The sequence below is a fragment of the Tupaia chinensis genome, unplaced genomic scaffold, assembly GCF_000334495.1.
Source record: "Tupaia chinensis unplaced genomic scaffold, TupChi_1.0 Scaffold000659_1, whole genome shotgun sequence".
Classification (NCBI taxonomy): Eukaryota; Metazoa; Chordata; class Mammalia; order Scandentia; family Tupaiidae; genus Tupaia; species Tupaia belangeri.
The window spans coordinates 1,849,517-1,921,605 of NW_006160181.1; the positions used below are offsets into that span (position 1 = coordinate 1,849,517).

At 39.7% G+C, this 72,089-nt stretch overlaps 3 protein-coding genes and 2 pseudogenes across 3 annotated transcripts; all 5 read right to left on the reverse strand.

Moving 5' to 3' along the window:
* Nucleotides 1-331, reverse strand: part of LOC106736128 (late cornified envelope protein 2D-like) — a 334-nt pseudogene extending 3 nt beyond the window's left edge.
* A 9,383-nt stretch (nt 332-9,714) lies between these two features.
* LOC106736127 (late cornified envelope protein 2D) lies at nt 9,715-10,050 on the reverse strand. Its single transcript, XM_014592116.1, has one exon. The coding sequence runs from the start codon at nt 10,048-10,050 to the stop codon at nt 9,715-9,717; it is 336 nt and encodes a 111-aa protein (XP_014447602.1).
* A 14,454-nt stretch (nt 10,051-24,504) lies between these two features.
* On the reverse strand, nt 24,505-24,888 carry LOC102487757 (late cornified envelope protein 2D-like). Its single transcript, XM_014592103.1, has one exon. It carries the CDS (start codon nt 24,886-24,888, stop codon nt 24,505-24,507), a length of 384 nt encoding a protein of 127 aa, XP_014447589.1.
* Nucleotides 24,889-54,511: 29,623 nt separating this feature from the next.
* Nucleotides 54,512-55,091, reverse strand: LOC114009894 (acyl carrier protein, mitochondrial pseudogene; annotated as a pseudogene).
* A 9,515-nt stretch (nt 55,092-64,606) lies between these two features.
* Nucleotides 64,607-64,894, reverse strand: LOC102477218 (late cornified envelope protein 3D-like). The gene has a single exon (XM_027776268.1). The coding sequence runs from the start codon at nt 64,892-64,894 to the stop codon at nt 64,607-64,609; it is 288 nt and encodes a 95-aa protein (XP_027632069.1).
* Between the last annotated feature and the right edge of the window lie 7,195 nt (nt 64,895-72,089).

Consider the following 72,089-nt stretch of genomic DNA (forward strand, 5'->3'; position numbering starts at 1 on the left):
GCAGCAGCCCCCAGATCCGTGGTAGCAGCCAGAGCCCCCTGAGGGCTCACACTCGCAGCAGTCAGCTGCGAGTGCAGCTCTGGCTCCTGCACCAGTGGAAGAGATGGGGCCTGTGGTGGCTCAGGCAGCAGCCGCCACCCCCAGAGCTTCAGCAGCCCCCAGAGCTGGAGCCCCCAGAGCTGGGGCCACAGCAGGAAGAGACTGGAGGGGGACATGGGGCTGGGCACTGGGGTGGGCACTTGAGGGGACACTTTGGTGGACACTTGGAGGTGCACTTGGGGGTGCACTTGGGAGGGGATTGGCACTGCTGCTGGTTTTGCTGGCAGAACATCTTGGAATATCAGTCCACCTAAAGGCAATAATGAAACTCTCTAATTATAGAAAAACAAAGCTCATAATTATACTTATTTTAAAATTATTATATATGTGGAAGAGGAATGATCTTTAGATCATATACTCATATCATCAATTTGAAAATAAAATAGCTTGATTATCTCCTCTACATAAAATAGTTATATTTGAAAATTCAGGAAATGAGCTTCTTAATCTTCCTTGTTGGGAGACGCTGGGAAATTTTCATCCTCGCAAATTTGCAAACAGTCTTCACGACTTCTAAAGTGCACTTTCTCTTAATACAAGCATTGGCACCAATAATTTTCCAAACACACAGTGGAGTGCTTGGGATATGTTTCACAATGAGCATTCCAGAACAAAAGATCTAGTGTGAAACATTTGCCAATTTTTATAGTTTAATGTTCCCAACTTGGTTATTTTCAAGTTACCAAGATCAAGTCACTGAACAGAGTTTAGATTTGGACAGATGCCAATAGTTAGCTCCCATAACCTATCTTAACCACCTATGGCAAACACTTTAGGTCAAGGGATTCAATAAGATATTCCTGCTCAGTAAGACAGAAACACAAAACACAATTCTTTTCACAGCTTCCCTCAATCTTTTCCATTCCTTTGTCCTATTCAGACACCTCTAGTCTCCCAGATTCCCACTCACCCTGGTCATACCTAGGAGCACAGACAGGTGTCTTGGGAGTCTGAGGAGATGAGGACTTTCCCAAAACACAGACCTTTCTTTGCAACTACCAACCTAAGAATTGTAAAACCCACCTAAGGCCTATAAGCAGCCAACCCCCCAACCCCTGTGCTTCTAGATGCCCTGCTCTTTGGAGCCAGACCAATGGGAAAACTATTTTCACTAAATTCAAAACCTGATCACTCTCAAAACCAAGTAAAAGGAACCTCTGCATCTGATCACACACATTCATGTTTAAAAATAGCCTGGTCACACACATTAGTGTTTAGAAATAAACTGCATTAGCTATTATTCCCATAGAGTTTGTTATTTCTGTCAACGACTCCAAGAGTCAATGGTTATAATAAAAATAGCTCATTTAAAATGTTCATCTATTTGTTCATCAGCCAGTTAATACAATAAACACCTGATGAGTACCTCCTCTGTTCACAGTGTTGGCACTAACAGAAAACAGGCAAAATTCCTGTTCCTACAGTGCTCACAATCCAGCAGACACAATGATTTCAGCCTCTCTAAAAGGAAGTTGATAACATTCAACAAGGAAGTTATAGATAAAATTACATGTACAATACAAAGGTAAAGCTATTTCTATTATGTTATGAAAAATGTCTATCACAAATAAGGGCTCTATTACCATTTTAATTCATCATGGTCCTGAATTATCTATAAATTTCAACAAAGACTGAAATAGAACTTTCCCAAAACACGGACCTTTCTTTCCTATCACCAACCTGAGAATTGTGGACACTGATGTCATACTTTCATTCTACCTCCCACAGATCAGCAAGGAACATTTTACGGTATATCAACAGGAAATTTCTCAGTGAGAGTAGATTCACGAGAGATGCTAGAATATTTATCCTCCTGGGGCCAGCAGATGGTGTAGCAGTTACTTGCTGGACTCCCATGGCCTACCATGGTTCAATCCTGGACAAGTGGCTTGAAAAGTTCACCTGTGTGTACGTGCCCAAGATCCTGGGAAGAGAATGGAAAAGGGGTTGTGGTGTAGCCATTCCTCCTGTGGAGTGACTTCTCACTTTCCCTCTCGCTGTCTTTGTCTTTCTCTCTCTCTCTCTCTCTAGAGAGTGCACATCCCCTAGGGCAAACCTCTTTTTAAAAAATGAAAGAATATTTGTCTTCCTAAAGATACAAAAGCTATATTCAATCTCCTTCTAGAAGAACAAACTCAGATGTTATTTTGTAAAATTACTGGAGTGGCCAGCAGCTGGCATGGTGGTTAAGGTGCTGGACTCATACAGCAGGCCACGGTTTGAGACCCAGACCTGGCAGCTTGCTTTCTGTTTCCCTCTCTCTTTTTCTCTGTCTCTTTCAGGTCAAATTGAAAATAATAAAATAAATAAATACATAAATAAATAAAAAGAATTAATGTAAGTTATAAACGTCACTTGAAAAAGCAGTTATTTCACTTAAATGTGATAAATGATAGAGGACCTCAGAATGGGTTGGCCATAACTGATGTAGTTTTCTGCACTGGAAATCTTCAAGCTTTAAAAAGTCTTAAAGATTTGGACCTAAATATGGCCAAGATCTGGGAACAGAAGAGGTGATGACAGACTGGAAAACTGGGTCATTCATCCGACCATGGGATGTGTATGTTAATGAAGAAAATCTGAATGCCCAGGATTGGAGAACCAAGCCTGGAACCTGAAGTGAAGTGGGGTGGGGGAAGCGAAAAAGGAAAGCATCAGTGTCGAAAACTGGATTTAGTGGGATCTATAAGGACTGCTGATTTTGTGCATCCTTCAGTGAGGAGCAGCTGGTCAGGCGTCTATAACATTTTTTCATACCCTCTGGAAACAGACCAAATCCAAAAGTACACATAGCTCTAACACAGCTGTAGCTGACTAGAATGCTCTGTATACTTTATATTAAAAATGCTTTGCACTTCTTCCAGTACAATGAAATTCATATGGTTTCCCACCTTATTTAATGATGGTATAATTTAAAATATTGAAATCTTAGTCAACCTCTAAAAAATTGTCTCTAGGAAGGTAAGGCTGTTTGGAAAATTTTTTTTTTTTACAGATCTTTCTATGAAAAATAAACATCTTTTGATTGCTAGGAAAAAAAGCCAATTCTTCCCCAAGTTATATTGTACTTTTGTGTGACTCCAAGCAAAATATTAGTGACCATTCTAGTATCTAAAAAGATTCTTTGATTTAATATGGGAATCTAGTTATGTGAATATACTGTTATTTTTTAAAAAATAGCAAAGAGTTAAAAATATTAAAACCCAGCCAGATATTTTGAAAGGCAAATGGCTATAAAACAAATGTGTGTTGGGCTTGTACAGCTTGTCAGTGCCTGAAACTCTGAGGTTCTGCTTCACTCTCTTTCTGCACTGAGAGACTGATCAAGATCTGGGTCTTGGGCCCACCTCTGGAAGATGAGGGAATCAGAGTAATGAGGAAGCAGAAGTAACCCTGAGAACTCTTTAGGTCATGATTTGTGCTTGTCTTCAAGGAGCTTCCCACGCCCCCCTAGACCTTCCCAGGTGAGAGGCTGGGAGTTCCCTGCTTTATCAGCCTCTGTACCCACACTTGCCTGAGTGCACACATATAAGCCCATGAAAGAGGCATTGTGGTTGTGACTTCCTAAATGTTTATGTTAAGAGCCACCTTTGTGACACTTCCAGATGTAAATGAAATACACCCAGGAGTCTGTGTCACTAAGTGTAGATACCCAGCAACCCAGCCACGTTTCCCAGAGAGTCATAAAATACTAAGAACTACTGGATGTGTGCCTGATTTTTATTCTCCTATTGATCTTAATTTATAAATTTAATTTTTATCCACACATATACATATTAAAAAACAATGTCTGTATACTGAAACCATCACTTCTTTATCGTCATTGTACATATAGGCAGCTAGTGATATATAGAGATTTCTAGGAAAGTCCAGTAAAGCAGGCTTTACTAAGAGAGATCTATTACCCACACTTTCTTCTTCTTCCTGCCTGAAACATAGCCTTGACCCTCAGAACTCCATCAGGCAACCCAAGATCACCAAGTGACTTCCAGAAAACAACCAGCACTGATGAGGAATAAATGAGATAGAAGGACATTGTCTCTGATACTTCCATGAAGCCACCCATACCAGCCAATCACTGCCCATCTCAGGTTTCTCAAGATCTAAGTAAAAATAGCCTCCTTCCTTTTTAAAACTGCAGTCATTTGAATTTTTCATAGAAGTAGAAAAAAATTTCTAATAATCCTATACCAAAAGTTCCTGAACAACCTGGTACTTATCTAACCTCAGTTAAGGTTAACTGGGTAAAAAAGACAAGTACTAAAGGAGACAAGGTTTATTCTTTTCCAGAGCATCATCAACCTTAGATTTTTTTTTTCCATCCTGTAAGTTAGACATTAGCACTTTTCTAATAAGTACATCCATCACTCATCAATCACCTACAGAGCACATGGCCCAGGTAGTGGGACAGGGTCCTTGAAAACAGATCAAACACCAAGAGAAGAGACCATGTATCCTAAGCAGCAAATCAGTGGCTGATCTAACCACATTCATCTTCTCTAGAAGAAAGTTAAGTTTTTCCCAATATTTTATCCAACTACTGCTTCTAACAACAGAGAAGCTCTGTTAATGGAGATTCGTCCTTCCCCCATGACTGCCATGACTACATAACAGTATTCCCCAACCTTTCTAAATCAACTTCCTGAACAAATTTTTAAAAATAGAACATTCGTCCAACTCAGAGGGAAAAGACAGAGCTACTATGCACAGAGGTGATGCCCTTTGGGCTTAACCACTCTGCATCTGGGGAGATTCAAACTTCAGTTCATTCTTGAACTACACCACCAATGCTAGTGATCCTAGTAGCAAGAATAATTGTCCCTAAACAATTTATGTAATTCTACCTTATTTTTGTTAGAAACTCATCTTCTCTTATCTTCCTGAACACACCCATAGTTTACTATGGCAAGCATATTCTCATTGTAGTAGCCATTTCTTTTTATTCATTTATTTTATTATTATTATTATTATTTATATATTCAATTGCTATACATCATTTAGATTGTAAAGAGACTTTACCCTGCGAGATGTACACCTCAGTCCAGCCCAGCTGAGAATACTATACATGTCATCATCAACAGGTAATAAACCATATCTGTATCCCACAAATGTCTTTTCTCTCTATTTTCCCCCCAAATTTCCTTTCCTACACTCTTCCCCTCTTCCACTCTCCTTCCACTTTGTCCCTAGTGTCTATAACAAGTTTCAATGTTTTATGTCCTCCAGTCTTTCAGTCTCTAACATAGAGTGCAGTTAGTATATGTTAACTGAGACATACAGTATCTCTGTTTCACAGCCTGACTTGCTTCACTCAGCAATAATCTTCCATATTCGTCCACTTTCTTTTTTTTGTGTGTGTGTAGAGATTTTTGCTATAGGGCACGTGTGCTCGCCAGACAGAGAGAGAAAGAGAGACAGAAAGCGAGAAATCACCCCCAAGGGGGGATGGCCACACTGCAATCCCTTCTCCTCCATTCTCCTCTCGGAATCTTGGGCACGCATGCACACGTGCCTGGCATGAGTTTTAAGCCACCGGGTCCGGGACGCAAACCGCGGTCAACTACGTGGGAGTCCAGTGACATAGCCATTACGCTAACTGCTGGTCCTGATATTCGTCCACTTTCTATCAAATACCAGGGACTTGGTTTTTTTATGGCTGAATAGTATTCCATGGAGTATATGCGCCACACTTTTTCAATCCATTCATCAGTTGTGGACATTTGAGTTGGTTCCATGTCTTAGCAATCATGAGTAATGTTGCAATAAATAATAGATGTGTAAGCGCTTTTCCAACTGAGTGTTCTCCTGTCCTTTGGATATATACTCAGGAGTGGAATTGTTGGATCATATGATAGTTCTATTTGAAGATTTTTGAGGAACCTCCATCTTGTTCTCCACAATGGTTGGACCAATTTACATTCCCACTAACAATGTAGGAGAGTTCCCCTTTCACCACATTCCCACCAGCACTTATCATTTTTTGTGTTTTTAATCTTCACCATTCTGACTGGAGTTAGGTGTTATCTCATAGTTTTGATCTGCATCTCCCTTATGATGAAGAATATTGAGCATTTTTTCATATACTTTTTGGCTGCTCATATGTCTTCCTTAGAGATTTGTTTATTCAGTTCATTTTCCCATTTTTAAAATGGGCTAATAATTTTCTCCTGAGTAAGCATCTTGAGTTTTCTATGCATTCTGGTTATGAGTCCCTTATCTGAGACATAGTTTCCAAAAATATTCTCCCATTCCAGGACCAGCAGTTAGCATAATGGCTATGTCGCTGGACTCCTATGTAGTTGACCACAGTTCGAGTCCCAGACCCAGTGGCTTAAACTCACGCCAGGCGCGTGTGCGTGCATGCCCAAGATCCCGAGAGGGGAATGGAGGAGAAGGGATTGTGGCATGGCCATCCCCCCTGGGGGGTGATTTCTAGCTTTCTATCTCTCTGTCTCTTTCTGTCTGTCTGGCGAGCGCATGCACCCTATAGCAAAAAACCTCTCTAAAAAAAAAAGAAAAAAAAAAACCATTCTTCCATTCCAAGGGTTGTCAATTCACACAAATTACTGTGTCCTTTGCTGTGCAGAAACTTCTTAATATGCTGTAATCCCACTTGTCTATTTTGCCTGTTTTTTGAGGATCTTGCTTAAGAAGTCTTTGCCTACTCAAATGCCACCCAGAGTTTCCCCAGTGTTTTCCACTGGTAATTTTATAGTTTGAGGTCTTATATTTAGATCTTTGATCCACTTTGAGTTTACTTTTGTTAATGGTGATAGAGAGGTGTTCAGATTCATCTTTCTGCAGATGGATACTCAGTTTTTCCAACACCATTTACTAAAGATGTTTTTCTTTTCCCACTGGATTGACTGGTACCCTTTATCAAAGATCAGTTGGCTGTATGTTTTGAGGTTTATTTCTGGGGTCTCTACTCTGTTCCATTGGTCCTCATGTCTTTTTTTGTGCCAGTACCACGCTGTTTTGACTATTACAATTTTGTAATATATTTTGGGGTCAGGAAGTGAGATGCCACCCACTCCACTCTTTTTGCATAGGATTGAATTGACAATATAGGGTCTTTTATGATTCCAGATATGATTGTCTTTTCTAGATCTGTGAAGGACATCTCGTAATTTTAGAGAGATTGCATCAAGTATGTAGATTAATTTGGGTACAATTGCCATTTTGATTATATTAATTCTCCCAATCCAGGAACTTGGAATGTCCTTTCACTTCTTTGTGTTGTTTTCAATATCTTTTTTGAAGATTTTCATAGTTTTCCTTATAGAAATCTTTGACTTTCTTGGTTACTTTTATTCCTAGGTACCTTATACTTTTTGCAGCTATGGTAAACGGGATTACTTTCTTTAGTTCTGCCTCTGTCTGCTTGTTGTCTGTATATAGAAATGCTATAGTTGTTTATAAGTTAATTTTGTATCCTGCCATTTACTGCACACATTTATTACTTCAAGAATTTTTTCTGTAGATACTACTGGGTCTTCTATGAATACAATCATGTCATCTGCAAACAGAGATAATCTCAACTCTTCTTTCCCTTATATCATTTTCTTGTCTGATTGCACTGGCTAGGACTTCCAGTACTATATTGAATAGGAGTAGACAGAGTAGGCAGCCTTCTCGGTTTTCAGTATAGTGTTAGCTATAGGTTTCTCATAGATAGCTTTTTATTATGCTGAGAAATGATCCTTATATGCTGATTTTACTGAGAGTCTTAATCATTAAAGAATGTTTTATTTTGTCAAATGCTTTTCCTGCATCAATTGGAATGATCATTATGGGTTTTATCTTTCTTTTCATATAGTATATTACATTTATCATTTTACATATGTTGAACCACCCTTACATCCCTGGAATAAAGCCTACCTTGTAGTGATGAATAATCTTTTTGATATGCTGTTGGATACGGTTTGCAATAATCTTGTTGAGATTTTTTTCATCTATATTCATCAGAGTTAAGGTCTATAATTTTCCTTTTCGGTCCTATCCTTATCTGTTTGGGGAATGAGGGTGATGGAAGCTTCATAAAAGGAATTTGGAAAAGTTCTTTCCTTTTAGATCTCTAGAAACAGTTGCCTCTTCTTTAAAATTTTGTAAAATGCAGTAGTAAAGCCATCAGGGCCTGGAATTTTCTTTGCTGGGAGGTTATTTATTACTGATTCAATTTCATTGCTTGTTATGGTCTATTCAGGCTTTCTATGTCTCCTGAGTCAATCTTGGTAGATTATATTCCCAGAAATTTGTCCATCTCACCCAGGTTTTCTTGCTTATTGGTGTGTAGTCACTCATAGTATCCTCTAGTAATATCTTGTATTTCTATTATGTCTGTGGTAATAGTGCCTGTTTCACTGAGAATTTGATTTATCTTGTTCTTTTCTCTCTTCTTTTTAATTATTCTAGCTAATGATCCGTCAATCTTGTTTATCTTTTCAAAAAACCAGTTTGTGCTTTCATTCATTTTCTGTATAGTTGATTTATTTTCTATTTCATTTATTTCTGCTTGAATCTTTATTATTTATTTTCTTCTGGCATTTTTAGGATATTTTGTTCTTGTTTTTCCAATTCCCTGAGGCATGATGTTAGGTTGTTCTTTTGCCAGCTTTCCATCTTTTTCTTATGCACACTAATTGCTATGAACTTACCTCTTATGACTGCTTTTGCAGTGTCCCATGAATTATGGAAACTCATGCACACATTATCATTTATTTCCATGAATCTTTTTATTTCATTCTTAATATCTTCAGTAGCCATGAAGCCATTCAGAAGTAGGTTAGAAAAGATAGAAAACAACAGGATAGAGAAGTGTTTTTGCCTATCTTACTAATGCCTATGGTCTGGAAGGGGGAGAGGTAGGCCTGGGGTTTCACAGCAGTAAAAGTTGACCCAGGGAAGGACAGGAGAGGCAGAGATGGAGATGCCTGCAACTATTCTGTCCTTACTAATGCCTATGGTCTGGAAGTGGGGGTACCCATGCTGGAATCCTCACAGTAGTTAAGGTGGACCCAAGGAGAGGCAGGAGAGGCAGAGATGGAGATGCCTGCAACTGTTCTATCCTTACTAATGCCTATGGTCTGGAAGGTGGGGTGCCCAGTCTGGTAGCTTCACAGCAGTAAGGTTGACCCAGGGAAGAGTAGGAGAGGCAGAGATCTGCAATAGCCATTTCTGAATTAATATTATCAATTATCTCTTATTCAGGTACTATCCTTGCATCATAAAAAACATGCCTCTGAGTTCCTGACACCAGAAGATATGAGATATAACAAAAAAAAAAAAGGGAAAGAAAGAAAGAAGAAAGAAAGAAAGAAAGAAAGAAAGAAAAAGAGAGAAAAATAAGAGGAAAGTGGCCAAAACATTTTTGTGAGTAGGAAATCAGAGCTTTATTATAACATGATGTCAGGAGGGAAAGAAATGCATGTTCAAACTGAGCCTTTGAGGAGCCCAACCCAACACAAAGTTACTCCCAGAAATCTCTATGAGTCTCTGTGACCCCTGCCAACCCATGAGTTGGGTAAGTTTGGTGAGAGAATGTGAAAAGAGGGAGCATCAGGCTGGAGTAGGTTCTTGATCATTCATTCCCCCAATAGCCCTTATAGGCACAGTTCAGCAGCAGCCCCCAGATCCATGGCAACAGCCAGAGCCTCCAGAGGGCTCACTCTCGCAGCAGTCAGAACTCTGGTGCCTGCGGCGCCGGTGGAAGATGTGGGGCCTGTGGTGGCTCAGGCAGCAGCCACCACCCCCAGAGCTGCAGCAGCCCCCAGAGCTGGAGCCACAGCAACCCCCAGAGCTGGGGCCACAGCAGGAAGAGACTGGAGGAGGACATGGGGCTGGGCACTGGGGTGGGCATTTGGGGGGACACTTTGGTGGACATTTTGGAGTGCACTTGGGGGTGCATTTGGGAGGAGGTTGACACTGCTGTTGGTTCTGCTGGCAGGACATCCTGGCAGATCAATCAACCTAGAAGGTAACAGTGAAATTCTAAGCATTCAGAAACACTGGTCAAGTTATGTCTTTCAAAATCGAAATGTATGTAGAAGAGGAACAATACTTAGATTATACATTGTGTCAGTAACCTGAAAAGACCTAACCTGAATATTTACTCCAGAAAAAAGTACACAGATTAATTAATCAATACAATCAACTTCATATTCTTTCTTTGGGGAGGAGTCTGGAAGTGTTCCATTCTCACAAGCCAGTATCAAGTGCCTGCAACCCCTGAAGGATTCATTTTACTACCCGAAGCATAAATTACAAAAGTACTACAGAGTGCTATGAATTTTTCTCAATGAGCACTCCAAATCAAAAGCCCTGATGTGAAACATGTCAATTTCCATGATGTAAGTATTCCCAACATGGCCGTTTTACGAATGTAAAGTTACTGAACAAAGAGTTTGGAAAGATGCCCACAGTAGGTTCCCCTAGCTCAGCTAAGGCAGCTGAAGCAAACCTCACACTTCAAAAAATTCATTAAGATTGAGTCTTATTTCTACTCAGAAGGCAGAAACCCAACATACAACTCTCCACGGTCTCCTTCCCATCATCTCCAACCTTATATCATACTCAGCCCCACTCTGGTCCTGGTTCCCACTTACCCTGGTCACACACAGGAGCACAGGTAGGTCCCTGGGAGTTAGAGCAGAAGAGACTGAGGTGCCGTAGCCAGTTCAGTCTTTTATAGGCCTGGGCTTAGCTCTGGGAAGGGCAGAATGTGGCTCTTGCACAACTAGGCATGGCTAGGTCATTGCTGACATTCCCCTGCATCTTTGTCCCTGCCTTCTAGGAAGTCTTGTGAATTCTAAGGAACCCCCACCCAAGGCCTGGGGCCTACAGGGCTTCTCCAGTCACACCCTTCCTTTAGGCTGGGTGCCTAAGGTGCTGCTTGGAGATTCTCAAGGAATGTATGTCTTGACAAAGCCTCAGGCAGAGACCGTTGAGGAGATGAGAGATCCATACTACACCTTCCTTGTGGAAGGGTTTAGCTCTTGCTTCTTTCATCTTCAAGGATGGTCTTCTGAGCCCTACTTTCATGGAGAGACTGGTCTCTCTGGAGCACTGGATCAGGGACCGTGTCCTTCTCAGGAAATAGGCACCCATCCTAGTCAGTCCTTCGTCTCTGACTTTAGGTCCCATGTAGACCACAGGTTACCACTAACAGGATTATTAGGTAGATAAGTATGACTTCCTCAGATTTGGTGGTGATGATGATGGTGGGTAAACTCTTGACTTAGGAGTAAAAATGTCCACTCTACTACAAGTCAGTTTTCACTATAAGGTAGTACTCTCTCAATCTGGAATCAGTAAAGCTGGGTTCAAATTTTAGCTCTTTATATATGAGCCAAGTGACCTTAACAGCTTTATTTAGATAATATAAATTCTCAACAATAAAATAGGCATTTAGTATTTTCTTCCCTAGATTGTTGGGACTATTAACTCATGAGAAGGCACAAGGAAATTCTTAAAGAATGTCAGTTTTTAAAAGAACATATGGCTGTCTAGGCACATTTTCCAGGCAGCATATGAGACAGATGCGGACTCAGTTCCTGTACTCAGAAATTTTATTTAAAGATGTAATTAGAGGGTGGCTCTGTGGCACAGTGGTAATGCACACTCAAAAGAGATTGGGTCCCACATGGAGATCATGCAACTAACCCCTGGCCCAGTCATCCTGAAACACACTGAGCACTCAGAGAAGTACCCAGAATCTGAGGGACCAGAGAGCTGGAGAAGGTGATCACAGAGTGACTGGGCCCTCTGGCAGGTACCCCTCTGTCTCTTTCTCTCTCTCCCTCTATCTTATTCTCTCTTACTCTCATATATGTGTGCACGTGCTCTATCATGAATAAATATAAAAACTTCTATAATGTAAGTAGGCTAGTGCACATCCTTTTCAGAATAAACATTATGCATTCGGGATTCTGATAAGCATTTTTATTTCTCATTAAAACAGTAATGGCAGTCAAATGGCTTATTTAACCTTGGTAATGAATAAGAAAAGAGTAAGGAATCTAACACAATTTTCAGTTAGATACATTCTTCTACTCATCAATACACTTTATTAATTGACCATTTACTGAGGGCCTACTATGTAGCATGAATTTTAAATACAGCTTTTGAAAAAGATATAGTTCCTTCCTTCATATACGTGTTGCCTAGAATGTAAGAGTATATCATTTTAAAAATTCTCTCCAACTAAAAGATATCCCATTTTCAATTTGGTTCTGTTTTAGGAATCCTTAATAATTTTCAGGTCAAAGTGTAAAATTCTGATATATAAAGACAGCAATTAATCAAAAATACATTATTGTATCATCTACCAGGTATTCAGTGCACATTTGTCAGAACAATTAGGTTTACAGAGGTAAATAACATGTACGTTGTGACTTCTGGGAACTCCCAATCCAGTGGACATTCTGAAGACCACGGTGAAATCCTTGTGGATAGAAGATGAGGCTTGGATCTGAGTGTTCTCTGAGTTGCTAATTCCTCAGGAGATTGTTGGGACTCTAGGTAATCTGACAATACCCTGGGTTATGTCATAAAGAGTTTCCTCATTCTCACTGACAAAGAAGATAGTAACCACAAAGGAAGAGAATGGGATGGGCGGTGCCTTCATGTATGTGGAATGGGTGTGTACCGCATGTGCATGAATGTACATTTGCAAGGCTAAGGGTAGCACAGAAGAGTTGAATAAAAGACTGCCAAGTTGTTGGGTGCCTTGTTCTTAGGAAGCCAGTCTCAGGAAATAAAATATTCTTCTGATTTTCCTTTTGTGATTTTATATGATCAATCACTGTTAGAGATCAGGCCCAGGACCTTTGGCATCAGTACATAAGAATTCTAGGTATTCTTGGACCCATGTCCACAGTCATTTTGTCTCCAGAGCATGAGTTGTCTAAACATTTGTTCTCTGGGACCAGCAGATGACGTAACGGTTACGTTACTGGACTCCCATGTAGTGGACCATGGTTTGAGTCCCAGGCCCAGTGGCTTAAACTCATTCTGGGTGCATGTGTGTGCGTGCCTAATATCCTGAGAGAAGAATGGAGATGAAGAAATTGTGGTGTGCCCTCACCCTGGGGTGAATTCTCACTTTCAATCTCTCTGTCTCTCTCTGTCTCTCCAGTGAGACTCTAGGTAATCTGACAATACCCTGGGTTATGTCATAAAGAGTTTCCTCATTCTCACTGACAAAGAAGATAGTAACCACAAAGGAAGAGAATGGGATGGGCGGTGCCTTCATGTATGTGGAATGGGTGTGTACCGCATGTGCATGAATGTACATTTGCAAGGCTAAGGGTAGCACAGAAGAGTTGAATAAAAGACTGCCAAGTTGTTGGGTGCCTTGTTCTTAGGAAGCCAGTCTCAGGAAATAAAATATTCTTCTGATTTTCCTTTTGTGATTTTATATGATCAATCACTGTTAGAGATCAGGCCCAGGACCTTTGGCATCAGTACATAAGAATTCTAGGTATTCTTGGACCCATGTCCACAGTCATTTTGTCTCCAGAGCATGAGTTGTCTAAACATTTGTTCTCTGGGACCAGCAGATGACGTAACGGTTACGTTACTGGACTCCCATGTAGTGGACCATGGTTTGAGTCCCAGGCCCAGTGGCTTAAACTCATTCTGGGTGCATGTGTGTGCGTGCCTAATATCCTGAGAGAAGACTGGAGATGAAGAAATTGTGGTGTGCCCTCACCCTGGGGTGAATTCTCACTTTCAATCTCTCTGTCTCTCTCTGTCTCTCCAGTGAGCACATGCACCCTATAGTAAAAATCTCCAAAAATAAATAAATAAATAAATAAATAAATGTTTGTTTTCCCAAAGAGTCTAATTATTGCCCATGGGTTATTGATTAATATGAATCAACGGATGAAAGAAATGTTATTAGAAAAATGATATGAGAGGGGTTTTTTTTATTATTATTTTTAGAGGTTTTTGCTATAGGGCATGTATGCTCGCCAGAAAGACAGAGAGAGACATAGAGACAGAAAGCGATAAATCACTGCCCATGGGGGATGGCCATACCACAATCCCTTCTCTTCCATTCTCCTCTCAGGCTCTTGGGCACACATGCAAATGTGCTCAGCATGAGTTTAAGCCACCAGGTCCAGGACTCGAACCACAATCAACTATATGGGAGTCCAGCAACATAGCCATTATGCCAACTGCTGGTCCCAATATGAAACTTATTTGAGATATTCCCTTTAGCTGATTCCCTTTTACTTAGGAAACCATTGACGTGAAGGTTGGTTCAGCCAAATGTCTTCTAAAATTGCAAAAGTTTTTGATAATCTCATACTAATTCTACCACAAAACTCAACTCCAAAACATGCTCTCTCTTTCTGGTACTACTTCTATTTATCAGGCCTAGGACCTTGCCAGCGCCATTCATTTACAAATTCTGTTTTCTGTAAGAAACAATGTATATTATAGTTTCTACCTAAAACACATCTTTTAGCTCATTACAACCACTCCTCCCTACTTAAAAGTCATAACTCTAGTCCTGAGCCACCCACTCACAAAACAGACTGGACAGTGAAAGTATGACCTACATTTCCCAGAAAGATATGGTGGTATACTGACCTGGGTCCCAGATTCATTGCCCGGTGGCTAGATTCTTACTGCCTAAGTAAATTCTGAGCACCAGAATCTGATGAGGAAGCCTGGAATCTCCACAGATTTTCAAGGACAGAAGAAAGAAGGAAACAATAATATCAGGAACAGCTATGTGTGCACTTTTTCTTCCCCCCTAGGGGGTACCTGTGCTCACCAGAGAGAGTGTGTGAGAGAGAATGTGAGAATGAAGCAGGGCAGTTTGAGGCTTAGAGGATTGCATCCATTCTGAAATTAAACAAAGGCCCATGACAAGAACAATCTAACATAAAGTGCTGAGTTATGGAGAGGTCTGTTTGAGGAACAACCAGATGAGAAACCAAGAATGAGTATTTGAAGAGAAATAGGGATAAGAGTAATTGTTCAAAGGAAAACAGTTGAACGGCTGATTATAGTCAGAAATTATTCACACATGTTTGTATCTATAAATATTGAGCACGTGCTAAGCTTTTTGAGACAGTTTGGTGGTACTTGCTGGCTGTCTCCCTGTAACTAAGATACAGAAATAAACTCCCTTCTTCTCCAGCCTCTTCCTCCAGATTGCCAGAAATAAGAAAGCACCCCCTGGGACCAGCAGTTAGCATAATGGCTATGTTGCTGTACTCCCATGTAGCCGACTGCAGTTCAAGTCCCGGACCCGGTGGCTTAAACTCATGCCAGGCATGTGTGCATGCATGCTTAAGATCCCGAGAGGATAATGGAGGAGAAGGAATTGTGTTGTGGCCATCCCCCCAGGGGGAGATTTATCGCTTTCTGTCTCTGTGTCTCTCTCTGTCTTTCTGGCAAGCATATGTGCCCTATAGCAAAAACCTCTCCAAAAAAAAAGAAAGCACCCCTACCAGAGATGGTCATGCCAAAATCTCTTCTCCTCCAGCTCTCCCTCTTTTGGGGATTTTGGGCACTTCTGCACAGGTGTCAGCATGTTTTTTCAAGCCACCAAGCCCAGGACTCGAACCACACAGTCAGCTATGTGAGATCTAGCTGCTTTAACCAACCCACCATTGGTGGCTGACCCTCCACATGCACCTTTAATGTAAGTATCACTTCCTGCTACTCCAAAAGCCAGAATGAACATGGAAACTATCCCAGTAACTACTATAAACAACATCTCATGCCCCCATTTGTTTTTACTTACCAGAGACCTGTTCTTTCCTTCATCTGCCATTATCATGAGTTTATTCACTGAAGGGGTTCAGAGCAGGAGCGAGGCCAGCAATTATGAGTCCCTCCTAGAGAATAATTTTTTAGAAAGGAAGAGCAATATGGAAGAGAAGGGTGTGAGAAATAGAAGGGTATTTTAGGCTGGATGGGAACTAGTCCAGAACAATAGGATGAGAAGTCTGAAAATAAGAGATTAGTTACTCTGAGTCTAGCTCATTGGGAGTAACTTAGTTTAAGCAGTTTGAATTTCAAATTCAAAAAAATAGCACAGGTCTCCCAAGTTCAACTTGAGAGTACCAACAAGGAACACGGAATCTAGAGCTGAAGATCTGGGCTTGAATTCTGGGAATCAGGTGCTTGTTAGGGAACTTTGGAGCAGGTCCTTAAACTGCCAATTTTCCCACCTGGGAAGTGTGGGTAATAACTATAAATACCTAATAGTTATATTATGTAAATTTACTTCTTTTGTTAATTCAGTTACACATAAACACTTAGAAGCATCATGTCACATAGTAAGTACAAATGTATAGTTTTATAATTACATAGTGTTGAATTAAGTGTGAAGAGAGAAATGCTGCCCGATGTGACAGACTGTAGTGGAACCGTACTTAGCAGCCATTCCACTGAAAGGCAAGCAGCTCCACAAAATGGTAACGTGGTAGACTTACAAGCAGAGGGAGAGTTGTTTACTAAAGCAAAAGTATCATTTTTCTAGGTTTATACATGCCTCGTACTGCTTAATTTACTTTGAACTTGATTTAACTCATGCTGAAATATCATTTCATTGAGTCCGATGATAGTATAAGCAAACCCTTTCCACAAGCCTGCTTGTAAGCCTATCCCCACGCCCACAACCAGGCATTTCCTAGCACAGGTGATATTGGTCCAGCTCTGGGAGCAGCTACTCCCTGCGTTACTACAGGCACCCCAGAACCATGTAGATGAGCTGTGCTACAGCAGTGACAATGACAGACATGGACTTTCTGCTGCTACATCTCTGGGATATGACCATTGATCTCAGAGGGTCAGTACTGGGACAATCATAAGGCCAAGGATCTTTGCTTCTATTCTAATTTCCTACTTCCCAGGCTGATCCTTTTTGGACTTAAGAACATTATAAGATAAATCTTCTGCTTGATGTGGTGTTGAAGAGCTCTCTGGTGATTTTGTTTTTGTTTTTGTTCGTATTTTCAGATAACATGATTATATATTTTATTATTATTATTAGTTATTAGACAATTATGGTGTATCATTATAGCATATACAAATAAATTTTCCCATCCAAAATACACTGTATTTTAGCTCAGTCAAAGATATTACCATACATATTATTATCAACAGATAATTTTCCATTTTGTGTTCTTAAATATGTTTTGCTTCTTTCTCTTTCTCCTTGATTCTCTCCCTGCACCCCCTCCACCATTTCCCACCCTCCCCCCACACTGTCTCTGGTATCCACAGTTGCTCTCCATGCCTTTATACCATCCAATATTTCAGTTTCTGCCATAGAGTGCAAGTTCAGTATATATTGAGTGTGGACATTATTGTTGAGGGTCTCATTGTTTTTTATGGCAGGGTAGTATTCCAAAGTGTATATGTGCCACACTTTTTCAATCCATTCATCTGTTCATGGACATTTAGGTTAGTTCCATGTCCTAGCAATTGTGAATAATGCTGCAATAAACATGGATGTGCAAGTGTTTTTCTGACTGAGTGCATTCCTATCCTTTGGGTAAATACCCAGGAATGGAATTTCTGGATCATATGGTAGTTCTATTTGTAGGTATCTGGTAGTTTGGGCCAAAGTGACAACCATCCTACTTCAGTGTGTTCTAGCTGCCGTTGACACCTCTTCACTTGGGTCATATTTTGAATAATCCAACTCATAGGAATCCTTAAACATCCTTTAATCCTCCCACTCACCTCAATTTCTCCCAAACATATATTCTAATACCCAGGGAATCCTGCCTCTCTTCCCACTGTAATGCCATCCAAAGTTTCTTCAGAAATCTAAGATTATATAAAGCTGAGTCCTGGGGAAATGGAGATCCTCAAAACCTCCAAGGGCCAGAGCTGCTTCTTATCAGAAGCTCAATAGGAAACACAGAGCACCATACTCTGGATCTTTATGCTGGTTGTCCCAGGCAAAGGCTCTGGTCTGCACATTCCCTGAGATCTTGCTGTGGCAACTTGTGCCTATGATGACTTCCTTTGGAATCCCAACCTGCATATCTGCAGCCATGACATGCAGTACTAACTTCTCTCCTCTCCGTCAGCCTACAGGGATAGCTCTAAACTCAGCCTCGCTGTAACATTAATGGACACCAGTGAGGTGCCAGTATCTTTTGAATTTATTCTTTATCCATTTCTTATTTTATTATACTCTGTGGAAGATGTCAATATTTTCAAGACCTTGGTGACCTCATAGTTCTTGCTCTGGTTGTTCTCAGACAGTAATATTGGAAACAAAAAAAAAAAAAGAAAAGAAAAAAATAGTAATTTTTGACTAATTTTTCTGGAAGTGGGACCAAGGCAGCAATGTTTTACAAATGTTCTGCTAACTGATTATTACGTGTGGACAGAATTGAAAACCACCAGATTTAACAGACAAGAAGGTTTTGCCAGTAAAGGGATGTGGAAAGGCTCCTTTGAAAAGGGTGAACTGAAGATAGACTTTGAAGGATATGCAGAAGCTCTAGAAGTAAGTTCTTATGTAAAATGGGTATCCTGTGTACATAAATATTCCATCTCTAAGAAGTGAAAAATATCAGTGTTTACCCCAGTGTTAGTAAAAGAAATAAATGAATATTGTATCTTCCTGACTTTTAAGGTGTTACTTGGTTCAAATAATTCCGGGCCATTTATTTTAACTAAGGTATTGACCAATGATGAAAGAAGATATACAAAATGAAGTAATAAATGTTAAGAGCAAACTCAGAAATTAGATTACTTCAACTTTTGTATGTATGTTGGTCCAGCTGCTGCACAACATTAACCTGGTAGAAATAGCCAGGTAAGTGGAGAGGAGGAGGCAGGGTTTCAGACAAGGACCTGAAGCAGAGACTGGAGAGAATCATAGCACCACGGGAACAACCAACTGAGCAGTTTGATTTCTGCAAAGGGTTTTTATGGGCAATTGTGCTTTATGGAAAATTCCACTGTGAATAGATTATAAATGACCTTGACTATTAAATATCTAAGTTTTAATTCCTTCAATGAGTAGTGGAGAGTCATAGGAGTTTCTGAGAAGACAAGAGATGAAATTTGCGTACTCTGCACTACTTTGGACACTAGACATGTGTTTAAGGCCCAGCCTTGTTCTCACTATCATCTGCCACTTTGTGAAAGTCATTTTACTGTTCTGGCTAGGTTTCTTCATCTAAACTTTCACTTGATCTTAAATGTCTGTGGCTATAATAAAAATTACTATTATGAGGTTCATTGAGTCATTCATCAATCTGTTAATTCAATAAATACCTGTTGAATACCTACTCTGTGCCCAATACTGAGAATAATAATAATAATAATAATAATAGGCCACAAGTACTGGACAACAGCACTCACACTCTAGGAGGCATGATTATCTTAGCCTTTCTAAAAAGGAATTTTAAAAACTCAACACTATGGGGCCAGCAGGTAGTGTGGTGGTTAAGGTACTGGACACTGCCACATGGCTGACCATGGTTCGAGTCCTGGACCTGGTGGCTTTCTCACTTTCCCTCTCTCTGTGTCTCTCTCTGGTCAAATTAAAATAAATGAATGAATAAATAAAATTAAATCATAATTCTTAAAAAAAAAAAACTCAACACAATGTCCTGCTTTAAGAAAAACAACAACAACAACAAAACCTTGCTAAATTTTTTGGAAAAGCTATTTGTTATATGATGAAGAATGCCTATCACAAATGAGAGCCTCATCACTATTTTATTTTATTCAGGGACTGAATTAGCTATCAAACTCAGCTAGATATATAAAACAGAAACAGAGGTAAAATGACTTAAAGAAGGAAACAAAAATAGTTCTTCGAATTACCATGATTATAAATATAGAATATATGGAAATCCAAACAAGAAAATTCTTAAATTTAGTACAAAATTTTTAAAAATCCTCTTATGCTGACCAGGAATTACTATTAAAAAAAACAAAGTTGAGTTTGAAGCTCTGAGAAGAAATGATATTTTACATAAAAACCATAGGAAAAATACTTAGAAATAGTCTCAGGAAAAAAAAAAAAAAAAGCCTCATAATAAAAATTGCCTTAATAAAACCTTAAGAGCTATTATCAATGAAGCTACATATAACTTTGCTCTCACATACAAAATAAAAGTTCAGTGAAGAGGCAAATTTTGGCCTGAACATCATGGCACAAGTGGTAGGGCACCAAAGTATGATGCTAGAGCTACATGGATGGCCTGAGTCCAAGTTGAACCTGCTAGGCAGACCCACCAACCCACATGGTACTGGATTTGTAAGAAGTTGCAGGAAGAATCACTATGAAGCCAAGCCCAGTCAAGGATATCTTTATTCTCTTTTCTCTCTAAAAATCAATAAATAGGGACTGGCATGTGACATGATTGTTAAGGATGCTGGATTCCCAAATGGCCAACTGCGGTTGGAGTCCCAGATCCAGGAGCTTGCATTCTCACTTTCCCTCTCTCTCTCTTTGTCTCTCTCTGGTCAAATTAAAATAATAATAATAATATAGTTAAATAAGAATTTTTTAAATTAATGTTTAAATTTTAAAAGAAAGAGGTGAGTCTATCTTCTGGAAGGGAAGAATGGATGTTATAAAGACAATTCTATCCCAAGTTATACTTTCTGGTCACTCCAAGCAAAATTTTGGTGATTATTCTAATATTTAAAAAAAAGAATTTATTTAATACATAAATCTAATTATATGAATATACTATTAATAGTTTAACTTTTTTTCTTATTTTATTTACATTTAATCACTGTTTATCTATACAGCACACAAAATGAATCTTGCTAACATGAATACATTGGATATCAGTCTAGTCAAAGACATAATCATACACACAGTAATGAAAAGACACAAGTAATAATGCCCTGCTATATATTTTTGTAAAAGATAGAGCTATGAAACAAATGCATGTGATACTTGTACAGCTTGTCTCTGAGCCTGATACTCTGAGTTTCTGCTTCACTCTCCTCCTGACCTGAGAGTGATCAAGAACCCTGGTCCTTGGTCCACCTCTGGACCAAGGAGTCGGAGTAAGGAGGTAGCCTGAGATAACCCTGAGTTCCCCTTAGACTTTCCTCCACAAAGCTTCCCATACCCCTGCATACCTTCCAGCTGTGGTGCTGCAAATTCCCTATCTAATCATCCACTCTTCCCAGACCTGTCTTACTGTGTGCATAGGAGCCCATGGCACTATGGGTATGATTGTCTAAATGTTTATGAAAACACACACCTGTGTGATTCTTTCAGATGCAGATGAAGGAGCACCTGTGTCACTATTTCCAGATACACAGAGACTCAGCCATCTTTTTCCTACAATCATAATCTACCAGGAACCACTAAGTATTTGCTTAATATGTACATTTCCCTTCATTTTTAATTGCGGTTGGAGTCCCAGATCCAGGAGCTTGCATTCTCACTTTCCCTCTCTCTCTCTTTGTCTCTCTCTGGTCAAATTAAAATAATAATAATAATATAGTTAAATAAGAATTTTTTAAATTAATGTTTAAATTTTAAAAGAAAGAGGTGAGTCTATCTTCTGGAAGGGAAGAATGGATGTTATAAAGACAATTCTATCCCAAGTTATACTTTCTGGTCACTCCAAGCAAAATTTTGGTGATTATTCTAATATTTAAAAAAAAGAATTTATTTAATACATAAATCTAATTATATGAATATACTATTAATAGTTTAACTTTTTTTCTTATTTTATTTACATTTAATCACTGTTTATCTATACAGCACACAAAATGAATCTTGCTAACATGAATACATTGGATATCAGTCTAGTCAAAGACATAATCATACACACAGTAATGAAAAGACACAAGTAATAATGCCCTGCTATATATTTTTGTAAAAGATAGAGCTATGAAACAAATGCATGTGATACTTGTACAGCTTGTCTCTGAGCCTGATACTCTGAGTTTCTGCTTCACTCTCCTCCTGACCTGAGAGTGATCAAGAACCCTGGTCCTTGGTCCACCTCTGGACCAAGGAGTCGGAGTAAGGAGGTAGCCTGAGATAACCCTGAGTTCCCCTTAGACTTTCCTCCACAAAGCTTCCCATACCCCTGCATACCTTCCAGCTGTGGTGCTGCAAATTCCCTATCTAATCATCCACTCTTCCCAGACCTGTCTTACTGTGTGCATAGGAGCCCATGGCACTATGGGTATGATTGTCTAAATGTTTATGAAAACACACACCTGTGTGATTCTTTCAGATGCAGATGAAGGAGCACCTGTGTCACTATTTCCAGATACACAGAGACTCAGCCATCTTTTTCCTACAATCATAATCTACCAGGAACCACTAAGTATTTGCTTAATATGTACATTTCCCTTCATTTTTAATTTATATGTTTAAATTTTGCCCAGAAACAATATAATACCTACATATCAAAGCCTCCACTTCTTTGCCTCACTTGTAGAGTAGGCAGCCTGTGAGGTTTAAGACGTCTTTGGGGCTCTAGAACGACTTAATAAGGGAGGCTTTTTACTCACTGTTATTTTTTTTTCCTCCCTGCCTGAAACACCCTTGACCATCATAACGCCATCAGACAACCTGAGACCATGAAGCGCCTTCCAGAAAACCAACAGCACTGACGACGTACAAGTAAGACAGAAGGACATCATCTCTGCTGCTTGCATGGGGGCACCATAGTAGCCATACTCTGCCCTTCTCAGTATCTTACTTCTCAATATCTGAGTGGAAAATAGCTGGCTTGCCTTTTTTTTTGGAGAGGGTTTTGCTATAGGGCATGTGCGCTCACCAGGCAGAGAGAGACAGAGAGACAGAAAGCGAGAAATCACCACCCACCCACGGGGGATGGTCCCCTGCAATCCCTTCTCCTCCATTCTCCTCTCGGGATCTTGGGCATGCATGCATACGTGCCCGGCATAAGTTTTAAGCCACCGGGTCCAGGACGTGAACCGCGGTCGACTACATGGGAGTCCAGTGACATAGCCATTATGCTAACTGCTGGTTCCCTTGCTTTTTTAAGTTGTTGCCATTTGAGTTTCTGTTATAGCAGCCAAACATTTCTAATATACACATACACATACAAATACCAAACACAGGTAAGATGCAACTGAAATCTAAATAATTAGATTGAATATCTTGTGTATTGAAGGCAAAATAGGGAAGGGATTCTGCTCGCCAAGAACAGAGTACAAGAGCCCCAGCTAGCCTACCACTGGGGAAATGGGGGGCAGGGTGAGCTCCTATTATTTAAGGCAGACGTCCCTGGAGCTGATTCAGGTGTCCGTGCCCTTAGGCTAGCCTTCCCCATTTCCAAACTCATTTGGACTCAGTGCTGGATATTACTAATTAAAGGAAGGTTTTATTTTGCTTTAAGGGAGGGGGTAGAATAGGATCTGTCTGTTTTGCTTGCTGACATGTAAGCACTAAGAACAGGAAAATCTTCTTAACCAAAAGGTCTATTTGATTATATAAACACTGGAAATGTTTCTAGGGAAAAACTATATCATAAACAGAGTCAATAAAATCTGATGCAGTAAGGGCTTTAATAAAGACTGAGCAAAGTTAATTTCTCTGATATAGTAAGAGATCTTTACAATCAAAAAGAAAATTTTTTAAATAGCATGCATAATTTTGTAGAAACGGCCAATAAACATGGAGTCAGGGCAAGGTCCTGGGAAGCACAGCAAACACTGAGTACAGAGACCACATATCCTGAACAGAAAGTCACAGGCTGATACCAGACTCCCCTTCTCCACAAGGGAGTTCAGTGACCATGGGTTGTATTCTGAGGGAAGGACAGTCAAAATATTCATTTCAAGCATTTTATCCAACTATCACTACTAACAATTGTAAAGTTCTATTAGATAAAGACTTGTCCTTCTCTCTAGACTCCCAAATTAAACCAATGGAACTTCCGAACCTTTCTTAACTTCTAAAACGCACAAAAATAAATAACATGTATACAGCTCAGTGGAGAAAAAGCAAAGCTGCAGAGGCTGGGAGTGAGCTCCTTAGGGCTCCAACCATCCTACAGATGGAGGGAATCAGACCTGAGAGCATCTGTTCAGTTGTCCTTTATTCAAGTCCTTTCTTGCATCATAAAAAGCTTGTCTCTGGAGCCCTGACCTTTAGAGGACATTTGATATCACACACACACACACATACACACATACACACACAAAGTCATCAAAATATTTTGTGAGTATGAAATCATAGCTTTATTATAACATGATGTCAAGAGGAAGAGATGCATGTCCAGGCTGAGCATCTGGTCAATCAAACACAAAGTTCCTCCCAGGAATCTCTATGAGTCTCCGTGTTCCCTGCCAACCCATGAATTAGATGATTTGGATGAGAGGGTGTGGAAAGAGGGAAACATCAGGCTGGAGCAGGTTCTTGACCATCCTTCCCCCGATAGTCCTTGCAGGCTCAGCTCAGCAGCAGCCCCCAGATCCATGGCAGCAGCCAGAGCCTCCTGAAGGCTCACACTCGCAGCAATCAGAGCTCTGGTGCCGGCGGCGCCGGTGGAAGAGATGGGGCCTGTGGTGACTCAGGCAGCAGCCGCCACCCCCAGCACTGCACCAGCCCCCAGAGCTGGGGCCACAGCAACCCCCAGAGCTTGAGCCACAGCAGCCCCCAGAGCTGGGGCCACAGCAACCCCCAGAGCTGGGGCCACAGCAGGAAGAGACTGGAGGGGGACATGGGGCTGGGCACTGGGGTGGACATTTAGGAGGACACTTTGGTGGACACTTTGGGGTGCACTTGGGGGTGCACTTGGGAGGGGGTTGGCACTGCTGCTGGTTCTGCTGGCAGGACATCTTGGCAAATCAGTTGACCTAAGAAATAGTAATAAAACTCTTTAAATATTTCAAAACAAAGGTCACAACTATTTTTCTTTTAAAAGTCACTATGTATGTAGAAGAGGAATGATATTTAGATCCTGCAATTACTTCAGAAACCTGAAAGAAACAACTTGATTCTTTCCTTAAGATAAATGTACTTTATTAAAAGTCAATAGAATGGGCTCCTTGATACTTCTCTCTTGAGAAATCCTGGGAGTGCTCCACACCCACAAGCCTATATAAGGTACTTACAACCGCTAAAGTGTCCTTTCTAGTAATACAAGTGTCTCCAAGTAATATTGCAGAGACATCCAAGAGTGCTCTAGACATGTTTCACAATGAGCACTCCAGAACAAAAAGCCTGTGTGAAGGAAGTATTTGCCAACTTCTGTGTTGTAAATGTTCCTGACATGGCTGTTTTCAAGCTACCAAAGTAAAGCCACTGGATATAGAGTTGGAAAAGATGCCCATGGTTAGCTCCTCTAGCCTAGCTGAGTCAGTAGTAGCAAACCCCAGAGGTAAAGGGATTAAACACGACTCTTACTCCTGCTCAGTATGGCAGAAACCAAACACACAACTCTCCACAGCCTCCCCCAATCCTAGTCATCCCTCCTCCGTCTTGCTCAGCCCCTTCTGTTCTCCCAGGTTTCCACTTACCCTGGTCACACACAGGAGCACAAACAGGTCCCTGGGAAGTCAGAGCACATGAGGATGCGATGCTGGAGCTGGAGCTGTCTTTTATAGGCCCAGCTTAGCTCTGGGAGGAACAGGATGAGGCTCTTGCACAACCAGGCATGTGCTGGGTCATTCCTGACATTCCCTTGCCTCCTTGTCCTGGCCTCTCAGGGGGCTTCCATGGGGCCTTTTCCCCAGGACCCTCCTATGAGGCTCGGGTCTAGGAGGCTTTAGCCAGTCACAGTCCCCCACAGGCCAGAGCCCTGTAAGTTTGACATAGGTCACGTGAGGCACCAGTGGCTGCTCTAGGCTCTATTCCCTTCATCTCCTTCTGTGCATGTCCTAATGGAAATATTCCATTCTGATTATTCCCCACTCTGAGAAGTTTCTTTCATGTCCGCTGTACATCCAGCCATCCCGGCCTCAAGTCGGGTTCATGTCCTTCTAGGGATCTACTCCTTGCCTAGTCTCTCGGTCCTTCATTTTCATCTTCCTCATACCCTCTATAAAAATTAGATGAGTGGATTAGATATAAATTTATCGTTCTGTCTATAGTAAGGAGGGTGCTTGAGAATGAATAATTTCCTCTAACCAGAGGGATTGTATTAAATCTGTGACTTAAGTCAGAAAATCTGCAATTCACCAACTAGGTAATCTTTGGAAATTGCTAGAAAACTAGGAGTGTCAATTCTTATATATATAATGAGCATGATGAGTTGTTCTGAATATTAAGTGAAAAGTGGGAAAGGGCTTAGCACAATATTTTGTGCCTGATAAATACTGACTAAGTATGTATAGAAATAGAAACTTAGTAGAGAAGCCAGCAGTTGGCATAATGGCTATGTTGCTGGACTCCAATGTAGTTGACCACAGTTCGAGTCCCACTGGACCTGGTGGCTTAAACTCATTCTAGGTGCGTGTGCATGCGTGCCCAAGATCCTGAGAGGAGAATGGAGGAGAAGGGATTGAGCGTAGCCATCTCCCCTGGGGAGTGATTTCTCGCTTTCTGTTTCTCTGTCTATGTCTTTCTGGTGAGTGCACACAACCTATAGCCAAAACCTCTCCAAATAAATAAATAAACAAACAAACAAACAAACAAACTTAATAGAAAAACTAATGTGGGACCAGCAAGTGGCACAGTGGTTAGGATTCTGGTTCAAGTTCCAGATCTAGCAACTTAAAAATCATTCTGGGTGGGTGTGCTTACATGTCCAAAGTCTCAAGAGAAGAATGGAGGAGAAGGGACTGTGGTGCAGCAATTCCCCTCTGGAGGGTGATTTATCACTTTCCCTTTCCCTGTTTCTCTCTCTCTCTCTTTCTCTCTCTCTCTGGCAAATGCATGCACTCTATAGCAAAATAAATAAATAAATAAATAAATAAATCTTTCAAAAAAAGGAAAAAAGAAAAGCTAATACCATTCACTGGAATCATGCCCAGATGTTATGTCCAATTGAATATTACATAGAACCCCTGCCCTTAGAGATCTTAATTTAGATATTCAAATGACTTGATAACTTCCTTAGTAAGTATAAATTATTTCTTGGAGCTTATATAAAAAGTGAACTCATTTCCTGCGAGGAAGGAGATGGTCAACCAGGGATTCATTTATTCAAAATTTAGATTCTGGGTTTCACCAGATAGATTTACCATTTATTTTAAACAAATAGATTGAGAATAAGCCTTTAAAACATGCTAAATTTTCCAGTGAAGGAAACCTAATAAAAAAAAAGTATTGTATAATTCTATTTCTGTGAGATGTCTAGAATAAGTAGATCTATACAAATGAAAAGCAAGCAAGTGGTTTTCAGGTTCTGGGAAGGGTTGGAGCACACTGGGGAATGACTGCTAATGGGTATAGCTTCCCTTCAGGGGTGATAAAAATGTTCTAAAATTGTAGTGATGATTCAATGTTGTAAATGTACTGAAAAACAGTGAATTTACATTTTAAGAGGATGGACTATGTAATAGGGAAATCCTATATCAATAAAGATATTAAAAAATAAATAAAATGAAAGTTGAAAGAAAGATACATTAATGTTCCTGATTAACAAGGAACAATCAGTCCTGCCCTTACATTACCTAAGGCCTAATTGGTGGGGGGAGGATGGGTAGAACATGTAGTTTTCTATTGTCTGCTTCTAAATGAAAGAATCTATTTTCCTATGTGTCCAATACAATTTTCAGACCTGGTTTCCACTCTCTGAGAGCTTCTAGTTAAAGGATAAATAAATCAACAATGTGACCCAAGCATTTAATTCAAAAGGCATTTTTTAAAATGTCTACAACATTTTCAGCGCATGCTCATCCAAATATGAGGATGTAGAGGTGAATAATTCTGTAGTCCTTGAGGTCATGGGCCATTATTACACATGTTCCCAGTGTGTCTTGGTCTCTATCAGCCTCTTTTCTATTTTTTATGTAGTATTTAGTGGCCTTTCTGAAGATGATGATTGAAAAATATGCATGCCAAAGAAGGTGACGTTCTGGGCCTGAACTTCCTGAGTCACTATTTCCCAATTGGATTGGAGCACATTGGTTCATTCCACTGTCTTCATGGTGATATCATCCTCAGCTTCCTCATTCTCTTTGACAAAAATGTTTGTGACAATGAGATAAGTAGAGAAATAAGGGAAGCCAGGTTGTGTGTGTGTGTGTGTGTGTGCGTGTGTGTGTGTGTGCATGTGCATGAATGTATGTATATGCTTCACTTACACAAAGGGTAGGTGAGCATGAGTACACACATATTGAAGAGTCTGGATTGAGGGGCCGAATAAGAGATAGAAGAACTAATGGGAATACATCTTAGGGGAACCAGAATCCAAGCATAAACAGCTCTTTAATGTGTCACCTACATCCTTTTCTATCTCAGAAAGTGTGGGGAATTGGCTCATGAGTTAGTGAAGAGACACATGCCTGTAAGCATTCTTGCTTCTCTATCTACAGTCCTGACACCATCCTGTGTGATCCCTCCCAGAAGGAGAACCTTTATCTCATTGCCCAAGTTCTCTCAAGGACTAGTCAAATGCTAAACTATGGAATGAGTGTTGGTTGGATGAATTAATACATGATCCTGGGGTCACATGAATGAGAAAATTGAGCATCATGAGAAACAAGGCCTGATGATGATTTCAGAAACTTCATTTGAGGTTCACCTTTTCTGGAAAATTGCTCACCTGCAAGCTATCTTCTTAATTTGTCTCTCTAAGAACTTAAATTCAATATACTCCAGAAAATTATTTCCCACAAATACTGGAACTTTAGCCACAGTCTGGGAAAAGCTTTCCCACATTCCTTGGTTTATCTGTCTCATCTGCTAATAAACTCACTAATCTGAATTTTTTTTATACTGTATCTTGGTAGCCCTTTTGATCTTCTTGTCTATACTGGTACTGACTGGTCCTAGCCCCAGGCTCTACTCCCAAAAGTGTTAAGTATGGAGATAAAGGCTTATGAAACTATACTTTTCCAAAAAGTTAGATACATGAATCTCATAGATATGTAGTAGGCACATATCAAAGATTCATTTCACTCATGAATAAGGGAATTAGAATGCTAGTTCAGGGAAAGATTGGAGAAACCAATGTGTACACAGTAAGAGAGAAAAAAAATTACTTTAATGAGACTGCTAATTTAGATACAAAACTAGTTAAAGTTCCAAAGGGCAATGAAACCACTGGGTTATATTTTCTAATGTATACAAATAATTTTCAATTTATAAATCTTTTAAAAGTTATATCAAGCTTTGCAGAGTCTGGGCTTTACTAGTAAACATAATAAGTAAAACCATGCCAACAATTTTTTTTAATAAGGAAGTCATAAAAACTTTAAGCAAGGTTGTCAGTTACTAGTATATAGTAAAAATTTTAATGATTGCCAGAAATATATTTCTGCCCTAATTTAATTTTTTTTGATAATTTTTTAACCCCTAATTTCCTAACAAGAGATGGTTTCATGAAAGGTTAGGTTTCAGAACTCAGGTCCAGATTGGCTCCTTGCTAGTAATACATCTAGTCTATGGATTTCAGAGGGAGTGTCTGGAAACTCCTGTGATCTCCAGATGGTGAAGGGAGGAGACACAGCCTAAGTTTTCTCTAAAGGTTTGTCCAGGAATTTGTCTTTGTCCTAAATGAACTAGAATTATCATTTCATATTCCCAGTGTGTTCTGCTCACTATCAGCTACTCTTCTATCTCTTAAGTAGTATTTCTAATGACCTACACTTAGTCTTTTAGTCCTTATAATAGTTAGTTAATATTTTATGTCAACTTGGCCAAGCTATAGCACAGAGTTCTCTGATCAAACACCTGTCTAGATGTTGCTGCGTAGGTTTTTGTTTCTTCCTTTTTACACATGATTAACATTCAAATCAGTAAAATGTGAGGAAATGGATTACCTTCACAATATGGTGGGCCTCTTTCAATCAGTTGATGTTATTCAGAATAAAGACTGAGATCTCCTAAAGAGAAGAAACTGTCTTCAAGACTGCAATATGGAAATTCTTCCTATTTTACCAGATTATTGTCCTTCAAAATTCAGGCTTAAGACTGCATTGTCAACTCTTACCTGAACTCCCAGCTTGCAGGCTTATCCTACAGATTTCAGACTTACCAGCCCCATAAACATGTGAGATATAACTTAATTTCTTAAAATCTCTCTGTATGTCACTTCTCTTGCTTTTGGATAACCCTGTCTATTACAATAGCCCATTCCTCCATGTCTTTCCTTGAGGCATAGGTTAGGTAGAATTGTGCTTTATGGTGTGCTACATGCACACACACATGCACACACACAGAAAAGTGACAAAAATAACAGATAATAATAATAATACCATAACTGTTTATTGACCACTTATTTTGTTCTAGGCATTGTTCTGTTTTATCCATATTTAATTTAATCTTCATAATGATTCTGTGATGTAGACACTATTTATATTATATCTACACTGTACTAGTGAGAAAACTGAGGCTTTTAAGGGTAAGCAAATTGCCCAAGTTCACACAGCTGGGGATTAAGTTCAGACAATTTAACCAAAATATATCTCATTCTCAGGGGCCAGGCAGTGGTACATCAGTAACACAATGTTCTGTAATGTTGGACCCACATGAGACAGTCCCAGGTTCACATTCCAGGGCCTCCCTGTACATGCAAGGTGCACTTGCACATGCTCATGACCCAAGCTGACTAAGGCTGGGAATAGATTATAGTGTGAAGATCCTGTTTGGAGTGTCTATCTCTCTGTCTCTTTCTCTCATGGGAGAAATAAATAAACGTAAGAAAAAAACACATTCTCAGTCATTTCAATATCATGTCAACAAGTTTCTCAATTTGAAATAAGACAAAATTACACAAGGATTAGATACACTAGCACCTGTGTAATTGATCTATAATATCTTTGTGAGAAAAACTAAAGGCCAACACACTGTCTTTGAATGTTACCATCATAGCTAGCCCCCTAATGTCATACCATCTCTTTGGTCCAGATTATGTATTATTTTATTGGGTTACTTTTCCAGGCCATTTGTTACTATGCTTTCTAAATCCTTCCCTCATACCAAGTCCCTGACAACCGCATTGTCTGCTTAGTCTCTCTTTATCCAGCCCCTGGGAACTTCTCAATCAAGGCTAAGTGGGAGTCAATCATTATTTATGATCCAGACAATAGTGTTTAAAAGCTGTTGTGAGATAAAACTATTTTGACTAAATACAGTCAGCACACACAAATACTTGTGATCTCACTGCCTATGTTGATTTATATCATATTTGTATCTTTTTAATCACTGGACTTAGATGTTTTAAGTGAGTAGGTCAGCATTAATAAAATATTTCCAACCACTGCATATATGTGTGTGTGTGTGTGTGTGTGTGTGTGTGTGTGTGTAATCTCCACTGGAATGCCCTTTTCCAAGGAACTTTCCCAAAGATTCTGTGATGAGCAAATTAGATAAATATTAAACAGGTCATATGATAATAAATGAGAGAGGAATATGATAGGGTGACTCAAAAGAGAAAAACACCTCCAAAGTGAAAAACTCAAGGATTTCCTTGGACTGACCCCTATTAGTAAAGTCAAGAATCAGAGTTCAGGGGATCAGACAGTGACCAGCAGAATAAAATGACACTCTGCAAGACAATTCCATGTGGAAATTTTTCTGGTTCAAGTCTGGAAACCTCCCTGAGATTCTGGGCATACACGTGACCATGACCTAGGGCTGGCTGAGGCTGGGGATAGATCAAGGCATGAAGACCCCATTGGGAATGCTCTCTCTCTCTCTCTCTCTCTCTCTCTCTCTCTCTCTCTCTCAATAAATAGGATAACTTTATTTTAAGTCATAGTGTGGTAGAGGGCAGGTGGGAAGATCAAAGGGCAAGAAACATTTAACAGACTGGAGGAGTCCGACCTAGTAGGGCCCCAGGATCTGTTTTGAGCTTTTGACCTTTTGAGCTATCTTAGGTCAAATCAGCACGTTGGTAAGGCCGCTGCTGTGTACCCCACCTCCCCCCGACCTAGGAATAAAATTTAGGTCGAATTAGCATGTCAGCAAGGCTGCTTGCTATTTGCTCTGGAAACTGTGGTAGCCTTACTGGGAAGTGACCCCCCTCTGACTCCCTAATATACTACTATAAAAGAATTACATAGCTCTCTTATACATCCTGAGTATATGATAAAATTTCCTAAAAGTCCCCCAACCATTCCCCTTTGTTCTGACCACCTACTGTTGATTACAATGCTTCACTCTGGCATGATCACAATAGAGGGTGTGCTGAAGTCACATCTAGGCAGAAATCTTCTTGACCTTTGGAAGGCCCTTCAAGATACATTTAACATAAGCTTAAAAATAATCTTTTAGGCCGAAACGGGCCCAGGGCACTCCTGCCCCACTTTGGCTAATGTTCTAACAAAATACATAACAGTGGTGCCACAGGCAATAGAACATTTTAAGTATGCCACTACCCACTTTAAAGTTCTTCATTAACTTGTTGGTCACTTTACCACCAGTTGAAAAAGCTGTCCCTGTCCTTACCTAGTGAGTAGTAGTTTTACCCCTTTAAGATATATTAGGATTCCTTGAATTAAGTTTTAGATCCCTACACAATTATATAAGTTCCATTCTTTATTGAGATCCATAAGAACTAATATCTATACTTGAGATTTTCTTTCCTCAGCATCGTGCTCAGTAATCACAAGATGGCTGCCGCGTTGCATCAGCTGATAATCATCTCTGCTTGCTGGAGCTGTTTTCCCGAAACTGCATTCCATGAAGACCCACTTACATCAAACGAACAACTGCAGAACTGCAATAGACCCACCATTAATCCAATCCCATATGAAACCTATGTTCCCTGTTGTTAAAACTTTATAAACTGACAATTAGAACACATAACCCCTCACCCCATACCCCTTGTTAAAGCTACAGGCCAAAGTTAACTTATATTAGGCCAAATTAGCACAAGAATTCACTGATTAACAGACAAAGAATTCAGCAAATAAATACAGGGACCCATGGGTTAATAGAGGAAGGACAGATCTGGCTAACAGCGAAACAAACCTGAAGGCTCCAGGGGGAAGAGTAACTATCTTAGCTGAAAGTTCTTATCTGGTTCGAGGCAAGCAACGGATAGTACCTAATTACAGTTTCTCCCCTGTGCACTGTTAACTATGAAAAACTGCTAATAAAACACCCTGTGTTGTCTCCTGAGCTACAAGACCCTCTCACCCGAAAAGGCCCTGTCTGATAATCAAGATTAAGAAGAAAATGCACCAGACAAATAGACGCCTTCATCCTGAGAACTGTAATTGATTATACCTAATCAAACAAGACAGACATCATGTTTTATGATTATTGTTTCTGTGCCTTGAATTCCCTGTTTCGTAGAGTAAATCTTTTATTTCCCCCTCACCCCTCCTACTTCTGTAAGACATCCCTCAATAAATACGTGTGTTTGATAGCTCCTGGAGCTAACTCTGGCTGTGGCTAGCTGAGAACATGCTAAGAGGCATTGAGGTCTTAGTCTAATTTTTGTTTCTGTTCACCTGCACCACCTCCAACAAATCAACCCACCCTGCCGAGGCTGGACCCGGCAACAGACAAAAGAATTTAAAGTTTTCTGTTAAAAAAAAGTTATATAATTTTTGCTTCATAAAAATAAAATAAAATATTTTAGAAAGTCAGAGTTCACTAACTCACATTCACTCAGCAAGTATTTGTTGACTGTGTGGTCAATACTGGAAATAAAACATTCAGGAGAAATATAATAAAACAAATAAAAGAAATACCGTCTTTCTACATCTTAACTATACAGGATAACAGAGGTTTGATTAATAAAATATGTAGTTGTTAATTATAGGCATTCAGATGGATGGGGCCCTGACAAAATATGTAGTTATTAATTATAGGCATTCAGATGGATGGGGCCCTTCCATTGGAGGTCTTCAAATGTGTAGGATTCCCCACTGATAGTTAATCCTATTCCTCAAAGCCTTCCTGGATTAACAATTCTGAGAATCCACCAAAGAAGAATCCCAAGAAATAGGAGAAAATCAGGAATATCTCCTCCTCAAAAGATCATAACTTCTCACCATCAATGGATAAAACATAAGACATCACAGAAAAGTCAGAAAGAGAATTCATAATATTCATTGTAACAAAACTCACTGAGATGCAAGAGAAAACAGACAGCCAATTCCAGGAAATAAAATCCTTCAATGACTTGAAAGAGGAACTCCATAAAGAGATAGACACACTGAAAAATAATCAAACATATTTTCTGGAGATAAAGCATATGATGCAGGAAATCAAAACCTCCCTTAAAAGAATCAACTGCAGAAGAGACCACATAGAATAATCTCTGACCTTGAAGACAAAACCTTCCAATTTACTCCAAGTAACTGAAAAGAAGAATGACCAATGGGACCAGCACATGGTGTGGTGGTTAAGGCCCTGGACACTCCCACGTGGCCGACCACGGTTCAAGTCCTGGACCTGGTGGCTTGCCTTCTCACTTTCCCTCTCTCTCTTCCTCTCTCTGTCTGTGTCTGTCTCTGATCAAATTAAAATAAATGAGTGAATAAATAAAAATAAATAATTAAAAAATAAAAAAAGAAGAATGACCATTAAAAATTAGGACAATGTGTGAGAAATTCTAGACATCATAAAAAGTATTCCAGAAGGTGAAGATATGGGTAAAGGCATAGAAAACATTTTTTATAATATATTATCTGAAAATTTTCTGAATTTAGAGATGCCTGCAGATCCAAATCCAGGAGATATAAAAGACACCGAGTAGGTATAACACAAAAATAGCCTTTCTGGGAACCAGCAGTTGGCGTAATGGCTATGTTGCTGGACTCCCACGTAGTTGACCGCGGTTCGTGTCCCGGACCCGGTGGCTTAAAATTCACGCCGGGCGCGTGTGCGTGCATGCCCAAGATCCTGAGAGGAGAATGGAGGAGAAGGGATTGCGGCGTGAACATCCCCCCTGGGGGGTGATTTCTCACTTTCTGTCTCTATGTCTCTCTCTGTCTGTCTGGCAAGCATACGAGCCCTACAGTGAAAATCTCTCAAAAAAAAAATAGCCTTTCCAAGAAATATCACAGCCAAATTAGTAAAAATCAAAGATGGTATTCTAAAAATGACAAGGTAAAAGACCTTGTTACTTACAAAGTTTACTTCATTAAACTAACATCAGATCTCTCAGCTATAACAATGTGGGCAAGAAAAGAATGGGAACATATTTACAACTCTGAAAGAAAAACGGTTTTAGCCAAGAGTACTATACCTAGCAAGATCACCCTTCAAATGTGAAGGAAAAATAAAATCATTCCCAAATAAACTAATGCTGAGAGAATTTAGCAAAACGAAACTGGCTCTTCAGAAAATACTTTAGGGACTACTACACCACTACTTTAAAACTAAAGGGAAACAAATAAAAGAGAACACAAAACAACTAGAAAAAAAAAAAGATAAGTCCACACATACTGATAATAACATTGAATATCAGGACTAAATTTTCCAACTAAAAGGCTAAAAGTTCAGATTCAATTATTTTACACTTAGGCAGATTTAAATACAAATTTTCCTATTATTTGATAGACAGCTGTTTCTACCGGTTTCAATTTATATATTAACTATAACCATCACTCATTGTAAAAAACTAGTTTATGGAGGAAAAGTCCAAAATGTTACAAGTAGCTGAGTCTTTCTTTGGAATGAACTTTAAAAAAGCTAAAATCAAGAACTTTGTAAAGCCTGTAAATCACCAAATCACTGGCTTTACCACGTCTTCACATTTAAGCATCTCTTTCCAATTTTGTCTGTTTTTGCTTTTTTGAGGACTTATTTCTTTATGCACAGTACCATGGCCTTACAAGAATTCGCAGTGTGTAAAACTGTTCTTTTTTTATCTCTTACTAATGAGCTGTTATGTACAATTTTACCTATCTTTAACTGGACCAATAATTGATACCCACAGATTTTGTTCAGATTATAAACTCCTATCTCCCACTGCTCTCTGCAAACAAATTACAAATTCTTCTTCATTAGCTATATTAGACTACCTTCATTAATTCATGAGATCATTTGTTGCCTGGTTTTTAATCAGTATCTTTTCCTTTAGAACTGTATTTCACAATAAAGAACATTAATTCAGTACATAGAAGACAATTCATTACATATTAGCAGAATAGCCATTGGCGCATGTTTCAAATGTGCATAAATGATATAATATTAAATGTTGAAGGTGGTGAATATATTTATATCCTCAATTTGTTTATTACACACTGTATGCATACTTTTAGAGACCATTCTGTGCCCTACAAAGATGTGTACTGATCATATGTAAATCATAAATTACAATAAATATTTAAAAAGAGAAAAAAAAGAAACATAAAAAAATGATTAGAAATTTATTTAGCTCACGGAGATCTTTGGAGATCCAAAGTCAAGGGGCTGTATCTGGTTAGGGTCATCTTGTTGGTAGGGACTCTGCATAGTTCCAAAGCAGTATAGGGCATCACACGGCAAAAGGGAAGAGCTTGTGTGTTTGTGTTCATGTGTCTGCTCTGGTCTCACTCTCTCCTTATAAACCTACTGGTATTCAGTCATGGGAACTCCACCCTGAGGCTTTATCTAACCTAATCCTAATCACCTCCCAAGGGCTCCACCTCTTAATTTCTTAGTTGCATTAAGTTTCTATCCTCTTAATACTGTCACAACCAAATTTAAAAACATGAATATTTGGAAGATATACTCAAACAATAGCAGGTACTAAGATTGCTCAATAGTTTATTCTGTCACATCTATCAAAAGGATCTATAGGGACCAGCAGTTAGCATAATGGCTATGTCACTGAACTCCCATGTAGTCGACCATGGTTCAGGTCCCAGACCCAGTGGCTTAAACTCACACCGGGCGCGTGTGCGTGTGTGCCCAAGATCCTGAGAGGAGACTGGAGGAGAAGGGATTGCGACATGGCCATCCCCCCGGTTGGTGATTTCTCGCTTTCTCCCTCTCTGTCTCTCTCTGTCTTTCTGGTGAGTGCACGTACCCTATAGCAAAAACCTCTCAAAAAAAAAAATCTATAAACTGGTGGAGCTCAGTCCCTGAGACACTCTCCCAAGATTGTAGAGTAGGGAGGACAATGAAGAGCCATCTAGACATAATCTCCTGGATCACTTTTTTTTTGGTCTTAGTAAACTTTATTCAAACCTCAAAAAAATAAAATAACAGACACAAAAGGTAGCTTTAGATTTGTTCTTCTCGAGGATCTGATGTAACAAGGACCAGGTATAACAATCCAGAGCAGGAACTAAAAGAAGTTAAAATACCCTTTTCCCCCAATCGAGCCACAGCAAGGAAGGGTCTTCAATGTGGAGACAGGCTTCTGTTTTAAGGTGTGGTTGTTATGAGGTTTAATTAATTTAGCCTTACCTGTGGGTAAGAAGGAACTAAGAATCAGAACACATGGCAGTGTTTCCTTCATTTGAACTCAAAGAGGTCAAGGCATTTTTTGCTCAAATCTCTTTTGAATAACAACTAAGCAGCTAAGATTGAACACAAATTTACAGATCAATCTCATTTTATTACAAAGGCATCTGTGAAAGAATGTACCAATTCTTGTCCTTTTTACATAAAAGAACATTCTCTGTTATAGTCACAAGATAATTAAAGAGACATTTTAAACATATTTTATAGTATTATTCTTTCTGATATACTTTTATATTCCTATTTTATTTGTTTCAATAGTGTGACCACATTTCATATTTATTAAAACAAAACACACATATACTTTTTTAGAGAGATTTTTGCTATAGCTCACCAGAGAGACAGAGAAAGACAGAGAGACAGAGAGAAATCACACACACACCCCCAAGGGGGATGGCCATGATGCTGTAATTCCATCTCCATTCTCTCTTCGGGATTTTGCTCATGCATGCAGACGCACTTGGTGTGAAGTTCAAGCAACTGGGTCTGGGACTCGAAGCGTGGTCAACTACATGGGAGTCCAATGATGTAACTATATGCCCTCTGTTAGTCCCACACACATACTTTTTAAGTCAATTTATTTGGGAAATCTTGGTGACACTGTGGTTATGCAATTCTCAGCAAAATAAAATAAAATTTATAAAAGAAAACTCTTATTTCTCAAAACAAGGGAACTATTATATTCATTGAATCCCGGTATTCTCTGTGTTATTCAAAGGCTTTCTGGGAACCAGCAGTTAGTGTAATGGTTATGTCGCTAGACTCCCACGTAGTCGACCATGGTTCGCATCCTGGACCTGGTGGCTTAAAACTCATGTGCGTGAGTGCCCAAGATCCCGAGAGAAGAATGGAGGAGAAGGGATTGTGGCATGACCCTCTCTCCTGGGGGGTGATTTCTCGCTTTCTGTCTCTATGTCTCTCTCTGTCTGGCGAGCGCACACGCCTTATAGCGAAAACCTCTCCAAAAAAAAAAGAGAAAGACTTTCTGTGAGAACCAGATATTTATCATCTTTTGCCTTTACAAAATTAGGGGGAGGGAAAATAGCATTTTCAAAATCCTCAATTTTAAGGAATTAAAAGTGTTGTTTCTCTATCTTACTGAAACACTCTCACCAGAGAGACAGAGAAAGACAGAGAGACAGAGAGAAATCACACACACACCCCCAAGGGGGATGGCCATGATGCTGTAATTCCATCTCCATTCTCTCTTCGGGATTTTGCTCATGCATGCAGACGCACTTGGTGTGAAGTTCAAGCAACTGGGTCTGGGACTCGAAGCGTGGTCAACTACATGGGAGTCCAATGATGTAACTATATGCCCTCTGTTAGTCCCACACACATACTTTTTAAGTCAATTTATTTGGGAAATCTTGGTGACACTGTGGTTATGCAATTCTCAGCAAAATAAAATAAAATTTTTAAAAGAAAACTCTTATTTCTCAAAACAAGGGAACTATTATATTCATTGAATCCCGGTATTCTCAGTGTTATTCAAAGGCTTTCTGGGAACCAGCAGTTAGTGTAATGGTTATGTCGCTAGACTCCCACGTAGTCGACCATGGTTCGCATCCTGGACCTGGTGGCTTAAAACTCATGTGCGTGAGTGCCCAAGATCCCGAGAGAAGAATGGAGGAGAAGGGATTGTGGCATGACCCTCTCTCCTGGGGGGTGATTTCTCGCTTTCTGTCTCTATGTCTCTCTCTGTCTGGCGAGCGCACACGCCTTATAGCGAAAACCTCTCCAAAAAAAAAAGAGAAAGACTTTCTGTGAGAACCAGATATTTATCATCTTTTGCCTTTACAAAATTAGGGGGAGGGAAAATAGCATTTTCAAAATCCTCAATTTTAAGGAATTAAAAGTGTTGTTTCTCTATCTTACTGAAACACTTGACATTTAATGCCTCTCCGTTAGAAGTACTAGCAGATAGTAAAATTAATGAAGTAAAAGAAAATTCAAGAAGTGAGTTTTTTTTCAAGTATTAGCTATAATTGTTTTTGAAATACATATATCTATTTTCATTTCATAAGTCTTATTTACTTATTTATTTTAAAGAATTATTTTATTTAATTTTACTTATTTTATTTATTTTAATCTAACCAGAGGGACAGAGTGAGAGAGAGAAAGAGAGAAAGAAAGTGAGAAAGCAAGCCACCAGATCCGATATTTGAACTGTGGTCAGTCGTGTGGGAGTCCAGCACCCTTAACCACCACGCCACCTGCCGGCCCAATAACTCATACTTATGCCAATAAAAATGTTACTATAATAGTTTACAATGTGGAATAAGTATATCATTTCAGTATGTTGTGTTGTCCACTTGTTTTACCACATTCACCTATTAAAGATTTATTAGTCTGTGTCTATTAAGGGAATGAAAAGAGTTACTTATTATGTCAGAAATAATAAGGAATGGCTTAAAGAGGTATTGGCGGACTGCAAATGGGAATCTTACGTTAAAATAAAACAGCAGGACCAGCAGTTGGCATAATGACTATGTCACTGGACTCCCATGTAGTCGACTGCAGTTCAAGTCCTGGACCGGGTGGCTTAAAATCACACCCCAGCGTGAGTGTGTGTGTGCCCAAGATCCTGAGAGGAGAATGGAGGAGTAGGGATTATGGCATGGCCATACCCCCAGTGGATAATTTCTCTTTCTGTTTCTGTGTCTCTCTCTGTCTTTCTGGCAAGCGCAGTGCCCTGTAGCCAAAACAAAACAATACAAAAACAAACAAAACAAAAACAAAAACAAAAAACAAAAAACGGCTATACAACAGCTAACAGCTAAGATTGGGGACAAAGGGACAATGCCAGGATTCCCAGAGCCTGGAACTTTAGAAGAGGGACCTGCAGAGGTGGAACCCAGACCTCTGAAGAAGGAGCACTGGCTAACAGTGCTGGTGTTTTTGAGGGAACACTAAATGGATAGTTCTGGCAGTATGAAGTGATAGGGGTGAACCTAACAGGAACCAGCTGGGGCTGCCAGATGAAAAAAAAATTTTAAGTTCAGCTAGGCTCAGCCGCTTCTTCTCCAGGCTTCTGCATCCCTCTAGCGCCCTCTATTGACATGGTCTGGTAAAGAAATGTGTTTGCAAAGTTCAGGCCCAGCCTCACTAAGTAGATCATAGAAGAGGAAATTTGTAGCTGAGAAACAAGACTTTAACACTCAACAGAAAACTGCTGAGGTAGATAGGGGAGATGGAGAAAAGTGTTTCGGGCAGGAATATCAGTTGATTCCACGGTTTGAAAGTGCAACGTGGAAGTTATAAAATCAGAAAATGAAAATTAAATATATCTATGTGATTCCAATTGAGGGTTAGCACAGAATAATGGGGACAGGAAGATTATAATGGAAAGCCAAGTTGCAGTCAGCAGATGATGCTGAAAATTGGGAGAATTTATATATTTTTTATTTCCTTCATTCAGTAATAAGGAGACACTACTGGGTTTTGTGTACACCTCAGAGTTCAGCATTAGATAAGGAACCAAAAAAGAATGGGCTCCAGTTCTAATTTTGCCAGTATTTTCTAAGTAAAGTAAATTTTCCTGGTTTTGGGGGAATGAGGTGGACTTTCTTCATGAAGAGCGATTGCCCTGAAAGTCTAGTTGGTCTTCTTCTCTTTTTTTTCAAGTTCTCATACATTTTGTTTTCGAATTAGGAACAGATTCTTGCTTGGTGTCCCAGTGGTGAACTCTGAAGTTAAGAAACAATTTTATGAGGTTATCTTCCTGAGCTGCTCTCTCCCCCTGCACTCTCTCCAGTACCTTCAGGTTCCATGAGGCTCACCTTTCTGGTCTTCCTGCCAGACATTCAGCCTTTAGTTGCTCTATTCCATCACACATTTACATGATTAGACCCATGACCATCAGCAGGCTAGCAGTAGATACCAGAGACAGTGTGCGAGGAGGGTGGAAAATGGCAGAGGGTGAGAAGTAGGGAAATCAAGGGGTGAGAGGAGAAGCAAAATATGTAAGAAACAAGAAGGGTAAAGTTATTTATTGACGATAACACGTATGGTAATATACTTAATTGAGCCAACACACAGTGTATTCTGGATGGAAAAATCTCATTCTATATACTGTAATGATGTACCATGAATGAATGTAACTAACTGTAAATGAAAGAAAGAAAGAAGTGGTAGAGCAGAGAGAGAGAAAAAAATGGGGCTGCCCCCATCATCTGGGGATCATAGCTCTACCAAATGGAAAAACATTCCCTTCCTCAATTTTGCCTCCTGTCATCTCCCTACCAGCTGCTGCCACTGTCAACATGTAATTTCCAGAGAAATGGGGTGTGAAAGAACAAAGTCAGTAAAGGGGGATATTTGCCCACTCTCTCTGAACATGAAGATTCACCCTTTTGCTCCTTAAGCCGGAACTAGATGACTTCTCCCAGGCTGTCTTTAAGCACCAAAGTACCCACTGCAGGTTTCTAGCTGCACCAAGTTCAGGTCAGGAAGTCCCAGAAAAGAAAAGATAAATGTTCTACCATTCAGTTGGAGGTTGAGTTCTCATGATCTTCCCTTCTCTGCTTGCAGCTATTTCAGAGTTCTCAAATAACTTGCTCCTTGCAGTCTCTACAGGTTTTATGGTTTCATTCAGTGGGAGAAAGAGATTTTTATTCCATGTTTCATGGAGTAAGAATCTCTGGATTATAGTTTCAAGTATTATTTATATTATGACCTTTTCCATCTTCAGGCATACAGATTAGGTGTGAGATCTCTGTTATCTGTTTTCTGTATCAGTCCCTGTCTGATCTTTTTTGTTTTATTTCCTTGCTTCTTTTCATTTTCTATCTTCTCTGTTCCATACTACGCTTTTAGTTATATTTATTATTTATTGGATATCTGATAGATGATTTTGTAATTTACTTCAATTCTCTCCCATCCCTACCATTATTATACTGCTTTTCCTTTCTGAAGTGTTGGTTGGGGTAAAATGCTGATAAATTTAAAATTTATGTCATAGAAAACCAAATAAGCTTCACCTTATGTATTTACTTCAAGAATGTTGGTGAATTTGATTTTCACACACAGCATGCATACTTTAAAAATCCATATTGTACCCCATGAAGATGTACAACGATTAAATGTAAATAAGAAAGTATAAATAAAATAAAATAAATATTGATGATTAATTTCTAATATCTCTGATCGTAATAGAAACTTCTTTTTTTAATTGTCAGAAGGCCTATGTGCTCATAAGAGAGACAGAAATAGAGATAGTACTTACCAATTGGGTATCGTCACATAGCAATTCCTTCCCCTCCATTTCTTCATCCTATTGGGATCTTCAGCACGCATGCATGTTCTCCAAGTCACCAGGGCCAGGATTCAAACTGTGCTGTGGTATCTGGCTCTCTTATACCCTAAGCTATGGGGCCAACCTGGAAACTTTTTAAATGTGTGTGAGCTTTATGTATTTTGCCATGTAGGCCTATGAGTTCATATTCCCCTGGGAAGTAGTAAAGATACTGATTGTGAATAATTATTAGGGAAAGGATTCTGAGTCTGTGCCAAGGGCAATAAAGTTAAGAACTGAATGGTGCACAATGAGCCTTCTTTATAAAGTCCAGCATCAAGAAATCAGCTCATCAGGTAAGGGTTTTACCCCCAGCACTCCTCCTCCACATACTGAGGAACAAACTATCACCTGCTTTTTAGATTGTAATCTCCATCTAGTAGGGAGCTGGAGAAGGAAGAGTGGGAGTATGAAAACTTAAAGTGAGTTAATTCCCACCAATTTTTTCTGAGCTTCTCTTAAGAGCAGGAATTCTCTGTGTTGCCCTGACTTTATTCCTGAAGGAACTTAAGCTTCCTTGGCAGCTCCCTGGCCACCATTCTCTGGTGCCTGTAAGGGTCAAAATAAGAATTTGACACATCTTCTCATTCTTTAAAAGGAAGAACCCCAATTCTAGAATAGAAAAAAAATTCTGGTAAGATTAATGTAGGAAAAAAGGGAGGAGTTTATCACTAAATAATATTATAAATTTAAAAGTTACATATCTTCATAATAACAATAAAGCAGAGAATAAAAAGATGAAAATAAAAGACCATCAATAACAATGCGACCTAGGGAACCAGCAGTTAGCGTAATGGCTATGTCGCTGGACTCCCACGTAGTCAACCGCGGTTCGCGTCCCAGACCCGGTGGCTTAAAACTCACACCAGGCACGTGTGCTTGCATGCCCAAGATCCCAAGAGGAGAATGGAGGAGAAGGGACTGTGGCGTGACCATCCCCCCTGGGGGGTGATTTCTCACTTTCTGTCTCTATGTCTCTCTCTGTCTGTCTGGCAAGCGCACACGCCCTGTAGCAAAAACTTCTCAAAAAATAATAATAAATAAATAAATAACAATGCAACCTACATTGGAAGCTTAGTTAAAATGAGAAGCATACATAGAAAAATACAATCTAGCAAAATAAGCTTCAGAAGAAACAAAAAGTTATTTTATACATAATACAGGAAATAAAATGCTATTAGAAAATATTTCTGAGGACCAGACAGAGAAACAATAGTAATGAAACTGGACCCATATGGGAAGATACGTGGTTCACATTCTCACATCCAGGGACCTCCTTCTGCATGTCAATTACATGCACATGTGTCTGTGATCCCGGCTGACTAAAACTGGAAATAGATTGCAGTGTAGACATTGTTGAGAGTCAGTCTCTCTCTCTCTCCTCTTTCTCTCTCTCTCTCTGAAGAAATAAATAAAAAAAAAAACTTAAAAAACTCTGGCCATGGTAGTGTGCATTAGTGGGCGTTGCTACTCTGCAGGCTGAAGCCCAATAGGAGGTTAGGGTTCAATTCCCAGACCACACTAAAAGCTAGGCATGGTAGCATATACCTATAGCCCACCGCTACTTGGAAGACTGAGGCAGGAGGATCCTGATGTATTGAGAGTCTGTCTAAAATAAATAAAATAAATGAGAACATGGAAGATTTACTGCCAAGTGAAGCAAGCCAGACTATGAAAGAGAGGGACTGTATGTCCCCATTTAATATACACTGAATGTTCACACTATATGGCAGAAACTGGAAGACCAGAAGATATAAAAGCACGGAGAACAATTATGGGTACTAGAGACAGTGTTGGAGGATGATGGGAAATAGAGGAGGGTGAAAGGAAGGAAATTAAAGGGAAAAAGAAGCAAAACATTAAAAGGACACAAAAATGGAAAATTGTCTGTTGATGATGGCATGTATAATGATGTCTTTGACTGGACTAATATGCAGTATATTAATGCTGGGAAAATTCATTTTACAAGCTGTAATGATAGATAGTGCTTGAATGTATAATAAATATATAGACGGAAAAAAATCACAAAAAATACTAGCCTATATGGTTTTATAGGCAAATAGCAGAAAACTTTAAAGGAATAGATTATTGGGACCAGCAGTTAGCATAATGGCTATGTCGCTGGACTCCCAGGTAGTCAACTTTGGTTTGAGTTCCAGACCCAGTGGCTTAAACTCACGCCGGGCACGAATGCATGTGTGCCCAAGATCCCAAGAGGAGAATGAAGGAAAAGGGATTGCGGCATGGCCATGCCCCCTCAGGGGACGGGGAGGTGATTTCTCACTTTCTGTCTCTCTGTCTCTGTCTTTCTGGCAAGCACACACACCCTATAGCAAAAAAAAACTCTCCAAAACACAAACAAACAAAAAAAGAATAGTTCATTTCAAATTTATTCAAAGATAGCATAAAAATTCAAGCATTCATCTTTTAAAATAGATTAGCACCCTCATACACTTAAATCCTTAACTATTAAATACATCAAGATTCAGCAACTGCAATTCAAGGAGACATGTACAAGAATGCTTAGAGGAAAATAAACATCTGAAAAACATAAAGCTGCCAATTTATTGGAGAGAAGACAAGTAAACCATGGTGTTATACACACAATATGATTCAAAATGAACTATAGGGCCAGCTCCATGGTGCAGTGGTAATGCACTGTTCAGGAGAAGCCAGATCACACATGGCAAGGGGGTGTCAAGTGCCTGAGCGGGTCTGCCTGAAACATGCCAGGCACATGCACAAGTCCCAGGATCCAGCAAGCTGGAGGAAGAGATACCACAAAACCAACCCTGTGGAGGATTCTGCTCGCTCTCGCTCTCTCTCTCTCTCTCTCTCATATGTGCATGTACACTATATTAATTTTAGAAATGAATTACAGAAAGATGCCTCAATTTGGACAAATCTTAGAAATATAACATAAGTATAAAAAAATTATATGTAACTTGACATCTCTTATAAACTTAAATACAATATACATTAGTAAAATAATATACATTAGTAAAATATGTGAATGTGTTAAAGTAATTTAAACTGTAAAGGAAAAGAACAATATTTTAATTGCTAAATAAAATAAACGATAGAAGGACAGGCAGATTGAGATGGCTAGACATGAGCACATAAATACATAAAGAGATTCATGTGGATAAAAGATGAGAATGCACCAGGAACCAAGGATTGTGGCTGATTCAATCATATGCACTAAAGGCCTATTAAACAGCATAGAAGATAAGAGGAAATAGGATCGTACGTAATGTTTCAGTAACAGTTAAATACAAAGAATAGAAGGCACTCTTCCCATTGACTATAAAATCTGTAATGCAAGGAAATATGAGGTCCTTTTGGTTCCTATTTTTTCAACATCTCATGTGATTTTTATCAATTGTCTGTGGATCCACAAAGCAGGAGAAGGAGGGACAGGAAAACCTGGATGCAGAATTAAATAGTATTATAAATTAAAAAGCTATGTATCTTCATAATAACAATAAAGCAGTAAATAAAAAGGAACTCACGGAATCTTTTTTTGGAGAAGTTTTTGCTATAGGGCACGTGTGCTCACCAGAAAGAGAGAGAGAGATCAAAAGACAGAAAGCGAGAAATCACCCCCCAGGTGGGATGGCCACACCACAATCCCTTCTCCTCCATTCTCCTCTCGGGATCTTGGGCATGCACGCACACATACCTGGGATGAGTTTAAGCCACTGGGTCCCAAGACTCGAACCACAGTCGACTACATGGGAGTCCAGTGACAGCCATTACACTAACTGCTGGTCTCATGGACTCTTTACTGAAGAGTGCGCAGGGCACAGAACAGGCAGCACCAGAAGGGGGTGTCCTTTGCAGAGGACCTTTCCTGTGGAACCCAATTCCATTCAACCTTGAGTCCCTGGGTCCTGAGGAGGAGGAGGAGATGAGGGGCAGGAGAAGCAGAAGCTAGTGCCTCCCATATAATCTCAGGAAGGCTTTAGCATTTGGAGAATCATCAGAATAAATGAGGGAACTGGAAGTTTGAGTGAAAATTCTACTGTGTTTGGAAAAGCGGCGCAGTAGGCATCTAGTCATTCAATCTGAGTGAAGAAGAAAAGAAGAAGGCCAAGACACAATGTGAGCAGAAAATAGAAGATTTATTGTCACTTAAAGAAAACTCAGAGGAAAATGTCAGAATATCTAGTGAGTGGTAATGGTTCAAACAGATATGTGAACTTTAAGATACCCCAAGTTTCTTTGGATCCTGTCAGTGTCCAACTTATAGGAAGGAGAGGGGTTAAGAGTAAACTTCAGGCTGGGGTAGACCCTTGATAATTGGTTCTTTCTTCGTGCCTCCTCAGTGGTGTGCAGAGCCCATGTCAGCAGTGAATGTATGCCAGGTACCAGTCTGTCACCATGTTAGCTACATGCTCTACCTGTAAAGTGAGTTCGCAGCTTGTGAATTTATGTTCATCCTCTTCAGATGTGTGCAAGTACATCTATGAAATCTGAATGTCTAGGAGATGAGACAATCAGCAGAGATTTGGGGGAGTTTCTCCCTTTCTTTCTGGTCACAAAGACTCTGAATCTCAAGCTAGTTCTTGCTCTGCCTAGAACTTCCCTCTATTCTTCAACCCCTGACCTTCTCCTCGTCACTGTTCTTGTTCATTCATCCCCACAGTTTGGGATATTCTCCAGCCCTTCTCTGTAAACCCGGAGCCATCCCCTGAGCTCACATACACACACTTACCAGGGTCAATTGCAGAGTTTGCTCAGGATCAAGAGGATGAGGAAGAGAAACAAGAGATTCTTTTTATAAGGAGTTCCCAGGCTGGGTACAGAGGGAAATCTGTCACTGGGAGGAATGGAAAAGAAAATCTTGCACAACCAAAACATGGGTGGAGGCCATTCCTGTAGGAGCACCTAGGCTTCTGATTATCACCTCCAAACTGGGCAGGCCTCCAACAAGTCACACCCTTTTCTAAGAAGAGCCTCAGATGGCCTGAGATCCCAACAGCTGGTCACTGGCTAAGTCTCCAGGGCCCTGGGTCACTGCCTTATGAAATAGGTGGTAACATTTTTCTCCATTGGGCTTTGTGAGTTGAGGCTAAGATGGGACAAATAGGAGAGTGAGGATAGAAAAGATCAAGAGCTGTTTAGGAAGAATCAACAAGACTTGTTGACTCTGCATGACAGAACTTTAAAAAGTTCATAAAAAGAATTAAGTATGAGTGTATTTTAGCACAATATTTTAAGTCTCTGTATAGATTTTTTTTCATAATGTACATTTTCCATGCATTTTTGGAGACCCCCTCATGTGTATATGATGGAGGCAAAAAATGCATCAAAATTATGCAAAGATGTCGGGTGCCACAACCTGGAGAATGTCATATGTAGAAAGAGAACAAATGTAGGGAAGGCTCTAGATTTGAGGTCCTAACAAGATCTACCAATGAATGGAGAGACACTTAGAAAAGCTGACTTGGAAGTGATTAATTCCCCCATCTAAAGCAACTTGGAGACAAGCTTCTGAAATTCTGGCATTCATCATCATTTGTGCATATGTCCAACACGCTTATTTATTTACTTGAACAAAATGTGCCAAGCACTGTGCTGGACCCCAGGGACAAGAGCAATGTTCCTTTACTCAGGTTCTCACCTGATAGTTCTGATAGGTTCAGAACTATGGAGACAAACAAGAGTATCTTAGAATGTTTTGAAATATAGATAATAGAGCCAGCAGGTGATATAGTGAATAAAGTGTCGTACTCCCACATGGCTGACCATGGTTCAAGTCCCAGATCCAAGGGCTTGAAAAACACTGGATATGTGTGTGCATGCGTGATCAAAATCCCAAGAGAAAAATGGAGGAGAATGGATTGTGGCACGCCATCTCCCTGGAGGGGTTGGGATTTCTCACTTTCTGTCTCTCCTTATCTCTCTGTGTCTTTGTCACTTTGTCAAGCACACATGCCCTCTAGCCAAATCTCTCTGGGGAAAAAAAAATGAGGATAATAAAGCCCATGGTGTAGGACCACTAAGTGAAATAACATGCCGCTGTGTACTCACTTAGTTCATGGTACAATGATGAGGCACACTAAAGAAAACTGGAGAGACAGTGACACAGCAGCAGCGTAACTGGATGCACACGCAAGGACCCCTTGTTTACATCTCAGGGCCTCCCTGTTCCCTGTCTCCAACAGTAACTGAATTCCAAGTTCAGAAGCTTCCAGCATGATAAACATTTCCTGAATTTGATTCCCAGTTCTGCCACTTAGTAGCTGTGTGAATCTCTCTGAACCTGACTTTCTCATCTGTAAAATGGGTATGATAATAATAGCATCTTCCTTGAGTGGTCATTGTTAAGTTTAAAAAGCTAATATATGTAATATGCTAATAGACAAGTACCTATTCCAAATGAAGCCTTTATTATTGTTTCCTATTGTTATTGTCAGCGCTGTTTGGTTGTTAAAAGTGAGTCTAGGGGCCAGAAGATGGTAATGTAATGCTCTGTAAGGTTGGACTCACATGGGAAAGTCCAGGGTTTCTGTTCCAAGGCCTCTCTCAGCACTCCACACATGCATGTGCATGCCTGTAATCCAGGCTGGCTGGAGCTGGGTATGGATCATAGTATGATACCTTGTTAGAGATGCTTGTCTCTGTCTCTCTTATTTCTCTCTTATACAAGAAGTAAATTAATAAACTTAAACAAACAAAACAGATAATAGAAAAAGTGAGTCTAAGTTTCCAAAGAGATGGGACTGGGAAGTGGAATCAAGACCCTGCTTTCGTCTGGACTCACTCAACAAACATGCCTCCTGTTGGAGGCCATAGTTGGTGGCCACCATCCTGTTGCCATCTCTGTTTGCTGGGCTAAGAGTAGGTGAGAGATACGAATAAATTGTTAGGAACATCCACAACTTACAAAATCTGACTGGATTCTCTGCTTTCATTTTATGACTTGGGGAAAGAAGATTCAAGTACCAATAAAGATACAAAGTGCCACACTGGGGAGAATCTATGTAGGGAGATTGTAGACTTAAATTGGACAGAGGTCCTGGTAACAGAGTGACTCTGCATAGGCTGCAGCTATCTTCTCCCCCCCATCCCACTGACCCAGCCACAGACTGGTCTTTATTTCTCTCTCTCAAACAACAACTGCTTGGGTGGCCTTTCTACCTGTGGGCTTACCACAACAAATAACTTCTGCATAAGGTTTCTTTTTTAATCAACCTGAAAATTGTAAAAATAGCTTGTGCTCAAAATCAAACATTGGTGGGGAAGACTGAAGAATGGAACAGTAATAGCACAATGATCTGTAAGGCTGACTCACATAGGAAGGTTCTGGCTCCACATCTGGATACCTCTTTGAGTATGCATGTGCCCTTGATCTGGAGCAGGCTGGGGCTGGGGGAGCATTAAAATGTGAACACCATGTTAGAGGTGACTTTCTCTTTCTCTCTCTCTCTCTCAAAATAAAAAAGAAGTATACCTTAAAAATAATGAAAACAAAAAATAAAACACGTAGAAATCCTGGGAAAATAGAGAGAGCATATTAATTGTGCCAATATATTACGTGACCTATATGGCATCATGGAGATTCCCACTCATTGATTCCAGAGCACATCTGACTTGTCCTGCTGCCTTGGGCATATGCTCATTTTATCCTGGGGACTTGAACCCCCCTCCTTCCTTTCCTTCACTAATCAGAGCAGTTCTGAGGGTAGTTAACATGATAGAACATGTGAAAAGCCATGGCACCATGCTGATAAAATTAAATCATTATATGATGGCAAGACTAGTTTTTCTTGCAGAAAATATGTGTATGGATATAGATTTATGCATCTAAAAAAAAAACATGGCACACAGTTTGTTTTCAGCAAATCTCTTTTTGGAATTTCAAGCAACTGTAGTTTAAGTTTCATTTGTTGTTTAATTGTAGCTCTTGTCAGTAGATGAAAGTGTTGGAGAGTATTCTCTGGGAGCAGAAATAAGATGAAAACTTCTGTGCAAGTGATTTTTTTTAAGGTGTGTCCCCCACATAAACTACTAAGGGAATGGAGAGGATCACGCTGAATGAGGAAGAGGCTAGACTATGTGCAGTCTCAAAGTCCCAACCTGCAGGAGAACTCTGGAGAATGAATTCATTCTCATATTTTGTCCCAACTTGAGGAAAGGAAGGTGGTCTTTCATAATCCCATACCAGTTGGTTGTTAGCTAAAGGCCATTCTAGGGGCTCCCTGTCCCAGGTCAGGGTGAGGGAGCAGGAGCCTTTCTTTTTTTCTTTCTTTTTTTCTTTTTTTTGGAGAAGTTTTTGCTATAGGGTGTGTGTGCTCACCAGAAAGACAGAGAGAGACAGAGAGACAGAAAGCGAGAAATCACCCCCCGGGAGGATGGCCACACCACAATCCCTTCTCTTCCATTCTCCTCTCAGGATCTTGGGCATGCACACACATGCGCCCAGCATGAGTTTAAGCCACCAGGTCCGGGACTCGAACCACGTCGACTACATGGGAGTCCAGTGACATAGCCATTACACTAACTGCTGGTCCCAAGAGCCTTTCTTCAAGGAGTCACATATTCAGGCTATTAGGGAAAAAAAAAAAAAAGCACACAATTGGTAAGAAGCACCCGAGTGATGTGAGAAGAGCAATGCTTAACTGAGATTTAGTGTCAGATTTCAATGTTTAAGATAAATAAACAGGGTTTAAAAAAATTGTAATTAGATGAAAACATTCCATTGTCTTGATTATTTTCTAGTAAGTTGGAAAAAAAAGATCACTATAATTTAATTTTTGACAATCAAAAACCTTGATTAGATTCAAGAAAGTGTGTTCTAATGGAATATCTGAGATCCACATTCCTAGTCAACCATTTTCTCTCTACCCCCTGAAGCCCAGAAGAGCGCGGGCCTTTGGATAGTCTTCCTAGGTCATGTTAGCCCACCGCATCCTCTAGCTGCACACCACAACCTCACTGCCTCTGCTCTTGTGCAACTTGCAAACATTTTCAGCCCTCATATTTTCTCTGTGGTTTTTCTCTCCATTGTTAATTAAATTTTAATTTGAGACAGTCTCTAACTAGTCTGAGCACCTTGAGGGCAGAAATCCAAGACTTGTTTTACTATCTGTTGTCAGCTCTAGCACAGTCCCGAGCATAAAGCCAAGGCAAAAGACATGCTGATTGGTTAGTTGGTTGCTATCAGTCTCTTCTAAAATTTTCTGCAGCAACATATAGCTGAACCATATCTGTGAAACATTCATGCAAATTATTAGTGCTTTGCTATTGGTAGAAAAAGAAAATAAGGGAGACATAGGGAACATTTCTGTGGTTAAGATCACTAATAAACACTAAACCCACAGTCACATGATTGGATGCCAAAAGGGTCAGAAAATGACATGAAGTATTTTATCAATATCATCATCTTTATCATCTTAAGTATCATCAACACAAGGAGACATTTGCTTTACATAGTAAATATATTTCTGAAATTTCTCTTTGGGATCCACAGAAAAATTTCATCTACTTATTCATTAATTCTCTCATTTCTTGAATATTTAGTCCATACTAGAAACTATTAGGTGTGTACGACAATTTTAGTCTCTGCCCTCATGGAGTTAATAAACTCATGGTTAAAACAGCCAATAATAAAAGGAATTCCTACAAAATGTGGACTATGGTCACATGTAGTAGTATGACACAAGATAGTCTATGCAGGGCTAATTGAGTCTGGCTAATCAGAGTATACTCTCAGTGAGAGCAAACTAAACTGCTTCTCTCCTGCCCCAAACCCATCACAGACACAAGGCGATGTTTAGCTGCCACTGGGAAAAACACTGAGAGTTGGAAATGTGAAACAGATAATGCCAAGGACTTCCAAGAGTGGAGAGCCATCACAACCCTCATACTACGAGTATGAGCATGAATTAGTACAGACTCTGGAAATCTGCTTGGTAGTATCTACTGAAGCTGAGCCTATGCACAACCTATAACCCACTCCTGGATGCACCCTAAAGAATATACACAATGTGCATCAATGGCATCCATACAAGTGGCTACAGCAGTCCTATGCCTAATAGACCAAACACCGGAATCTAACCAAATTCCACAATTCAGAGTTAAGTGTGGAATATTTGCACAATAGAATACTATGCCACTAAGAAATCGGCAAACTATAGCTACACACAACAACATGGATGACTCTCATAAGCACAACACTCGACCAAAGAAACCAGATGAAAAAGAGCACTTAGTGTATGGTTTCATTTATGTGAAGTGCAAAATCAGTCACAATTTATGCTGCTAGAAGTCAGGATAGCAATTATTAATACTTTTGATGGAAATGGGAACTGTCACAATTGAAAGTGGAGTGAGGGCAGCTTCTAACATGCTAGGGATAGTTTCTTGATCTGGGTGTTGTTATGTAAATGTAACTCCTTTTTGAAAAGGCATCAAGGGACCAGCAGTTAGCGTAATGGCTATGTCGCTGGACTCCCACATAGTTGACCGCGGTTCGAGTCCCAGACCCGGTGGCTTAAACTCACGCCGGGCACGTGTGCATGCGTGCCCAAGAGCCCGAGAGGAGAATGGAGGAGAAGGGATTGCGGCGTGGCCATCCCCCCTGGGGGGTGATTTCTCACTTTCTGTTTCTCTGTCTCTCTCTGTCTGTCTGGCGAGCACACGTGCCCTATAGCAAAAACCTCTCCAAAAAAAAAAAAAAAAGGCATCAAGCTGTATATATTGATTGCATGTTTTACTATATCTATGCTACATTTCAATTAAAAGTGATTTTTTAAAAACTTAGGGCCAGCTGCAGTGGCACAGCAGTGGCACAGTGATAGCATACCACTCTATGGTGCTGGAGGACCAAAGTACAGTGCCCAGGTCAACTTGCACACGCTGATCAGTAAACATGCTGTGATCCTGGCTACCTAAGGTGGTGGGAAGGAGGATTGTGTCATGTCTTGTTAGGGTGCCTGTTCCTCTCTCTTTAATAAAATAAATTAAATTTTTTTAAAAGGTCAGAAATTTCCTTTCTAGCAATGACTGACTAGGTCATTTTAGGCTCCCAGTAGAAACGGCTAGAGAATCTGGACAGGATATTTGTTTTTAAACTTCTTTGAAGGCACAGAGGCGATAAGAAGAGTATATATGCCAGGTAGCAAATAGAAATACAAGACACCAAGTTAAATTTAAATTTATACAATGTTTTTTTTTTAAGTGTAAGCCCCCCCATATTGCATAGGATATACTTAGACTAAAAGGTCTTTGTTCTTTATCTGAAATTTAATTGTACTTTATCTAGCAAGCCTACACCAAGATAGTGAGAACAGGTGCTATTGAAATGGAGATGAAGTCAAGCAGGGTGAGTCAGGTATTTGGGGCACATGTTCTCTGCAGTCATTTGTGGATTCCAAAAGCGAAAGGGGCAGCTACGAATGGGAGAGGCTTTTCTGGATAATTTCAGCATATTACCCTGTAGGAGTTCAGAGCTTGCAAGAAGGACTACTAGTAAACACTAAACTTCAGTTGGATTCCCAAAAACTAATACTTGAAGTAACTTATGCTTGGGCTCTTAATTTTTTATATCTATAGAGAGGTGTATTTTCAAAGTGCAAAACACTTAGACAAATAAATACAAGTTGAACAATATTACTCTATCAGTTACTATCAGAACTCTATCAGTTCATCATGCTGAAATGTGTTCTCACTGCCAGGTACTCATCAGCATCGTCTGTGTCTTCTCTCCATGAAGAAAAGGGCTCTGGTATTTTATTCATAAACATCCTCTTACCTGCAATATAATCTATAGTTTCCTAGGGGCACGTTATCTTGTCTGCAACTGTATCAGTAATTTCAAACCCAAATTCGTCTTCCATGGCCATGATAATCTCCACTTGGCTCGAAATGTCTAAACCTAGGTCTTTCATAAAATGGGAATTGACTGAGAGTTTTATCATAGAGTTTCAAGACACAAAGAACACAGTTCTTGTTTCCCTTTAACATCAAACAGCGTGCATCCCTATACTGGATTCACAGCTGTGTAGATCTGCTAGGAATCTGAGCAGGCACCAAGGATGGCTGCAGAGCCCCAGGCTTCATCCTGGCTCCAGATGGACACAGAGCCATACTGAACATTGGGCCCCAGAGACAAAGAGCCATGCTGAACATCGGGCCAGTCACCAGCATGGGCACCCGAGGCAGCCATGCAAAGACCACAGGCAGGCTGTGGACACAGGTGGAAAGGATTTGAGCCACCATGGCTATGCGGACCTAAGATTTTTTTTAAGAATTATTTTATTTAACTTTATTTATTTATATATTAATTTATTTTAATTTGACCAGAGAGGGTCAGAATGAGAGAGAGAGAGAGAGAGAGAGAAAGAGAGAAAGTGAAAAGGCAAGCTGCTAGATCTGGGACTCGAATCACAGTCAGCCATGTGGGAGTCCAGTACCCTTAACCACTACACCACCTGCCAGCTCCTCTATTTTTTTTAAGAGATTTTTTTTCTACAGGGCACGTGCACTCGCCAGTGAGAAAGTGAGACATCGCTCCCCAGGTGGGATGGCCACCTGCATTCCCTTCTTCTCCTTTCTCTTCTAGGGATTTTGGGCATGCATGAGTTTCAAGCTGCTGTGTCCAAGACTCAAACCGTGGTCGGCCATGTGGGTATCCAGTGAAGTAACCATTACACCATCTCCTGGTCCCAGACCCAGGATTCTTAATCATTTTTAACCCATCATATGTTTTGCCAGTTTGGCACAATTCTGGAACAGTATCTCTTCATATGCTGCCAATTTTTTTTCTTTTTTTTAAATTATTTTTTATTTTATACATTTAATTTCTATACATCACTTTGTTTGTAAGTTGAACTTACTCAACACAAGTATCTCCTCTTTTGGGATTCCAAGTACAATTATCCATATATTAAGCTATTTTATTATAGTCTATATATTTATGGGGTTTTTTTTCTGTATTTACCAACTTTTTTTCTTGACTTGCTTCAATATTTCCTTCTGTCGAATCTTATTTTTCTGTTCTTAGACATGGCTCAGTCTTCTCAGAACTTTGAGTTTCATTCAACAAAAATGAATTAAACACTTGAAATGAGATCCATGTTCAGCTAATTATTGCTCCAATGTAAATTTAGAGGCAGACAGGAGGGCTGAGGGAGGGTGAAACATCCCCCTCATCCAGTCTCACCTCCAGCCCCACTGTTATGGTCAATTTTCATCTTTACTTGACATGTGGCCTACAAGGGTCTCCCAACAGCATGGTGGCATGCATTCTGTTTTGACTTCATCAATGTCAGCTGCTTCTTGCAGATAGCCCTTTGCCCTTAGACAATCCTCCTAAGCAGAACACTGGCATGACAGTGCAAGCCTGTCTTCCCCAATGCCCAGCTGACCTATCAAATAGTACACATGTACACTGACCTCATGTTGCCTGTCTTCTCTGCCTTTCCCTCTCCTTTACATCCCCATCATAACAGGTTCAGAGAACAGACACAGTGCCATAGCCTAAACAGGAATCAAAATATTCACCTCTCATTTTTGCAGACACCACTACCCTTGTGAGTGGTCTTCTTAGAGCCCCTTCATCTGGTTGCTCCCTTCCCCTATGGGGAGGAGAAGAAAAAGACTTTTCTCCAAATATGGTAACTCACCACTCTTCAATTTTTCCCATATTCTAGTCTCTCCCAGATAAATAAAGGCTGGAATGTGTGTGGAGGATGGGACACAGATGAGGTAGGATTAATCCTACTACTGCATAGTGAGTCCTATGGGGGTTATCAATACCTGTTTTCTTTGGCTCCTATTATTTTTAGCTTTGGAGACGTAGACAAAAATCCTGTTAAAATGGAATGTGCCTCCAAAATGCTATTAGAGCTTGATTTTATCAGCAAATTTTTAGAAGAAATGGGTCATTGCTTTATGTACAAAAGGGGTAGTAGACCCAGAACATATCCCAGGGGAAAGCATCCTTAAATTGGGAGCCAAAGCAGCATTTCCAGGCTCCCTCATCCCATCTTCCCTATAAATAATGCAATTTTATTTCATAGGATACAGAAAGTCTTAGTGATACAGAAGAGTTAGACTGAGCAGGGCTGTTATTTATCAAGGAAAAAAAAATGTTTTGTATGTGTAATCCTTGGTTGGTTGATTAGTTTGTTCCTGACACATCTTGGCTGAAATAAATTGCTGGGATTAAACCTGCATTATCTATTCTTACTATACCAGTCAGCATAACCAGCTGATAGTCTTCCATAGGTTCGATCAGCTAAACCAGGTTTAGTCTTGACTCTGCTTCTCCTGGACCCAGAGTGTCAGGATGAATAGGGATGAATTCACCTGGAGTTGCCCTCAGGCTCTAGAGAAGGGACTGAACGCTGAGTCATTGAGCTGTCAATACAGAATGACTGGTCTATCAGTCACTCACCGCAATCATGGAAAGGATGGGTTGTAAGATGGCGATTATGACTCGCTTTCTACAGGATAAAAAGATGGGAAGAAACTGGCATAAAAACATCTAGGAGGAGGTCAAAGATGAGGTTTGGGAAAGCCATCCAGAAGCTCACTTGCATTTTATAAGAACAACTCCACCAAGTGTCTGAGATATTTTAATCCTTTAGTTTCCTCCTGGCCAATTTGTGTAATGTGCTATGATTATTAGAAATGCCATACATCTTAACAACATGTGATTATTTTCTTTGTAAACATGTAGTATAATATAAATTATTGGGATCAGGAGGATGGCCAACCGTGGTTTGAGTCCTAGACCTGGTGGCTTGCTTTCTCACTTTCCCTCTCTCTCTCTCTCTCTCTCTGTCCCTCTCTGGTCAAATTGGAATAAATGAATAAATAAATAAAGTAAAAGAAATTATTTTAAAATACATGACAGTAGCTTTCCTTTGTCTGCTATAACATATTATAACAGATGAATTCAATGATTCATTTGTCAATGATATTATAACTAAACCCAAATGAAAAATGATACTAAATTCACATGAATTTCACCATATTCAAACCTCAAGCATTATTGTGGTTGTTCAGCAAGTGAAATGCATGCAGCCCCATCAACCTTATCATTATCAACAAATTTAACAAATTAAATTCATCAATCATCAGCATAACATGTCGAATCAGATTCAACTTCACATATATCACTTATAGCCACAAACAGATGTCCTTTTTTATCATTAATTATGATTTCTGTTGTGCCACAGATCGAGGTCACATTTTTACATCATCGGCTTCTCCTTCAAAACCTGCCTTGTCTCTACACCTCTCCCACCCAGACCCCTGCTGCATTGCATGAGGTTCTCTGAAGGGTTTTACCTCCTTAGCCATGATCTCAGCTCCCTTCTTATGCTGCTTGCCCAGCCACATCTTGACCTGAAGGTCCAGTATGCTCAGCTCAGCCAACACCCTTAAAACAAGAGCTTATTACTTCATCCTTTGAAGGGAATCTACAAAGCAGTGGGGAATAGACTGCCAAAGCACAGACCCCAAGCTTGCTGCTTTTGTACACACTTCTGCTACATCACTTAGCACATGGGGTCCAATTTAATTATTCAGTTGCTCACCTAGCCTTCAAGGAAATTGTGAGCTAATCAAGGTCAACATGTTCTCTTTGTTTCCATACCACCAGAGCTCCCAAAGGACATACCCTGAGCTCAAGACAAGTGAGTTGAATGAATAAATAGAGGTGGAATGGCAGCCAGAGGCCAGAAACATTGGTAACTGAACCAGGATTGAGATTTCCTGCTTCTTTTTTGTCATTCTTCAAAATATGTGCTTAAGAAAATAATGAAAGTCTGGTTCTGGGATGGTGCTTCAGTTCTTCCAGAACTGACACCTTCCTTTTGGAGTGGGATCAAGGATACATACTTCAATTCTGCATCATAAAACCAAACTCAGAACAAAGGGCTGAGATCCTGGGTTCTTCAGTTCACACGACCCTTAGAAAGAGCTTCTTCTGCCTTCATGGAACCAGGTGAGTGTCAATCTGGGGACAGAACTGGAACTAAAGAGGTTAAGCAAACATTTGTCTGCCTCACCAAGGAGAGAGAAGCAGGAAGACAGGACAAAGGTGGCAGATATGGTGGACAGCCTGGTGGGACAGGGATGGGGATAACAGGATTATGAGAAAAGAGGATCCATGAGCCATGTCAGGAGTTCTGGGAGGTAGCCAACTTCAAGATCTCTTTCTCCCTTGTGTTCCAACAGAAGTGCTCATTGCCTTCTCACACCCTCAGTGATATTTTTACCTTGCTCATTTGTATCCAGAGAAATACAAAGCACTAGAGAGGGATGGGATGTTTTGTGTTTTGTGCACTGAACACCTGCAGGGGGCGCTGTCCACCTTGGGTCTGTGTGATAGGCTCCAGTAGCACTGTATGCAGTAGTCTTGAATACTCATCCAGAAGTCTATTAGCTCCCTTCCTAGAAGGAGGCAGTAGAGACAGAAGGACAGCTTAGGTGGATTTGGTTCTAAATTGGTTTCCATGTTCCTTTTCCCCTTCTTGGCTGGAGGACCAAATGATCTTAGAGGGAAAGGATCCATGATCAACTGTTGAATGAGAAGCACTGACCTGAAGCCTCTGCACTGAGCAAGGGTTCAATAAAACTACTGACCTAATGCCTTCTCAATGACCCTTTTCTTTTCCTTTTTTTTTTTGGAGAGGTTTTCGCTATAGGGCACGTGCGCTCGCTAGACAGACAGAGAGAGACTTAGAGACAGAAAGTGAGAAATCACCCCCCAGGGGAGATAGTCACGCCACAGTCCCTTTTCCTCCATTCTCCTCTCGGGATCTTGGGCACGCACACACACACACACCCAGCGTGAGTGTTAAGCCACCGAATCTGGGACGTGAACCGCAGTCGACTACTTGGGAGTCCAGCAACATAGCCATTAAGCTAACTGCTGGTTCCCAATGACCCTTTTCTTTGATCTACACAGGCTCACTGATCTCTCATCAAGATGTCCTGACAGCAGAACCAGCAGCAGTGCCAGGTCCCCCCTCCAAGTGTCCCTCACCCAAGTGCCCCCTAAAGAGCCCAGCACAGTGTCTGCCTCCAGCCTCCTCTGGCATGTGGGATATACTGGACAAATACTTGTGGAATGAATTACTAAAAGATGAATTCATGACTCTCCGGTTGACTTGATGTAGCCTAATCAAATCTAGAAAACAAATATTTCCTCCATTCCTTGGAACCTCGCTGTTAGGAACCATTTTTAGTGGCACAGCCATACTTTATTACTTATATGACTATGCTGGTGTCTCAGGTCTGAAATTTATTCATTGACCCTGCTTCTTTCTTTCCTTGCTCAGATTAGATTTATCAACAGTAACAATCCTGAAGGTGCTCTACGTCTGACTCAAAAACTCTAATTTTTTATAACATATTTTATTTTATTTTAATTCCTTTCTTTTCTTCTTCTTTTTTTTTTTTTTTAGAGGTTTTTGCTATTTGGCATGTGCGCTTGCCAGAAAGACAGAGAGAGATAGAGAGATAAAAAGTGAAAAATCACCCCCCAGCGGGGATGGCCACACTTCAAGCCCTTCTCCTCCATTCTCCTCTCAGGATCTTGAGTACACATGCACACGCACCTGGTGTGAGTTTAAGCCACCGGGTTCAGGACTTGGACCACAGTCGACTACATGGGAGTCCAGTGACATAGCCATTACACTACCTGCTGGTCCTGAGATAATAATTATCCTTATCTTTTTGGATGAGGAGACTGAGGCATGGAGCAGTTAGGTCATTTGCTCAGCTATGAAGCAATGGAGTCTCACAGTCTAATTCAGACTTCACTAATCCCCAGTGGCTGATGCACAGCTAGAACTTGAACTTGATTGACAAATCTGTGTCTCTATCCACCCTGAAATACATGTTGTTCCTATAAATCTGAGGCCAACCAGTATAGTGTGCAAGTGTTTGTGGCTTCAAGTACACAACATGGCTAAATGTGAAACTTCCCTGTTCTCAAAAAGAGCTTGCCCATGGTTTTTCTTTTTAGTGTTATTTATACATTTTTTTCATGATCATAGAAAATTTTGCTGGACAGTACCAACATCTAGATAATTTCATTTTATTTTTTAAAAATAATTCCTTATTTGCATTTAATTGTAATAAATCTTTGTGGCATACAATATGGTTTCTGTACTCTGTTATATATTTAAATTCTGACTTTTAAAGAGTAAAAGCCCCAGTGTCCCAGAGCAAGAAACCTGTCATATTGATTTCAAAGTCTGCTCAAATGTAAGTCCCTTAACTGTGGCCAATTTCTCAGTGATTCCTACTTCAGTCAACTGTGCAATCTGACTGGTAGAACAGATCTGGTTTCAGCCCAATCAATGTTGTTTTTGAGGTTTTTTATTCCAGTTTTGTTTCTTTCTTTTTTTTTAATCAGAACTTTGAATGACCCATTAGTCAGCCATGAAGTTAACTTAGCAGAAAATAATCAACCTTTAAAAAAATAAGAAAAAGGTTAGAGATATAAGAATACTTTGTATGTAGTAAGAGTCAGTATTGTTTCATAAATACATTTTTAAAAATATATTTCAAACTTGTGGTACTTGGTTATATGGTAAATAATGTTTTTAATTGCCGGAAAGCACATGTACTTACCAGAGAAAGATTGAGAGAGAAAGAAAAAGAGAGAGAGAAGAGAAAACACCTTTAATGAGATATGGTCACACCACAGTCTTCTATTCAAACAATGGTGGGCCATGTGGGATCTGGTTTCCTACCACGAGGTTATGGGACCAGCACATAAATATTTCTTACAATGGATATCAATAAAAAAAAAAAAAAAGTGTGGAAAGCAAATATAAAATGCTGAACTAGCTCTTGTTAACTCTCTAGTTATAAGTTTTTGCCTGGGTGCCAAGTTTTAGAATTTTAAGTAAATTTATTTAAAATTTCCTTCTATTTTTTTTCACTAATTATACTCAAGTAAATCAAGGGAATTACTTTGTAGCAATAGAAAATACTAATGGAATCTTAACGAATGCTTCCAGAATTATTATGAACTAGGCTATATCAGCTTACTGAAATTATAGCATTCTTCCTAATTAAACCATTTAGTTTAGATGGTTGTATAAGAAATAAACAAGAGGAACCAACAGTTCATGTAAAGGCTATGTCACTGGACTCCCATGTAGTTGACCACAGTCTGAGTCCTAGTCCCGGTGACTTAAACTCAGGCTGGGTTCATGTGTGTCCATGCCCAAGATTTCAAGAGGGGAATGGAGAAGGACTGTGGGGTGGCCATCCCCCGTAGGGGGTGATTTCTTGTTTTCTGTCTCTCTTTCTCTCTCTCTCTGGTGAGCACACATGCCCTCTCTCAAACAAAAATCTCTCAAAAAAAAAAAAAAAGAAACAAACAAACAAACTAGAATGTTTAGTTGCACAAGAGAAGCATATATATATATTTTAAAGAATTATTTTACTTAACTTTATTTATTTTAATTTGACCAGAGAGAAGGGAGCTAGAGAGAGAGAGAGCGCGCGCACAAGCCACCAGGTCTGGGACTCAAACTATGGTCGGCCATGTGGAAGTGCAGCACCCTTAGCCACCATGCCATCTGCTGGCCCAAGAAACATATATTAATAGTTCACAGGAAAAAGATTTTGTCCATACCTTACCTTTTTGTTGGGCCAGACATAATGAATATAAACTATGACTACCTATTTGTTCTATGTCAAGAAAGGAAATAGTAATTACAGCTCTTTATATCTCTCTCTCAATTAAAAGTGTTACCTTTTCACTTAAAGAAGCATTGTGCATATGACCTTTTTATTTATTAAGAATGATACAGGTTTAGCCACAGTGGTGTTCACTGCTAAGACACTGTACTCTCCAGGCTGGGACCACAGGAAAGACCTGGGTTGGATTTCTGGTCTAGCCTAAAGGCCAGGTGTGGTGGTGTGCACCTGTAATCTCAGTGACTCAGGTAGCTGGATCAGGAAGGTTGCAACAGTGAGGCTCTATCTTAAAACAAAATAAAACAGAAAAAAAGAAAAAAGACAATTGTTCTTCTTGCCTTTACATCCACTCAGAGTTAATACAGGGAGGAAATACTAATTGTACTTTGTTGTACACGTGGCTTCTTTTCTTTTGCAGTTGCTAACACTGTTCTGTAGGGTACTCAAGGTATTGAAGAGACTCCGAAAAATAACAAACAGGATTCTTGGTTAAAGTTGTACACTTGGCTTTTTTTTTTTTTTGCAGTTGCTAACACTGTTCTGTAGGGTATACAAGGTATTGAAGAGACTCCGAAAAATAACAAACAGGATTCTTGGTTAAAACAAGCTCACTTCTCATCTAGCTCATTCTTTTTTCTTTTTTTTTTTCTCACACTCACCCTCCACTCCCCACTCTCTACCAATCAGTTTCCCCACTTAGTTTCTAACAGTTATCCCAGTTTCTTAAGAAATTAAGTGAGCAAAACTGGTTTTCAGTTGTGCCACTTTTTTAAAAAAAAATTAAATAACAAAACCATTAAATCATTCAGTAATTCACAAAGTATCCCATAACATTTCCATGCTCAAACTCTGGTTTTTCTAAAAAATTTAAACTTTGATTATAGCACAGTTGTATGTTGTCTTTTCACCTTTTTAAGTTATTATGAGAACCATCCTGGCTTGACTCTAACAGACTCTTGTTCTTCTGCAATATTATTTCAAACATCTAGCTATCAAAGTGAGCCAGCACTTGTGGAGAATGATCATTTCTGTTCAGAACAGAGGTAAGCACTGCCCTATTCTAAGGTTGGGGCAGGAGCTCCCTAGTTAGGACCCTGTAGTAACTGCAAAATGGCTATCTCCATTTTTGAGTTCAAAAAGTAACATTCAACAACCAAAATATACATAATAACAATGAAAATTAGTTCAATTGTATCTCAGATCTTTTGAAAGCAATTTGTAAGTATGCAATCTGCAATCCCTGAGACATTTCTCATGTCTTTTTTTCTCTCCATTCAAGGCCCGTCATTAGCATTCTTACAATGAAATCCTCAATTCCAGTTACTTCAGAATTTACCGGCTTGGTTTCCTCTCTAAAGTCAATAATTTATTTGTATATTAACTTGATCTTCCTTCTTCAGACCTTTATGTCTACCCCATGCCCTCCAACCTCTTTGCCTTCATTCTTTTCCATTTTCTTATCTTCTGTAATATCCTCAACATAGTTTGAAGGTTCTAATGTCTTGTCATTCCTGTATTACACAAAAAAAGTCAAGCCTTTTTCCAAGAGCATTTTCAACAACCTCTCTCAACACTGCCTTCTTCCCCCCACCCTTTTCCCTCAAATGTCCCACAGGACCCCTCTGCATGAAGAAAATCTGACTAATTAATTCTCCAGCCTGGAACCTAAGTCGTTCCTGGTGCTAGGCATGCTCAGCCATCGGGAGCTGAGGGAGGGAAAGTCAATAAGCAGCCTTGGACGGAGAAGAGTTAAAAAATAATTATGTAAAACAAGACAAAACAAAAGTGAGATTCAAATGCAGTCAAAAAGAAGTTTTATTTTTCTACATAGTCAGATACAGGTGATAACACTGTCAGGGAGAGGGGAAGTCTTCAGGCTCTTGGAAAATGCACAGATAGGCAAGATGTTCCAAGATGAGTACAGCCCTCCCCTGTGAATATGTCAGCTGCTCAATTCAAGAAAGAGAGAGGAAGATGTCTAAGAAAGGATGCATCAAGTTGGAGCTTTTCCTTGGCCCTTGGGATTCTTTTTTTCCTTTAAAATTTCATCAGGATCCAGGTCAGCAGCAGCCTCCAGAGCTGTGGCCACATCCAGAGCCCCCAGACTGCAGTCCACTGCCCCGTTCACAGGAGTGGGAGCTCTGACGCCGGCATCGGTGGGACCTGTGGTGCCTGTGGTGGCTCAGACAGCAGCCAGACTCAGAGCTGGGCTCACAGCAGCCCCCGAGGCTTGGAGCACAGCCAGAGGAGGCTGCAGGCAGACACTGTGCTGGGCTCTTTGGAGGGCACTTGGGTGAAGGGCACTTGGGCGGGGGCTGGCACTGCTGCTGGTTCTGCTGGCAGGACATCTCGTCAGGAATCTGATCTTAAGCAAAATAATAGAAACATTTGAGCACAGACGCCTCAGATCATTATCTCCTCACTTGTCAATTTGTCGGATAGGTGTGCACCCCCATGACAAAGCTGCTTTCTAAGCCAAAGTCTGTGGGAGAGAAATGGAAACATGGAGGGGACAAATGCATTTGGATACAGCATCCTCAAGGATGTCTGATGGATCCATGTGCATCCCTGGCCACATGCTCAGAACAAGAATGGGAAGTAATCCTGCAGTCTTGTGGCTTCTGCAGTTCACAGCTCCCTGACAGTTGTCCAAAAACACCTTCCCCACCATCACCTCCCCGCTGCTGCCCACTATGGGCCTCTTCCTCATAGTTCAATTTCTGGTTTGAGCTTTTCTTTCCACAACACTCCCAGCTGAGAATCTGTCCCCTACTGGACACTCACCGGTTGCAGCAACAGCAGGAGAGAGGAGAAGGCTGCTCCTGAGGAGTCTGTGATGAGGAGCTTAGGACAGGAGCCTTTTTATCCTCTGCAGGGTTCGTGATGCACTTCCAGAGTATGCTGCAGCTTTCACAACCAGGGGAGGTGACCGAACCAGGCACTTCCCAGTTACCTGCCAGCAGTGTCTTAGTGTCTTCCTGGGCACGTGCCTGCAGATCTAATAAGGTGGAACCAGGATATCCTGTGACTGCCAATTTACTTCCCATTCTGGTCTGTCCCGGAACTGCTGCCCCACCTTTGCTCATCCAGTCACAAGCTCTATCCCTTTTTTTCACTTCATTCAACATTAGCAATATGGAGATTTGTATGGATGTGTCTTTCCTTGAGTACATTGAAGCTTAAATAGACCACCAGTCAGAAAAGTACATCTATTCAATCTGATGATAGAAGCACTCTTCCAGAAATGTTTACGATCAGTGCCTATCATAATCCCAAAAGACATAATCCTAAATGCAATAAGTTCCAATGGTAAAATACTGGAAGGTCAAAATCCCTAAATTTTTACATTCTTAACATCTAAAATTCTGAAAAGCATCACCCCAAAATATTAAAACCCCAGATATTACACTGCTCTGGTAAGAGTACAAGTTACTTAAAAGCAAACAATAGAAATTTAAAAGCTAATCATCAACTCAGCCATAGTGGCACTAGCAAGAGGGCACTGCTAAGGCCACATGGGAGAATGGAGTTCGGTTCCCAGCCCAACTTTAACAGTCCGGGTGTGCTGTTATGTACCTCTCATCCTAGCTGACTGCAGATGGGCCAATAAAGATCCTGACAATGCAAGACCCTGTTCCAATTCTCTTTTCCTACCACCACCACCACCACACTGTCTCTTGGGGAAAAAAAAGAAGTTTAAAAATTCATTATTATAGGTGCTGCATAAACAGAGAATCATTTCATTGTAATGGCCAAGACATATGTATATGCACATGTACTATGTATAAGATGACATAGCATATGGAACATGTAATAGAGAATGCTGATGTTGGTGTGTATCAAACCATAGAAGAATTTCAAAAAGAGGAGCACTACAGGGACTAGCAGTTAGCGTAATGGCTATATTGCTGGACTCCCATGTCGACTGCAGTTTGAGTCCCGGACCCAGTGTCTTAAACTCACACTGGGAGTGTGTGCATGCCCAAGATCCCAAGAGGAGAATGGAGGAGAAGAGACTGCAGTGTGGCCATTCCTCCACCCCGTGGGGTGATTTCTGACTTTCTGTCTCTCTGTCTTTCTGGCAAGCGCACGCACCCTGTAGGAATAAACCTCTACAAAAAAAAAAAGAGGAGCACGGAGCACTACCTAAAAATGAATGTGAACTTACTCTCTAAGAGTATGCCCTAAATGAAAAAATAAAAGCAGCTATTCATTGAGATGCAAGACTTCAAAATATATCTAATGATTGTGAAAGTTGGCCAACTGTTATGGATTATCTCCATGCAATTCCCCATAATTTATCTCTGTAATATACCTTTTCATATGTAAAAGTATCTTTTTAGCTTTTTGCCTGTTTGTTTTTGCTTGGTTGTTGCTTTTTGGTTGTTCGTTTGTTTGTTTTGGTTTTGGGTTCGTTTTTTTTTTTTTTTAGGTTTTTGCCATAGGGCAAGTGCAATTACTGGAGAGAGACAGTGAGATGGAAAGTGAGAAATCCGCCCCCCCCAGAGAGAATGACCATACTGCAATCTCTTCTCCATTTTCCTCCCAGAACTCTGAGCAAGCACACACACTCAGCATGATTTTCAAGCCGCCAGATCTGAGATTCAAACCCCAGTCAGTCATGTGGTAGTTAGCACCTTAACCTCAAGTCACTTGCTGGCTCCAATCTTTTAAGTCTTTTGTTTTGTTTTCCACTATTTTAAGTTGTCTGTGTTATTTTTTTACAGTTCACTAAACTATGTATTTCATCTTCACATCATTTTCAATACCAGAGATATAAATTATGTAAAGACTTCTAGAGAGTTCTACTTCATTTTATACATCCTTTGCAAATTTCTCTCTGTGAAAGTATTCTATCACAACATTGACTTTGTGTATAACCTTTGTGTACTTATATTTGTAAAAATGTTGAAATTTCCTCAGTAAGTGAAGATGTGTCCTTTTTATACATCTGTATTTGAGAAAGATAAATCCAGATCTTGGCTCACTGGGTGGATGCATATGTAATGGTGACTTATTGCAGTATTTTTTGTTTGTTTAAGTTTTGCTACACAGAGTGTGTGCTTTCCAGAGACGGAGACAGAGACAGAGCCAGAGAAAGAAGGGAAACTGAGAAAGAACCCCCCAAATGGAGATGGCCACCTCACAATCTCTTCTTTTCCATTATTTTCTCAGGATTTAGGGCATGCATGTGTAGGTGCCCAGCACGGTTTTCAAGCTGCCAGATCCAGGACTTGAACTGTGCAGTCTGTCACATGGGATTCAGAGTCTTAATCTCTATGCCATCTACTAGCCCCTTATTATATTTTAAATGATCTTATCAAAAGACTTAGGTTGACCAGATGTCCAGTTAAACAATTGGATGTATAATATTATCAGTTCTAGAGATATGTTTTTATTAATTTTAATTTTGATTTTAGAACTATTTCTTTATGAATATGTTTCATCTGCTCATAACTGTTATGCCCACATGACTGTCTCTAATATACATGTGTCTATGCTTCCAAAATATGTATGTTATTATGCCTAGTTTGTTGGGTAAAGTGTTCTGTCTTATTTTACATGTTTCTCAAATAAATTTTTATTTTTATTTTTGAGAGAAATTTTTGCTATAGCACACATGCAGTCACCAGAGAGACAAAAAGAGAGAAATCTCCCCAACTCCCAGGGGATGGCCATTCCACAATTTCCTCTCCTCCATTCTCTTGGGATTTTGGACACACACACACACACACACACACACACACACACACATGCACCCAACCTGAGTTTTAAACCACCAGGTCAGGGATTCAAAACGCAGTCAACTACATGGGAGGCTAGTGACGTAACCATTATACCATCTGCTGGTCCCCAAATAAATTTTTAAATATGTAAATAAACGGTTTGGTTTTTTAAAATAATTTAAAAATATTTCCTCAGAATTATATTTTTGGGATTTTAGACTTCAGGAATTTTCATCCTTTGGGATTTCAACATTTGGATTATGGAATTCAAAATGCTGTCTTTTGTGATTATGACCAAAGTCTATATCATAGTTCTCATTCTCACTTGGGTGATGGATTTTTGTGTATTTGTTATTTATATAATAGATGCTACTATCTATTCGATAAATATGTTAATTAAGATCTACCATTGATAAATGGTGAGTTTGTATTATACACAAAGGATTATTATTATTATTTTTTTTTAACATTTTTTTTTTTTTTGGAGAGATTTTCGCTAAAGGGGGCGTGCGCTCGCCAGAAGGTTTAAGTATAAGAGCTCTTCAAAAAGTTCAGGGAAAATACATATTGTGCATGGATTAAAACAATTGAAGCTCAAGAGAAAAAGAAAGAAGCAAACCACTTAAGGCACAAAGAAATGGAAAATTATCTGTTGATGATAACATGTATGATAATATCTTTAACTGGACTAACATGCAGTATATTTATACTAAGAAATTTCATTATATAAGCTGTAATGATATACATTGATTGAATGCATAACATTTTAAAAAGGAACAGTGTCATGCTTATAGCATATATCAAAATCTGACAACAGTGATGAATAATGATGTTCCAAAGGAAAAAAATCAAAGCTTTGCATTGATTTCATGGAATTTTTGCTCCAAAATAAACTCATACAAACTTCATAAAAACATGTCTGAACAAGGTCAAGTTAGAGGCACTAAGAAAGATAAGACACCACTTTGAAAAGAGCCCCTACCAAAGCAACATGAATTATGCTAAAATTGAAGAATAAACACAAAATGTATAGAGCTGGTTGAGTGGAAGAATGGTGAAATCGCTGCTCCTTGATGGAAAGTTTATGAGGACAATGCCCCCAGAGAAATCAGCAGTTTATAGTTTGTCTTAAGAAGGGACGAGATGATAGAGATATTAACCGCTATCCATGTATCTTCTTTATTGAAATATCTCTTTAAATATTTTCCATTTTAAATCATGTTCTCTGTTTTCCTTTTATTGATATTTTTAGCATTTTTAAATATTCTGGACACTAGTCCTTAGCCAGGTATGTGTTTTGCAAATATTTTCTCTAAATATGTAAATTTTCCTTCCCTTTCTAAACAATGTCTTTTAAATAGCAGTTTACTATTTTTTTTTTTAAGTTGCCAAAAGGCACATGTGTTTTCCAGAGAAGGACATGGAGACAGAGAGGGAGAAGAAGAAAACACCCCTTAATGGTTCCACTTCACAATCCCCTCTCTTCCATTTCTCCATCTTGTTGATACTTTGAGCATGCATGCATATGTGCCTGGAATGTTTTTCAAGTCACCAAGGCTGGGATTTGAACTGTGTGGTTGACTATGTGGTATCCAGCTACTCTCAACTATATGACTGTGAGGACAGTTCAGGAGTTTTAATTTGATAAAATCCAAAAATGTTTTTGAATTTGTCCCCTTTTTTGCCATATCTGAAAAATTTTCAAGTAACCAGAGTCACAGAGATTTTCTCTTTGTTTAATTCTAGAAGCTTTGTGGTTTTATGTACAATTTTTATCTCTTATCCATATTGAACTAATTTTGTGGATATTAGGTCTTTTTTTTTTACATATGAACTGTCAGAACCATTTGTTGGCATGATTATTCTTCCTCCTGTTAATTGTCTTTGTGCTTTTGCTGAACTCAGATTAATAGTATATTCTGACTTTATTTTTGTACTCCATGTTCTTTAGACATACATTTGCTCTGATCCTGATGTTAGAAAGTACCCATTCTCTCACTATTAAACATGATCTTAGCTGTAAATTACTTTGTTGATGCTCTTTATCAAATCAAGGATTTTCTTTTCCTTGTGTGATTTTTTAATAAATTGATATTATATTTTGTCAATTTTTTTTCTGCATCTACTGAGATGATCTCATGTCCTCAGGTCCCTTTTAGCCTGATATGAGTGCAGTCCTGTCTCAACTATTCCAGGCTCCTTAGAATTGCTGTCCTGTCTAGGTCTTTTTTAATATATTCACACAGAAGGCACATTTTTACAAATTATGAGCATCTCTTGTAAAGTATAACTTGGCAATGAGTCGATTAGTTTCACCTCTGAGAACAGATGAGAGCCCAGTAACAATTATTTTCCAAATCACAGTGACTAATAGTCTAAATTGGCCCTAAGTGTCTCCACATTATGTCTTGGAATCTACAGAAGGATGTGTCCCATAGTCATACAAGCCAGTTTGACAGCTCTTATGATCAGGCAGTTCACCCAGCTCTTCCTCTTCTGCCCAGCTCACATCCTCAATGTCTATCCTGCTCAGAGCAGTTAAGGAACCTCCTCTCTCCACTGAGAGTCATATAGAAATTTTGGAATGTACACAACCATTGAGATTGGTGTTACTCTTTAGTTGTTGCCTAATGACTCAAGATTATGCCCATTTAAACCAATAAAAAGGCTTTGTACTTGATTCTACCGAACCCCACATCCAGGAGGAAAACTATCCATTCCTACAGAAAGACCTGAATCTACAGGTTAAGTTAGGCCTTGTTCTTACATGCCTTAGAGCCTGCAATTCATTTTTCTTTTCTTTTTTTTTAAAGAATTACTTTCTTAATTTAATTTTATTTATTCATTCACTTATGTTTTAATTTGACCAGAGAGAGACATACAGAGAGAGAAAGGGAGAGTGAGAAAGCAAGCCGTCAGGTCGGGGACTCGAACTGTGGTCAACCATGTGTGGGAGTCCAGCACCTCAACCACCATACCACCTGCTAGGCCTTATTTTGACTCTTTTAACACAGCTGAATCTGTATCCTAACATTCCTAAGGTATAACCTTTGAAACTTAGAATTGACAACCTCAGTTCCAAAGAAGCAAATACTCTCCTGAAGCTGCCCTTTCAAGGTTACTGATATTTTCCTTCACTAAATCCAGTGTATACTTTTTCAGGCTCCATCTTACTTAGTTGGCATTTGGCACTCACTTTCTCTGAAACCCTTCCTTCCTTTGGGTCTGTGGCATCCTATGCGCTCATGTTTTCTCAGGGGGTTATGTACACATCGTGGTCACCCCTGAAAACCAAGCTAATTCCTGTTAACGAACCTGAAGTTACTGTTATCCTCACTTCTCTTAGGTTGATTTCCTTTTCTCTATAATGTCATCTAAACAAAGATACATTTGGAAGACAAGGTATAAACTAGGACTCCCCAAATAAACCAGGAAAGACAATTACCCCATCCTTATGGCATTATCTGTGGTAACCCTGTTGTTCCAAAATGGAAGAAAATTGAAATATTTACTATGTTTTAAACTTCTCTCTCCTGTTTATCTTCATCACAAAGTTTGCATGAAAAAATGGTGTATGTTTTCATTACTTGTACTGGCTCTTTTCCAGTCTAATACTTAGTATGGGGGTTTCAATAATGTGAAGAAAATTTTGCAGAAACTGAAATAAGACTAAAATGGAAGTAAGAGGACCAGCTGGTAGCATGGTGGTTAAGGGCACTGGACTCGCACATGGCTGACCATAGTTCAAATCCTGGATCTGGCAGCTTGCTTTCTCACTTTCTCTCTCTGTCTCTATCTGTCTCTAAATAAAATAATT

Excerpts from the sequence above, each read along its gene's own strand:
- LOC106736127 (XM_014592116.1), bottom strand. The coding sequence starts at position 10,050 with ATGTCCTGCCAGCAGAACCAACAGCAGTGTCAACCTCCTCCCAAATGC.
- LOC102487757 (XM_014592103.1), bottom strand. The coding sequence starts at position 24,888 with ATGTCCTGCCAGCAGAACCAGCAGCAGTGCCAACCCCCTCCCAAGTGC.
- LOC102477218 (XM_027776268.1), bottom strand. The coding sequence starts at position 64,894 with ATGTCCTGCCAGCAGAACCAGCAGCAGTGCCAGCCCCCGCCCAAGTGC.